Source organism: Humulus lupulus, chromosome 4 (assembly GCF_963169125.1).
Source record: "Humulus lupulus chromosome 4, drHumLupu1.1, whole genome shotgun sequence".
NCBI lineage: Eukaryota > Viridiplantae > Streptophyta > Magnoliopsida > Rosales > Cannabaceae > Humulus > Humulus lupulus.
The window spans coordinates 185,656,799-185,728,887 of record NC_084796.1 but is presented as its reverse complement, the minus strand read 5'-3'; the positions used below and the strand labels follow the sequence as shown (position 1 = coordinate 185,728,887).

The 72,089-nt window shown below is 41.1% G+C and overlaps 1 protein-coding gene and 1 long non-coding RNA gene across 2 annotated transcripts; both read left to right on the top strand.

Moving 5' to 3' along the window:
• Positions 1-37,037: 37,037 nt before the first annotated feature.
• Positions 37,038-37,633, top strand: LOC133829322 (uncharacterized). The gene is made up of 3 exons (XR_009891686.1): positions 37,038-37,140; positions 37,266-37,379; positions 37,587-37,633. It is a non-coding gene; the product is annotated as an uncharacterized LOC133829322 (long non-coding RNA).
• A 447-nt stretch (positions 37,634-38,080) lies between these two features.
• Positions 38,081-38,545, top strand: LOC133832730 (uncharacterized). The gene has a single exon (XM_062263037.1). It carries the CDS (start codon positions 38,081-38,083, stop codon positions 38,543-38,545), a length of 465 nt encoding a protein of 154 aa, XP_062119021.1.
• The last annotated feature ends 33,544 nt before the right edge of the window (positions 38,546-72,089 follow it).

The following is a 72,089-nucleotide window of genomic DNA, read 5'->3' as shown; positions in this document are numbered from 1 at the left end:
AAGGTGAAAAACTCAATCAAAAGGAAATGATATATTTTATTTAATACATAAGACTGTACATGGGCCCATAAAAGTGTTTAGAAGTTATTTACAACTCAAAATGGTCATTACAGTGTAAGAATTACAACCCGCCGACCTAACCGAAAAAAATAAGGTTAACCCCCAGTTCCTTAGAGAAACACCTTGGCCATGGTGGTTAAGCGGCCGCATATATGTACACATCGCCACCTAAGTTCTCCACTCAAGGCTAGGTGAGATTTTTTTTTCCTTTACCTACACCACATTGCACCCGTGAGCCAAGGCTTAGCAAGAAAACTCATTACTACATGTATATAATATCAAATGATGATTATGATAATCATACAAAGCTTATAGCCCTAAACAAATGACTGAATATCACTTCAAGATTCTAGTAACCATGCTAGGGCTTATATCCCTAATCAAATTATATCCAGATTCTGATAATCATTCTGAGGCGTGTAGCCCTAATCAGATCAGTGACTGATGAGTAAGTCACTAATTTAAATCAGATGAGTGACTGATGAGTAAGTCACTAGTTTGAACCAAATGAGTGACTATGGAGTTACAAACTTGAATCAGATAAGTGACTGATGAGTGAGTCACTAGTTTGGGTTACGCACCCTTAGCCATGTGACGATGTTGTCACCTGGGCCTTCTGGCCCTAGCTATAAGTAACTAGCCATTAGGCTCGACAAGCATTTTTAGTTTTCATCGAACTTCAAGTCGGTCAGGCATTAATGCTCATGATGAGTCATTCAATGCTTATGTTGATTAGATCTAATCATTTCGGCTTGTGTTGAACACAACGATTCCATTCTTGACTCTTAAGCCTATACCATACAGTTCGTGCCAATTTCTGATTCATGGGTCAGGGCCATACACAAGTAAGCAATATTTGCTTAGCATTTAATATGCAATCATTGTCCACAAATGCATCACTCAACATGCCTCGTGAATAACCATGCGTGTCACATATGGGGTGCAGTTTTCTTACCTCTAGTTCGTGCGAGAAATAATAAAAGAACGACCCTTCAGAACAATCGATCCTTTGAATTCCTTAGCAGTCACCTAGTCATAACCAAATATAACTGCCATCAATGAAAATAAGCAATGAAAGGTTCTTGACCTAAACCTCACTCTCGGGACCTCAAATCGTACCGAAATGGTGAGTAGATTTGATCCCGAGCCTTAGGAATTTAAACCCCGAGCCAAAAACCCTCAAAAGTGCTCAAAATAGGAATCAAGAAAGACAGGGTAGTGCTGCCCCCCTAGCGCCAAGTGCTACAAACAGGGAAGTTTGCCCTGGCTAGCGCTGTAGTGCTAGGACCAGGCTGAACTACCCTGGTTTTTCCAACCTTAAAAACTTAAAAACTTTTAAGTTTGATCCCAAACTCCATCCAAACTCCCAAGTGAGCCCAAATATCTACTCTACATGTCGTACACATCATAACCCAATCAACCTTTGCCAAAACATGTTCACGCACAGAAACACCCTTCTTTATCTTAGTAGTCATGTAGAATCTAGTAGCCTCATGTCTACTTTGATCAGATTGCTGCCCAAACATGGCCTACAAAGATTCCATTATCTTAGAAGCAGTTTCTATGGGTTCATTCTTTGTTCTCAGAACATCATTCATGCTCACAAGCATGTAAAACTTAGCCTTATTATTGGATTGAATACATGCATCATATTTGTCTCGAATATTCTTTGGGGCATTGGCAGCGGGCTCTTCAGGACATTCCTCAATTAGGAAAAATTTGTGGTTCACATAAATCAACTTTAAATTTAGATTTGATTTCCATCTTATAAGAGTTATCACCAGTAAGTTTTTCAAGTGAAAGTAAAGCAATAATCAGATTGCCATTGTTCGACATTACTGAAAGAAAAAACATACAATAATATTACTATTTGAAAAAAATATATCAATAATTTGGAAATTAAATATGATGCATACATGCAACAATTAAAACACATAAACTTAGCATTTACTATTCCATGATAAAACCACCCAACAAATAACGTGTTGCCTTAGGGTTAGTCAAGTTAAATTCAGATATCTTATAAGACAATCTTATCTTTATGATTTAAAAATTAAAATAAATCTTTATTTTCTCTTTTAAAAATAAAGTACCGTTGGTTTGGTCAAGATACAATTATCCACCGCAAAAGCTTAATTGCATCTTTGTAAGTGTAATCCATTATTTTAGAATTCATGACTTAACTTAGAGAGTGTCGCCTTAGGGTTTGTCAAGCCTAAAATACACCATGTAACATCCCAACATTTCTAATACGGCTTAGTGTCTTGGTTAGCATGCCGAGAGGGAACGTGGAGTAATTATATGGTAATTAAGCGAACAAATTTGTGATTATCAGATTATATGAGTTATATTACAATATGATTGTTTATGTATGTTTATGTATATTAAATATGCTTAAATGCCTGCTTTTGTTAAAAGGTGGCATTTTCGTAATTTTGATCTGTTGAGCGTATATTAGTATTGTATGCGTTATATTCTTGAGACTACATGATTGTGTGAATTTTGATATTCGGCTCGAGTCGACCTTGTTGAGCAAATTAGCGGAAAAGGCACAACATAGATTAATACTAGGCTCGAGGTGAGCCTAAGGATATTTTCGTAATTTAGTGAGTTACTAGGAATTATTGGGGTGTGAGATGTATTTGGGGAAAATATTTGTATTAGGAAGATTAGTATAGTCAATTGGGAATTTTAAGTGTAATTTGAGGTTTAGCATAGAAGTGGTGTCAAATGACATTTTGCCCTTGTGGGCTTTGGTGAGAGACTTAGTAGGCAGGGGCATAATAGTCTTTTAATAGGGTATTAGCTAAGACTTAGCCAAGTTTGAAGCCAAAAAATTAGGAACAATTCTAGTGCGCAGTAGAAATTGCGGGAATGGTAGTATTGTATACAACAAAAATTTTCCTATAAACAACTTTATATGAGGTTCCTTTAATATGCAATATGTCAATCAATATATAATATGTATATGTAAAAATAATATGAAATGATTTACCTCTTGTAGCCTATCAAGAATCCTTGAGTCTTTTCGTATATATTTTGATCTTCCTACCCTCGCTAGAGTACTCACACCTAGATCTTCCAAGACGTTCTCTACACCTCAAGATGTGGGTGGGCACATAGAGAACAAGAATCAATTTTGTGAATCAAAAGTATTCTCAACACATGAGACTGTTGATTATAGGCTAGAGAGAAAAGTTTTCTTTTGTGTGAAAAAAATGATAGTTTTTCTTCTCTGTGTAAAAACTTGTTGTTTCTATTTTCTATCATATAGAATATTTATAGACATAATAATAATAATAATAATAATAATAATAATAATAATAATCATCATCATCATCTTTAATGATAATAATAATAATAATGATGAATGACAAAGTCGTACATTCCATTTTAAAACCCCTTTTGAAATATTTAATTAATTAATTAAATAAAATAAAAAACCAACAACTGATCACCATCAGTAGTTGTAATGCCCCGAATTCTCCAGTATGGTTTAATGGCGGGATTAGTAGGCCGGGGGGGCATACTTGTTTAATTAAGCCATTAAATGATATTATGCACGTGTATGTGAATTATATTATAATATGATGTTAAATGCATGCATGTGGGTCCACATTTTAATTAAAGAGGTGTGATGGTAATTTGGCCCGTTGAGGGTATAATTGTATATTTGTATGCATGTCGGTGATATATGTTGAGACCACATTATAATGTGGGTTTGTTCAAGCCATTCGGCATGAGACGACCATGGTATGTTAATTAGCGGTCTGGTCATAACAGGTTTAAGTTAGAGGCTCGGGAGGAGTCTCGGGGTGTTTTGTAATGATTAGAGCGTTACCGAGCATTAGAGGGTAACAGGATATGAATTATTGGTGTTTGAGATTACTGAGAATAGAGGGAATTGGAGAGCGTTAATTATGATTAACGAGATGGGTTGGAAATGACAGATTTTCCCTTAGGAGCCTTTGGAAACCCTTAAATGACCTAGGGGTATAATGGTCTTTTTACCCCTAGGATAGATATAAGCTGAGTTCAGCAGTAAAATTGATGAGAAAAACAGAGCAAATTTGAAGCTTACCCGTACCTTCCTTCCCCTTCATCTTCTTTGTGATTTTTGGTGATCTTGTTGAGGATTCAAGCTTGAGAAATAGACCTTGGGAGTTTGGGAGAGTGTTTCACCATTGAAGAGCATCACAACCTGAGTTTGAGGTAAGTTTCCAGCCATTAGTTTTCTGGTATACTTTGTTTTGGTGTTTAGTTTTCAGCTGGTGTTTTTGTGATGGATTGTTGGAATTTATGGTAGCTTTGGTTGGGGTTTAACTTGGGTTTTGTTAAGGGAGTGATATAGATCAAGTTTAGGGATTGTATTGGAGGTTTTAGTGATGTTTAAGCTTGGTTTGAAAGGTTGGTTCTAAGAGAAATCGCAAGGGAAGAAAAACAGGGATTTTGGATGAACTGGAGGTTGGGTCGCGGCATGGCCAAGGAGGGTCGCGGTCCTTGAGGAGTGCTAAAGTTGGCCGCCTCTATTTGAGGGGCGGGCCGCGACATGGCCAAGGAGGGCCGCGGCCCTTAGTGGCTTTTTCGCTAGAAATGGCTTTTTGGCTCGGGGATGTTAGTCTTAGGCCTCGGGGTCGATCCTACTACCCGGTTTAGTAGTTCTCGATGTCTCGGAGGCTAGGTTTGGGTTTGGGTACCCTTTATTATTCATTTTATTAATGGAATCCCATAATTGGTTATGACCAGGTAACTGCTAAAGGACAAAAAGGTTGATCGTTCTCAAGGGTCGTTCTTATTATTAATTCTCGCTCGAACAAGAGGTAAGAAAACTACACCATGTGTATATGTGACATGCGAGTTTGGTATTGAGGCATGTTGATTGATAAATGTGGACATGGATTGCATATCAAATGCTAGTGAATATTGATTATTTGTATGTGGCATTGACTTATTAGTCAAAATCGGCAACGGTGTTAGATCCATTTGTGAAGCTGTGATTTATTAGTCAAGTTCACAATGAGTTGAACAATGGTCGTGTTTTACTGACCTAAGAGTCAGAAATGGCATAGCGTCATGAACGCCGAGCCAAATGAAGATTAGATCTAATCGATATCAGTGTTGAATGACTCATATGGGGTATTAATCCTGGACCAACCAGAAGGTCGATGAAAATTATAAGCGCTTGGCTAGTCAAAGACTAGTTATTCAGAGCCAGGGCATATGGCCCCGGTGACTGTTTGTCACATGGCTAAAGGGTGCTGTCCCCACTTTTGTGACTTTTGCGACTGTCACCTATATTTTTGGACTGATGGTCCTCAATTATTATTATGATCATTGTTGATATTATATCATGTTTTATTATGCTTTTCTTGTTGGACCTTTGCTCATGGGTTCTATGTGGTGCAGGTAAAGGGAAAGAAAAGCTCACCCAGCCTTAAGTGGAGAGCTTAGGTGGTGATGTGTACATATGCGGCCGCTTAACCACCACGGCCAAGGCGTTCTCAGAGGAACTAGGGGTTTACCCTATTTTTGCCGCTTAGGTTGGCGGAATTGTAAATTTTGAACAGTAATGATCATTTTGTACTGAGAACAACTTGTAAATATTTTGATTGGCTCTGCAGAGCTGTTTGTAATGAAAAATATCCACTCCTTTTTATTAGTTTTCCACCTTAACCTGTTAATTACACTTAGAGCACTTTTTTAACCAAAGGACTCGGGTAGCGAGTCAAATTTTCGGTTCACCGTTCACCATAACTATTATGGGGTAACCAGGGCGTTACAACTTGGTATCAGAGCCATGCCAAGGTTAGGGTTCCTATAGACTGGCTGGGCATGTACACACATCACTGAAGTCAAGCTCGACTCATGGTTTGGTAACTATTTACATAGTTATATGCATGATTGCTTAAAAACAACATATATGCTTTACCTGTATGCAAGAAGCACTATGTTAAACCCATGCCCTGAAATATTTTATCCTCAGTAACTGTGTGCTTATTAGTACTGGGAATTACAAGAACATGCTTATAAGTATGATTGGCTGTGAACTATTATGTGATACATGCTGAGTGCTAAATGCTATAGACATGTATCTGTTTGTATATCTGTATGACTGTGGAATATGATAATTGTCTGATTGTTCTTGGACTGTAAGGCGGCAAGAGGTTTAGTTATTACTACCTGACTAGCCGTATTGATCATTATTTCAGCAAGGTATCAGTGACAAAATTATGAATCCAGGACAGACAGACACTTCAGCTGGCCAGAGTGATCAGGGCCAGAATAATAATAATAGCCAGGGTCAGGAAAATGATCAGTCTCAAATTCCACAGCCAGCTCCTGTAAACTGGCAGCAGATAGTCAGTGATCTGCAGGCTACAATATTAAAATAGGGAGAAGAGCTTCGTCTCTTGAAGCAACAGCAAGGGCCTGCAGTGGCCAGTGTATCAGAGGCACCTCCTGTGTCGGTGCCAGTAGCTGGGCAGCTGCCTGAGGTTGGGAATAAATGGGAGCCTTTGTATGAAAGGTTCAGGAAGCAACAACCTCCAGTATTTGAGGGCAGTGCAGATCCTGCCAAGGCTGAACAATGTATGAGTATGATTACCACTATCCTTGAATTTATGAGGGTATCTGGTAATGAGAGGGTGGCCTGTGCCACCTATATGTTTCGGGAGGATGCCCGGATTTGGTGGGAAGTGATTACCCAGACCAAGAATGTCAATGCTTTGACTTGGGAAGAGTTTCAGACTCAATTTAATGAGAAATATTATAATGATGCTATTAGGGCGACGAAGGCCGAGGAGTTTATTAGGCTACTTCATGGGAACTTATAAGTCACTGAGTACGCCTTGAAGTTCGATCGTTTGGCAAAGTTTGGCAAGGAGTTGGTGCCCACTAATGGGACCAGGAGAGAGAGATTCTTGCAGGGGCTACAGCCCAGGTTAGCCCGAGATGTACGTATCACCACTGTGGCAGGGGTTACTACTTATGCGCAGGTGGTGGAGAAGGCACTCACAGTTGAGAGTGCAGAGATCAAGATCTGGCGTGACAGTGCAGCCAGAAAGGATTTTAGGAGGCCAGGTCCTCCATTTGTGGGTTCAGGTAGGGGTGTTGGCCCCAGTGATCAGAAGAGGAAGGTTCCTAACACCTTCCTAGTTCCAGGTCCTGACAGGAGGCCTCGTGGTATTTCGATGGGTCGTCCAGGAGGCAGTGAAGACTGGAAGTCTTATCCTGAGTGCCCTAGATGCAAGAGGCATCACTTGGGAGAATGTAGGGCAAAGGCCTGCTTCTTATGTGGAGCAGTAGGTCATCTTAAAAAGGATTGCCCTAAGGCAAGAAAGGAAGAACCCAGGAGCATCACCAAACCTCAAATCCATAGATCAGAAGCATCACCAAACCTCAAATCCAAAACCTAGCCTCAGGAAGCCCTAATTCCATAAAACGGGGTGGTGGAATCAAACCCTGAATCCCCGGGCAAATCCCTTAGAAATAACCCAAAAACCTCTTTCTGGAAACAGGGTAGCGCTACAGCGCCCTAAGGAGAGCACTGTAGCGCTACAAACAGAGCCAAAGGGCCCTGGAACATTGGGATCCAGCGCTGTAGCACTAGTCACAGCATAGCCCAACACAGCTTTTTCTCCTTTGAATTTTCCCGAGCCAAACCTACTCAAAACTCAATCAAACCTCAACCAAAATTCAAAGTAAGCCTCCCAACATCCAGAACTCATCCCATAAGTCCCAACCACACAAAACTCAATCACATACACCCCAAATCACAAAATTCACCATGGTTGATCCTAGAGCTCCAAACTCAACAAAAATCAACTGAAATCACAAAACTTGAACTAGAGTTTCTTACCTTTGATGGATGAGCTTCGTCTAAACTATCTTCCACTCTTTCTTAGCCTTCGCCTCGTCAAAGCTCCAGCCTCAATTTCTCTAGAATTCCCACCAAAGCTCAGCTCAAAATCCATGTTTACATAAAATCAAAAACTGAAGAAAACAACCTTAGACCTTACCTCAAGTCGTTGGATTGCTCTTGCTAACTCCTCAAGCCAGACCAAGGACCCTAGCCTCAAGCTCCTACCTAGACTCTCCCTGAGTTTCAACTCCAAATTCCTTTAGAAATGAGGAAGAAACCTCCAACCGAGAGAGAGAGAAAGATAGACTCCTAATTCCCCTTATTTTCTTCCTTTTCTTTTCTTTCTTTCCTTCAGATTTCTAAAACCTTCTACATATTCCACTAAGGTATAAAGCCTAATAATACTTATCCCTTATAAGCCAAATGACCAATTTTCCCTCCCTTTATTCCTAAGCCTTTAATCAACCTAGGGGCATTTTGGTCATTACACCTAATTCCCGCTAATTCCTCGAGTGTCTAATATTTACTGCTTACTTCGCGACACCTAACTAATAACTAATTATATTCCTCAACATCAAAATAGACTCCAATATATTTTTTAAATTACCAGAAATACCTCCAGGCTCGCCCCGAGCCGGGAATAAATCACCGCCATGACTTTTTCGCTAAACCGCTCACTAGAATTGTCTCGAGTCACAGATTACAAATATATCCAAATAATAATGTGGTCTCGACAATTTATCACAAATATATACAATTATGCCCTCAACGGGCCAAAATTACGATTATGCCCTTCTAACCTAATCAGGGCCTACATGCATACTAATATACATAGTCATGCATCACAGATATTCAAATAATCATATAACATGCTTTTAAATCATTAAATCACATACAATCCAATTATGCCCTCTCGGTGCACTAATCAAGGCCCTTAAGCCTTATTAGCAAATTTGGGTCGTTAAAACTATCCCCTCCTAATAAGAATTTCATCCTCGAAATTTACCTGAGTAATTCGGGATACTAATCTCGCCTCGCTGTCTCATGTTCCCAGGTCGCCTCCTCGACCCTACTATTCCTCCATAACACTTTAACAAGAGGAATCGTCTTATTCCGTTGTACCTTGTCCTTCAGATCCAAGATCTGAATTGATTGCTCTTCATAGGCTAGATCTGTCTGCAACTCTAGATCTTCATACCTCAATACATGAGTCGCTTTTGAGACAGACTTCCAGAGCATAGAAACATGGAACACGTCATGAACTCCTGACAATGATGGTGGCAAGGCTAACCTGTAAGCCACCTGACCAATCCTTTCCAGGATTTCAAAAGCTCCAATGAACCTAGGTCTTAGCTTGCCCTTCTTTCCAAATCTTCTCACCCCTCGCAATGGTGAAACTCGAAGAAACACGTGGTCCCCAACCTGTTACTCCATGTCCCTGCGCTTGGGATCAACGTAGCTTTTCTGTCTGCTCTATGAGGCGAGCATCCTAGCTCAGATCTTCTCTATAGCTTCACTTGTCCTTTGAATTATATCTAGCCCCAAATGCTTTCTCTAACCCTTCTCATCCCAATGAATGGGTGATCTACACTTCCCCCTATAAAGCATCTCGTAGGGAGCTACTCCAATCGTTGATTGGTAACAATTGTTATATGAAAATTCAATCAACGGGAGATACTTACTCTATGATCCTTCAAAGTGGATCACACACACTCTGAGCATATCCTCCAACACCTGAATCGTCCTGTCAGACTGTCCATCAGTCTGAGGATGAAAGGATGTGCTGAACTTCAGTTGAGTTCCCATAGCCTTTTGCAAACCACCCGAAAACTTGGAGGTAAAGATAGGATCTCGGTCTGACACTATAGACTTAGGAATCCCATGGAGACGTACGATCTCCCTCATGTACAACTCAGCATACTAATCCACAGTATATGTCGACCTTACTGGAAGAAAATGGGCTGACTTGGTGTATCTGTCCACTATCACCCACACCGAGTCATGAAGCCCTACTGTTCTGGGTAAACCTCCCACAAAATCCATCGTAATATCCTCCCATTTCCACTCAGGAATACCGAAAGGCTGAAGTAACCCTGCTGGTCGCTGATGCTCCGCTTTCACCTGCTTACAGGTTAAACATCTGGCTACGTACTTTACCACATCCTTCTTCATTCTGGGCCACCAATATAACGTCCGCAGACCTTGGTACATCTTCGTGGTACCCAGATGAAGTGAGTATGGCGTCGTATGAGACTCATCCAATATCTCTCATCCGATCTTCTCATCATTCGGAACACAAATCCGCCCTTGATACCAAAGCAAACCACCCTCAGAAATAGAATAGTCCTTAGCTACTCCTGCTAAGACATTCTCACTAACCTCCTATAACTGAGCATCTACCAATTTTCCCTCTTTAATCTGCTCTAGCATGGTCGACTGCAGAGTAATATTGGCCAACCGTCCTACCACCAATTCTATCCCCGCTCTGACCATCTCATCATCTAACTCTCTCGAGATCTGGGTGGAACTATATAACTGACCTGGGCCTCTCCGGCTCAATGCATCCGCCACTACGTTGGCTTTCCCCGGATGGTAAAGAATATCACAATCATAATCTTTCACCAACTAAAGCCAACACCTCTGTCTCATGTTCAGGTATTTTTGTGTAAAGAAATACTTCAGACTCTTATGGTCAGTGTATACCTCGCACTTTTCCCCATATAAATAATGTCGCCAAATCTTCAGTGCGAATACCACCGCTGCTAGCTCCAAATCATGGGTAGGATACCGTTGCTCATACTCCTTCAGTTGTCGTGATGGATAAGCTATGACCTTCTCATTCTACATCAACACACAACCGAAACCCAACCTCGATGCATCGCAATAGACAACAAACTTCTGTTCCCCCGAAGGAAGACTCAACACGGGTGCAGTAATAAGTCGTCGTTTCAGCTCTTGGAAACTGTCCTCACACTTGTCTGACCAGATAAACTTCAAATTCTTCGGTGTCAATTCTGTCATCGGTGCCGCTATCTTCGAGAAGCCTTCCACAAACCGTCACCAAGAAAACTCCGCACCTCTGAGGCGTTCCTTGGCCTCGGCAAATCCCTAACTGCCTCTACCTTAGATGGCTCCACCTTAATCCCATCTGCACCCACACTATGTCCAAGGAATGTCACTTCTGGTAACCAAAATTCACATTTCTTAAACTTGGCGTACAACTGATACTCCCTCAACCTCTGTAGAACCTGTTGAAGATGAATATCGTGCTCTGTCTCTGAACTGGAGTACACTAAGATGTCGTCGATGAAGATAATAATGAACTAATCCAGAAAGTCCTTGAACACTCTATTCATTAGGTCCATAAAGGCTGCTGGGGCATTGGTCAAACCAAACGACATGACCAGAAACTCATAGTGCCCGTACCTCGTTCGAAAGCTCGTCTTCGGTATGTCCTCGTCCTTGATCCTCAGCTAGTGATAACTAAATCGAAGATCAATTTTTGAGAACACCGTCTTACCCTGCAGCTGATCAAACAAGTCGTCAATCCTTGGTAGGGGGTGCTTATTCTTGATAGTCAACTTGTTCAATTCCCTGTAGTCTATACACATTCTCATAGTCCCGTCCTTCTTCTTCACAAACAAAACTGGAGCTCCCCATGGCGAGTTACTAGGCCTGACAAACCCCAAATCCAGAAGCTCTTGCAACTGTATCTTTAGTTCTTTCAGTTCAACCGATGCCATCATATATGGTGCCCTCGACATTGGCTCTGTCCTTGGCGCCAACTCAATGACAAACTAAATCTCTCTACGCGGCAGCAACCCCGGCAAGTCCTCAGGAAACACATCCAAGAACTCGCAAACCAATCTGGTCTCTTCCGGTCCTGCTGGCGAAACCCTGGTGGTATCCACCACACTAGCCAGAAAACCTATACACCCTCCTTGTAACAGATCTCTGGCTCTCAGTACCGATATCCTGGGTATGCGGGGTCCACGCACCGCTCCCACAAAGACAAAGGGATCCTTGCCCTCTGGCTCAAAGGTCACCATCTTCTTCCTGCAGTCAATAGTAGCTCCATATCTAGCCAACCAATCCATACCTAAAATCATACCAAAGTCTTCCATGCTCAACTCAATCAAGTCTACTGACAATTCTCTACCATCATCTATCACTGGCAGTGCTCTAATCTACCTCCTAGAAACTACTAGTTCCCCTGTAGGAAAAATAGTCCCAAACCCTGAAGTACGATACTCACTAGGTCTACACAGTCTATCAATCATCTTACCAGAAACAAACGAATGTGTAGCACCAGAGTCAATCAATACAGTAAAAGGAGAGCCAGTGCTAGAAAGCTGACCTGTCACTATCGAGGGGCTAACCTCGGCCTCTGCCTGCGTCAAGGTGAACACTCGAGCTGGAGTCAAGCTGTCCACCTTCCCCGCATCACCCTTCTTCAGTGTCGGGCAATATTTCTTGAGGTGTCCCACTACCCCACATACATAACAGGCCTTAGCCCGACACTCGTGCGGAAGGCGTCTTCTGCACCTCGTGCGCTCAAGATAAGTCCTCCATGTATCACCGCCTCCCTGACGGCCACCATGAGTACCCCGACCTCTCTTATCAGGACAGGAAGCGGTCGAAGCATCATGGGTCTTCCTCTTTAAATCACTGGGGCCTCCGCCCCTACCAAAACCAGAATATGGAGGCACTGCCCTGCAGCTCTCTCGTCTTGCTACACTCTCCCTCCATATCTTATTTTCTGCTTCCTTAGCGGTAAGAGCCTTCTCTAAAACCTGGGCATAAGTTGTCCCTCCAGGAAATGTTGTAATCCTCACATCTCGGGCTATCATAGCATTAAACCCTCTAATAAATCTATCCTGCCTAGCGGCATCAGTAGGCACAAGGTAGGGTGCGAACTTCGCAAGCCTGTCAAACTTTAGGGCATATTATATAACTGTCATGCTGCCCTGAACCAACCCCACGAACTCATTCACCTTCGCTGCCCTGATGGAATCATTATAGTACTTCTGACTAAATAGGTCCTTGAATCCTTCCCAAGTTAAAGAAGTAACATCTCTGGTCTGTGATGCCACCTCCCACCAGATTTGGGCATCCTCTCTCAGCATATATGTGGCACAGACCACTCTGTCATGTCCCTCTACTCTCATAAAGTCCAGAATGGTAGTAATCATGGTCATCCACTGTTCAGCTTTCAGTGGATCAGATCCTCCCTCAAAGATCGGGAGCTGCTGTTTCCTGAACCTCTCATATAATGGCTCCCATCTGTTCCCAACCTCTACTGGCTGTACAATTGGTACCATTGTAGGTGGTACAATAGGGGCAGCACTCCCTGATGGAGCCTACTATCGCAAAATTCGGATATGTTCATCCTGGCTCTGTAGCCGAGCTTGCATGTCTGCCATGAGCTGCTGCCAGTTCTCAGGGACTGGCGGAGGGGTCTGGCCTTGGTCATCATCTCTAGTCTCAGACCTAATGCCGGCTAGTCGCGTAGATTTTCTTGAACGCATAATTATCCAAGTCAATCTGCAATCCATGGCTCAGTAGTCAGACTATGATGACAGGGTGATAATCCATCCATGATCCACCATTAGAACTCCAAACATTCACAAGCAATCAAAATATAACAGTTCATCCAAATATTCATCCATATATTAATTCACATGCATAGCAGTGCTGATAAGCACGCCTCAATATCATCATGCAATACTCAAGGGCCAGGCTCTATCAGTATCTCATGCTCCCTATTAACCAAGCAGTTATCAATAGTCATATTTCATTCAGATCATTTAAGCATATAGTCATGTATACACAATTTACCAAACCCTGAGTCTAGCTTGTCATTCGCGGTGAATGTACATGTCCAGCCAGTCTTCAGGAACCCTTAAACCTAGGACGCTCTGATACCAAGTTGTAATGCCTTGGATAGCCAAGACCGTTACACTGTATGTTTATAAAGGTGCAAGACTTGCTAATCAAGTCATTCAATTAAAAAAAAAATGTGTTACTGAAACTATAGTTAAACTAGGGTTAAAAGATTTTGGTCTCAAAAGCTTCATTTCTAATAAACAAACATTCTTTTTACATGGGATTGCAAAAGTAGTAAAGTTAAAGACCGTTTACAAAAGATTCAGGATTTAAATAAAGTTGCTAGACCCTCTAAGGAAAAACAGACAAATAGGCTTTTCTCGCCCTGTTACATTCCTCGGCCGTGGCGGAAGATCAGCTGATTATGTACATTCAGCCCCAAAGCTCTCCCTCTCAGGTCTAGTCCAACTTTCCCTTGCCTTTACCTACACTACGTAGTACCCATGAACCAAGGCCCAACAAGAAAACACAATAACAAAGCATAATCATTGAGCAGACAATCAGATAATTCATACAGTATAAACATGTACTCAACAGTGTAAGCATTCATGTTATTCAAGTATTCAGTATACCAAGTATATCATTTCATATCAATAATCAATTCACATATGATAACCAGGGTTAACTCCCTTAGGCCACACCCTCTATTTATCCCACTGACTCCGGCTCGCTTAAACTGAGCTTAGTGAATATTAAGCTGTCCTCAGCTACCAGTGGCCGAGTCGCGCCTTGTGTGCAAGTATTATTTACGAGACCCTTAGGCCGTTATCACATGTCCCATGGAATAATACCATCTATGGAATCATATAGATATAGGGAGCTCTTAGTCCTATCATAAACACATAAGTGGGTGCAGTTTTCTTACCTATAGATTCGCTAGCTTTGTTCAATTTGATCCTCTAGCACGATCCCATCTGAGCCCTAGCGTACACCTAGTCACAACCATAAATCAGAATCATCACCAAACCTCAAATCCAAAACCTAGCCTCGGGACCAATCCCGAGCCCTTGGGAAGCCCTAATTCCACAAAATGGGGTGGTGGAATCAAACCCCGAACCCCTGGGCAAAAACCCTTAGAAATAACCCAAAAACCCCTTTCTGAAAACAGGGTAGCGCTACAGCTCCCTAAGGAGAGTGCTCTAGCACTACAAAAAGAGCCAAAGGGATTTGGAACTTTGGGACCCAGCGCTATAGCGCCCAGTGACTAGCATTGTAGCGCTAGTCACAGCACAACCCAGCACAACTTTTTCTCCTTCGAATTTTCTCGAGCAAAACCTACTCAAAACTCAACCAAACCTGAACCATACTTCAAAGCAAGCCTCACAACATCCTCAAATCATCCCATAAGTCCCAACCACACAAAACTCAATCACATGCACCCCAAATCACAAAATTCACCATGGCTGATCCTAGAGCTCAAAACTCCACAGAAATCAACTGAAACACAGAACTTGAACTAGAGTTTCTTACCTTTGATGGATGAGCTCAACCTAAGCTATCTTCCACACTTGCTTAGCCTTCACCTCCTCAAAGCTTCAGCCTCAATTTCCCTAGAATTCCCACCAAAATCTCAGCTCTTACCTCAAGTGGATGGATTACTCTTGCTAACTCCTTGCTAAATCCTCAAACCAGACCAAGGACCCTAGCCTCTAGCTCCTACCTAGACTCTCCTTGAGTTTCATCTCCAAATTCCTTCAGAAATGAGGAAGAAACCTCCAACCGAGAGAGAGAAAGATAGACCCCTAATTCCCCTTCTTTTCTTCCTTTTCTTTTCTTTCTTTCCTTGAGACTTCTAAAACTTTCTACATATTCCACTAAGGTATAAAGCCTAATAATACTTACCCCTTATAATCCAAATGACCAATTTTCGCTCCCTTTATTCCTAAGCCTTTAATCAACCTAGGGATATTTTGGTCATTACACCCAATTCCCGCTAATTCCTCAAGTGTCTCTAATATTTATCGCTTACTTCCCGACACCTAACTAATCGCCAATTATATTCCTCAACATCAAAATAGACTCCAATATATTCTCTAAATTCCCAGAAATACCTTCAGGCTCGTCCCGAGCCGGGTATAAATCCCCGCCGTGACTTTTTCACTAAATCGCTCACTAGGATCGTCTCGAGTAACAGATTATAAATATATCCACATAATAATGTGGTCTCAACAATTTATCACAAATATATACATTTATGCCCTCAACGGGCCAAAATTATGATTATTCCATCCTAACCTAATCAAGGCCTACATGCATACTAATGCATATAGTCATGCATCACATATATTCAAATAATCATATAACATGCTTTTACATCATTAAATCATATACAATCCAATTATGCCCTCCCGGCGCACTAATCAAGACCCTTACGCCTTATTAGAAAATTTGGGTCGTTACACCCTATGCGTGTGGCACTATCCCTGATTAATAAAATTTGATTTTTCATGTGTTTTTATTTTAATCAATTAATAATAAGGGATTCAAATAAGGTATCATATTTTTAAGGAAAATATCACAACTTAAATTTCTTCCATTATCATCTTATTATTAATTATATAAATATAATAATCAAAACCAATTTTGACTATCCATATCTATCCGTTCACACTTAAACAAAATAATTGATTAAAATCAATTTCTTTTATTTTTACACAATTTCGAAAATTGCACAAATGCAATAATAAATTGTGAAATTTCAATTATCATATAATTGTACATTTATCCCGAAGAATAAATATTCTCTAAAATAGCCCATTCATAGTTTGAACCTGTATCAACTCTTACATTGATTAGTATTGATGGACCAATAATTCCAAGCTCCAATAAATAAAAGATTATTAACCAAAACTTTTTGATTCAATAATCATATTTATTAATTGTAATATCCATTTTCCCAAAAGGGTAATTTTGTAATTTTGCCACTGAGAGTATTTTGTCATTTTACATATTTATTGGTTATATATGTATTGAGAATTTAGAATGATATTTAAATCTCGACATGAGCATAATGCCTAATAAATAATTAATTACGTAGGTTAATTTAATTATTTATTTATGCTATGAATGTTATTATTATTATGAGCATAATAATATTAATAGCATGATATGAATTTATTTTATTTTATTATATGGTTTATTGCATTATTATTTAAATATATTAAATAATGGTAATTGCATTTAATTATGAAATAACCATAATGTCCCTATGTTTGAATTTAGTTAAGGGGCATTTAGATGACAATAGAATATTATTTAAAATGTAATTAACTGATTAAATTCGAATTTTAAATTAGTTATAATAAGATCACCATTTCTTTTATTTAATTTTAAAAGAAATAAAAAAAAAATTCTTAACCATAGGCTTAGAATCGGTCAACAACAACTAAGTGGTTAAGCCTTCGTTTCTTTTTGTTTAAGCACGATTTAGAGGGCATCTCAACAGTTCAAAATCGTGGGAGAGGGAGAGTCGCACTAGTGGAAGAAAATAGACGTTCTTGAATTTTATAGAGAGAGAAGGGAGATTTCGGGTTTGAGAGCTCTAAGAAATTTTTGGGTAGTTTTGAGTGTTTGAAATATCTTTCCTATGATCTAAGGAACGTTTTTAACGTGACAAAAAGGGGCTAGAAATGTCGTTTTCAAAAATCACAAATTTTCACCATTAAAGTGAGTGTTCTTGAATAATTTTTTATCTAAGGGAGCATGAGAGGTTTCGGTTTTGTTGAAGTATTTATAAAGCTTAGAGGAACCCTAAGAAGTATTTTGGACATGAAGAAACAGATCAAAAAGCTCTAAAATAAAAATTTTCATTTTGACCACCATTTTTGGCAGTACACCGGTGATGGGGAAGACAACCACGATCCGACCATCATGGGTCAATTTTCTTGAGCTTCAAGAGTTTGTTGAGGTTCTGATATCTTTGGGAACAACTTCCAACCCGTTTGGAGTGTCAAAAACAAGCGGAAAGAGGAGTTAGAATCTCGTCGGCGACGAAGAAGAAGAAGATTCTGGCAAGGCTCCAGCGAATCCGATCTGGATGTTTTTGGAGGTGTTTTTTTGGATTTTTCAATCTTAAAAATTATCAAATTAATTTTAGAGCATTTTCCAACTGGTTTGGTATTTTTCTGATTTTTCTTTGAATTACTATGGTATATTTAATTTTAAATAGAGATTAATAATGAAAAATATTTTATTGTTTAGAAAAATATGAGTTTATTTGTGAATGATCTCTATATAATTTATAATTGTTTTGTATGTTTAGATTTATGTTTTGATCATTTTTGATAATTTTCTTCAATTATTTGCTTTTACATATGTGATTTAAGGAAATAAATATGGAAAAAATATTTAAAATATTCTAAAATTCTGAAATTTTTTGTATATGTTTAAAATGAGATTATAAGGCCCTCTGTAATTTTATTTTTAATTTTTATCAATTATGTAATTTCCATGATTTATTTGGCTTATTCTATATTTTAATTATGAAAAATATTAATGTTACTGTTCTGAACAGTACAAAATTTTTGTGTGTTTTTGTAGGGTGTAGAAACCAATCTGTACAATTATATTCTATTTTTAATTTTTTTATGTATTTTTCTTGAATAAATTGGTTTTTATATTAAATTATTTAAGAAAAATAGTTATTTTGGCCAGAAAACTCTAAAATAATTTTTATATTTTATTTTGCTTTTTGAACAGTTCTGTATGATTAGTTTGAATTTTGGGCTGGTTGTATAATTATTTTGAATTATTTAAATTATTTGGAAAATTGAGGAAAAATAATTTATAGATATTAAAAATTATTTTTCTAGTCTTATATGAGCCTTTGCTGATTATTTAGGGTTTTGGAAAAGTTGTTTATTAATTTTTTTTGTTATATGATAATTTTTAGAAAATTATCGAGTCTTCTTTGTAATTATGATATTAAGGTGATTTTGGTAATTTTTCATGTAAAAAATATTTATATCAATTAATGTTTTACGTTAGAAACAACATTGTTTGTGCATTTGATATGATGGTTTGAACCTTTGTGAAAAATGATTTTAATATATGTGCCATGCATGTTAAAATTGCATAGTTATATTATTTCGATAATTAGGGTTTCGAAATAAAACCCTAACGCCTATTTTTATTTTCCTTGAATTGTCGTTGTGTAATTGGACGTCTAGGAGCTAGCGGTCGTCGAGGTGACACAACTAGTGGTTCGGGACACGTCATCGGACAATGCACTGCTTAAGGTAAGAAGAGTGGACATCTGCGCACAGGGTGTACGTTATGCATACAACCTTGTTTTCTTATTTGTTAGTTATGTAATTATATTTGTGACCTGAATTGTTGCATTAGATTGACTAGCATGAAGATAGTGCTAGCGATTTTAGTTAGTAGACATGCTTAGATGATAGAGTAGGCGTGCTACCAGATTCTAGCTGCTTGTGTGAGTATAGCACTTGCATGAGTGATCTTGGGTGTGTACAACTCAGGATAAGAGGATGCCACCACAGAACTGCCAAGTGTGAGTACAACGCAGGCAGGGCAATGGTGTCTCGAGGGAATGACCGAGTGTGAGTACAGCGCAGGCTAGACTAGGTGCCACCGTGGGAATGTCGAGTGTGAGTACAACCTAGGCAAGGCAGATTACATTTCATGTTCGATCAACATGACTTGTTAGATTTATGTGTGTGATTGTAACACACATTATGTTAGTGTGATATGGTGCTTATATCGCACGATGTTTATTATGCTTATGATGTTTATTTATGTTTAGTTAAAAGTTTATGTTTTCTGGTTTAGGGAGTTATGTCCTACATAGCTCTTCTTACTGGGTGTTAGCTCACGGGTACTCTGTGTGCAGGTAAAGGCAAAGCGAAGCAATGAGTGGAGCGGGCTCGAGGCATGGATATGACATGTTAGAGGCTGGGCTCCAGTTATTTTATGTTATTTAGAAATGAATGTCATGTTTTAAATTTTCAAACTTGAACAGTTATTTTCTTTATGTTGTTGTTATTAAACCCAGCGTCCATTTAAAAAAATAATAATGAGATCTCATTGTCTATTTAAATTTTAAATAAATATTTTCTTTTAGTGTCTTCAATTATTTATTTGATTATTATTTTAAATGGACTTCCTAAGTAATGTCTCAGAAAATTGGGTCGTTACATTAATCTCATGATTATTCCACTAGAAATATGAGACTGCACTCTTGAGAATTAAAGACATATATTCACTGAGTACTTTATTGTAACCATAAAGTGTCCATTGATATAATCATTACATACAAATTAATCCTCTATTGATGATTCATAATTAAGTGAGAATAAAATTATCGCTTTACGTTTTAATTATATCTTGATTCCTAGTGTGCCATTGACTTTACTAGTGAAGGTTAATTCAAAATCTGATTATGAATTTGATTTCAATAACCTTTTCAGTTCCAAAAGGCAACCCAATAGGGAACCATCATTCAATATATAAGAATGTATATTTTCCATATCTATTAAGCTATGTCCGCAACCATATACATCATTGAGTCCTCAAAACTATAGTTATTAGCCTAATCATTCTGACAAACCGTAACACAAGAATCAAAGGATCAAATGGAATATATAAGAGTTCATAGTAACTTCTAGATTAAGATCAGTTTGAATATGATCATCAGTTGATGTGTTTTATAATACTAGGAAACAGTATTTGAACAAGTATTATTAAATCACATCTGGTCCAGTTCTACATACTCTCAGCATGCAAAGTACCTCCACTAAAGTGTCCTACTACACTAGTAACCCGGATCTAGGTCACGTGTATTCATAATACTAGTACACTGTACCATTAGTAATTAATCTAAAGATTCTGTAACTTTATTTTGCTGCGAATTATTTAAGTTCATTATCTCAATCTCGATCCTCTCATACCAATATGAGATTGAGACCACATAGATGAACTTTGGAATTTTCTGATATTTACTTAATATTATTAACAATAATATAGTACATAAGCTACATATATACAATAATTCAATTCATTCATTTATTTCATTAAAAATATTGTAAACTATAATTGCTTTAAGGGCACAATTCCCAACAAAAACATCAATTCACGTTTCTTTTACTCTCTTACCCTTGGAAGTTCTCTCTTACGCTTTGAAGGGGAACTCTTGGACTCTTAGTCTAGAAGTTATCTTTGCTATATTTGGAGGCTTGCTGCAGAGGACTAGGAATTGCTAAGCTAGGGAAATTGAGTTGGGGAGCTCGAAATCTAAGAGGTAAATTCAACACTTTAAGCTTTTGAGTTTTTCTTTTGGTGTTTTGAGAAATCATTTGATTTTTGGTTGGGTGTATGTTGGTGGTTGTATGTTGGGTATCTGAGTTCCTAGTGTAGTTTGGTGCTCGAAAATTTATTGGAATGATGTTTTGGGTCGATTTGCAATTCTTGAAATCATAGAATTCTGGGTTTGCTGGGTCGCACCGCAGTGCTATTTTTGGAGCACCGCGGCCAGCTTGAACTCAGCGAGGCAGGAGGTGCCTTGGATCAACTTAGCATTGCGGTGCTTGGTGCGCAGTGCCACGATGCCTGTGCAGGGATTTTGGGCATAGGGCTCTCTGTCTAGTTTAGTGTCGCGGCCCATTGATGGGTGGCGCTACGACGCTAAAGCATCTTTTAGGGTATCTTGTGTTTTGGGCTTTGGGAATCCAGAGCAGAGGGCTCAAGAATAATTGCACTATCCGATTTAGTGGAATTCAAGGTTCTGAGGGCTAGGTCTTGATCTTAAAGCTCTTAATTGATTTATTTCTTGATGGATATTGCTTAATATGTTGTGATTAGGGGTACCGCAAGGCTTGGGAGAAAAAAGATCGTGCTCGATGTCGCTTTACCTTATCTCTATAATCATCCGACTATTTCTAAGATCTCGAACCATTAAAAACTACTAAACATAACCACTAATTTGAATACATACATCAAGAAATAATAGAACTTAATTCAAAACCCAAAATATTGTACAAAATACAAAATAAGGTATGAAATATAAAATATTGTATGGGATCCCATTGTTATAAAACAGAAAACATAAACTTTAAATTAATTGTTTAAATACTAAGTGCAAAAATACATAAGAACATAATTTAAAAGACTTTAAACAACATCATCCTCGATCTTCCAACAGTCCATTCGGTCCATTCATCCTCAACACACATGCCAAGCTGCCACGAATCTTTCCCACCTTCCATGTTCATTTTCCTGCATCATTCTAAAAAGAAAGGAATGAGCCTAATGCCCAGCAAGGAAAATCTAAAAACATATATGTCATAAGTCATAAAACATAAGACTATATCATAAACATATACTATAAAACATATGACTATAAAAACGTATAGCATATAGGACTACAATATTAATGGCCATTAACTCATTAACATGGTATGTGATAAAACCATCTAGGTCCTCTGTCTACTAATCGAGGTAGGTTAGATCACAACTATAGTATATGATAACCCACCTAGGTCCTTTGTCTACTAATCGAGGTAGGGTAAATTATATCTCTAAACCATGTAAACGATAAAAAATTCTTGGGGCTTGCTATCTAAGAAAGTCATATGCCCAAGCGACTAAAAAACATATATCACATATCATATCACAGCATAAACATATCATAACATAAACATATAAACACATATAATCTATCTTATTTTCCTTACCAAAAACTGGGATATGGAGACAAGAACGGGATTGGGAACACTCCTAAAACCAACAATAAGAATCGTGAGTTTCTAAAGAGAAGGACATGAAAAAGAGAACTAAACCATCCAAGTAGAAACTTACCGAAAACCTTAATGTTCAAGAAACTTAAACACCTAACCAAGAATCATAACACAAGAGTTAGTATTTGAAAGAAAATGGAAGAAATAAAACAACTATGAAGACGTGAACTTAAGGATAAAATACCTTGAATGAACTTCTGACTTTTATCTACACCTCGATACCAAAATAATACTATATCTTACTTCCCATGTTTTTAGAAAATATTAGATTGGAAAAGCTTTTATCTCAAAACCCAAGTGTTTCTCTCTATAGTAACCTTAGCTGCTTGGAGGCTCTGATCAATGCTTGAATGATGAGTGAAATGGCTGAGTGCTAAGTCCTATTTATAGAGTTCAATGAGTGAAACTAACCCCTTTTAGAATGAATAAATAAATGAATATAAAATGAAAAATATTTGAATTTTCGTTCAACAGATGCCCAGAATTCAGTTAAAATCGTTCAAGAGCAAGTCCAAGTGGTTAAGGCTGTTTTTAAATTTAAATCCTCAAGATTAAAAAATTAACTCCCAGGGGCAATATATCACCTACCTTGGGCAATATATCGCCTGGACCTATATCCCGAGCCCTTGTGCTTTCATTCGTGCGAAGTCGACGTGTTTTCCATTTCTCCCATAGGCGATATATAGGCCCCTATAGCTGCGATATATCAGCATACGTTGATATATCAAACACGTATTTTCACTTTTTCAACATATTTTGAATTGATTAAAAAAATTTGAATGAGTAAAAATGTTATCCTAACTGCTGCTGGAAGGTTCTAGAGCTTCTAGATCTTTCTTTTAATTAAACTATTCATGAAAAATACTTAATTCCTTAATAAACATGCTTCTGACAAGTGTCACGCTCTTATTAATTCTATCTAAACCTTAGGTTATAATAAAAAAAAATATCTAGGACCAACAATATTAATTAAACCTTATATTATAATTAATATTTCTAAACTATAGGTTAAACTTATAAAATCCATAACTGTTGCTATGAGTTTCCAACTAAGTCCCGGCTTGAACAAAAATCCACGGAAACTAACATACTACAAGCTACTACTAGCTACTACTGCTACTATCTAACTAAGTAAAATTCCTAGACACTATAATTCTTCCCTACTTAAAAGAATTTCGTCCCCGAAATTTACTTACCAAACAATTTTGGATACCGTGCTAACATGTCTTCTTCCAACTCCCATGTTGCCTCCCGTTCTGAACTATTACTCCATAGGACCTTGACTATCGGAATACTCTTAGACCGTAATTCCTTCATCCCTCTATCTATGATGCTAATAGGTCGTTCCTTATAACTCAAGTCTTTCTGGAGTACTATCATATCGTACTTGAGAATGTGAGATGGGTCTGACACATATCTACGCATCTTCGAGATGTGAAATACGTTGTGGCTATCTTCTAGAGCTGGCGGTAGGGCTAATCTATGTGCAACTGTTCCCACGTTGTCCAATATCTCAAAATGACCTATAAACCGGGGACTAAGTTTGCCTTTCTTCCCAAACCGCTTTACTCCTATCATAGGAGATATCTTTAAGAAGACTTGATCTCCGACTTTGAATTCCACATCTCGCCGCTTGGCATCTAGATAAATTTTATGTCAGCTTTGAGAAGTGAGCATACACCTTCTAATCAGCGACATTGCATAAAGTAACTCATACACTTAAATTCTAAGAAGTTGTCTTTCGCCTACCTCGTCCCAATGTAACGGCGATCGGCACCTCATTCCATAAAGTAACTCATAGGGTGTCATCCCGATTGTTGACTTGTAGCTATTGTTGCAGGAGAACTCTATAAGTGGCAAATACTTACTCCACGATCCTCCGAAATCTAGTACGCAAGCATGCAACATATCTTCTAAAATCTGTATGGTATGCTCAGACTGACCGTCGGTCTGAGGATGAAATGCCGTACTAAGACTTAACTTGGTACCCATGGCTTGCTGCAAGCTTCCCCAAAATCTCGATGTAAACACCGATCCCCTATCGGATACTATGGTCTTAGGGATTCCATGCAGTCGTACAATTTCTTGAACATAGATGTTTGCGTACTAGTCTGCTGTGTACGTAATCTTGACAGGCAGGAAGTGAGCTGACTTGGTTAGTCTATCTACTATTACCCAAGCTGAGTCGTGCTACTTATTTGTTTGTGGTAATCCTGCTATGAAGTCCATGGCTATGTTTTCTCACTTCCATTCTGGGATACTAAGTCGTTGCAATAAGCCTGCAGGTCGCTGATGCTCTACTTTCACTTGCTGGCATACTAAGCATTTAGACACATATTCTGCTACGTCTTTCTTCATTCCTGGCCACCAATATAAGTGCCTTAAGGTCGTGAGTCATCCTGGTCGACCCTGGGTGAACTGAGTATGGGGTATTGTGTGCTTCTTCTAAAATCTTCATCTTAATTCAATAGTCATCCGGCACGCATACCCAACCCTTATATCTCAAGAACCCCAGTCCTGATATAGAGAAATCTATGGCCTTGCCTTCTTTAACTGTAGCTATGTGAGATACTAATGTGTCATCATGCTCTTGCCCGATCCGTATATCTTCTAACAGACTTGACTGGATGGTCAAGTTAGCCAGTTGACCAAGGACTATTTCTATTTTGGCATTGATCAGTTATTGCTGAAGCGTCTTTCCTATTCCAGATAACGCTACAAGATTTCCATAACTCTTCCTGCTTAGCGCATCAGCAACTACGTTTGCTTTTCCTGGGTGGTATAGCATTTCACAGTCATAGTCCTTTACTAGTTCTAACCACCTGAACTGTCTCATGTTAAGCTCCTTTTGTGTGAATAAATACTTTATGCTCTTGTGGTCCGTATAAATCTCCATAAAGATAGTGTTGCCATATTTTCAATGCGAAGACCACCGCTGCCAACTCCATATCGATCGTTGGATAGCGTTGCTCGTATTCCTTCACCTGCCTTGATGTGTAGGCCATCACTTTGTCATTTTGCATCAGCACACAACCCAAACCTTGCTTCGACGCGTCACAGTAGACTACAAACTTGTCATTGGGTGTTGGTACACAAAGTACTAGTGCTGAGCATAACTTATCCTTGAGCAAATGGAGGCTCTCTTCATACCTATTCGTCCAGTTAAACTTTTGCTGGTTCCGGGTAAGGTTGGTAAGCGGAGTGGCTTTCTTAGAAAAGCCTTCTACAAATCTCTGATAATAGCCTGCTAGCCCGAGAAAACTTTTAACCGTTGACGCATTCTTAGGTCTTAACCAATCCATCATAGCCTCTACCTTAGCTGGGTCTATAAAAACTCCATCCTTGGATACTATGTGGTCGAGGAACGCTACTTGCGAAAGCCAAAATTCGCACTTCTTGAACTTGGCATAAAGTTAATGCTCCTAAAGTCGCAACATGGTCGCTCTTAAATGTTCCTCATGCTTGACTTCGTCCTTGGAGTACACCAAAATATCGCAATGAACACTACGACAAATTCGTCCAAATAATCCTTGAAGACTCGATTCATTAAGTCCATAAATGCGGCTGGAGCATTGGTACGACCAAATGACATAACCAAAAACTCGTAATGTCCATATCGACTTCTAAAAGATGTCTTGGGAATATCCTCTTCCCGTACCTTGAGCTGGTGATAACCGGACTGTAGATCAATCTTAGAAAATATGGTCGCTCCTCGAAGTTGATCAAACAAGTCATCAATCTGGGGTAGCAGGCACTTATTCTTAATTGTCACCTTGTTCAGCTCGCGGTAATCTATACACATCCGCATGCTTCCATCCTTCTTCTTCACAAATAAAACTGGTGCTCCCCATGGCAAAAGACTTGATCTGATGAAACCCAAGTCTAAGAGTTCCTCTAACTGCATCTTTAACTCCTTGAGTTTGGTAGGTGCCATCCGATATGGTGCCTTTGAGATAGGCTCAGTTCCCGGTGCTAATTTGATTGTGAAGTCAATTTCCCGAGTAGGCGGCAACCCTGGTAAGTCGTCAGGAAATATTTATGGGAATTCCTTTATAATATGGACGTCTCCAACCTTTAGTGGTGTTTCCTTGACCACATCTGTGACACTTGCTAAGAATGTGTGACATCCTTTCTCTATCATTCTCTGAGTTTTGAGAGATTAGACAAGTGGTGTTCATAGTTCTGAAACCTTTCCCATCAAACATAGTTTTTGACCATCAGGAGTTTCGAATGTCACTTGCTTACATCTACAATCGATGGTTGTGCCATGCCTTGCTATCCAATCCATGCCCAATATTACGTCGAAGTCTTTGATCTATAGCTCTATCGGGTCTCCTTCTAGTTCTATGTCCTTGATTTTGATCGGTACGCCTTGTACTATCCGTGATGATAGGACTACTTTGTCCGAAGGAAATTCTGTCACAAACCTAGTTCTAAATCTTTCACAAGGTTTGTCTATTTTCTCTATCATTCCTAATGAGATATTCGAGTGTGTTGCTCCTGAATCAAACAATACTGAACATATATTATCAAGGATAGGAATCTTACCTGTGACCACTTTGTTACTAGCTTCAGCTTCTCCCTGGGTCAAGGAAAAGACTCTCGCTGGAACCATCTTGTTGTCCCTTTTCTCTTCTTGTTTGAGTTGTGGACATTCCCTCTTCCGATGCCCTTCCCGGCCACAATTGTAACATCCTTTGGTGTTTGCATGGCACTTACCAGGATGTTTCTTTTGGCATTTGGAGCATTGTGGGTATTCTACATAACCCGACCTATTATTTCCATTGCTTGTTCGTGCTCTTTTGTCATTGTCGGATTGCTTATTGTCAGGATGCCTTCTCTTCTGGTCATTATTGTTGCTATGCTGATGGTTGTTGTTGTGGTTCCGATCATTCTAAGGTTGATTCTGCTATTTAGGTTCAGGCTTATTGGCCTCCTCCTTACTAACATTCGCCTGGAGCTTCTCCACGTCTATAGCCGTTTCTAGAGCATCGACATAAGAAGTGGTTACAGGATTTGCTAGCTTGACTCCTAGCTCAATTTTGGGTCTGAGTCCCCTAACAAACTTGGTAACCCTCAGGAAATCAGTTGGGACCAACTTTGGCGCGAACTTGGCTAGTTGGTCGAATTGTCGAGCATACTCTACTACCGTTAAGTTGCCCTGCTTCAGACTGGTGAACTCTTCTACCCTCGCAATGATGACTTCTGAGTTGTAGTACTTCTTGTGAAAGAGCTCCACAAATCTAGTCCATGTCATGGTGGCGACATCATTAGTTTGCTGTAATAAATCCCACCATATTCTAGCATCCTTCTTCAGAATAGAAGAAACGCAGGATATGAGATCTGCACTGCCGAGGTTCATGTGCGCTAGGATTGGCTCTACATTCCTGAGCCATTCTTCCGCCTCGAAGGGGTCGGTTGTCCCTTCAAAGTTTGGAGTTTGGTTCTTTTGAAACCGCTCATAGACTGGCTCTATGTAGTAAGCTGGGTAAGGTTCATAGTTCACCATTGGCCATCCCCCATAAGGACTTACTTATTGGGGGTTCTTGAGCAATTTGCTGAGGCTGCGGTTGCGGCTGAGGCTGGGGCTAAGTCTGAGCCTGCGACTGAGCCTATTATTGTTGTTGTTGTAGTAGTTCTTCCACTTGTAGCCGGAGCCGGAAAATTTCAGCGGTGTTGTCAACCGGAGGCGGTGCACTTCTGTTAGCAGCAACATTGGTAGCATGTGTTCCCTTCTTCATACTGGAGGGGCTTCATTAGTCTTGTTGGCGGCTCTGGAAGTATTGCCAGCTGTGCGTGCAGACCTTCTGTGTGAAATCTTCAGAAAAGTTCTAACAGGCGAGAAAAAGTGTGTTAGAACTTACCCTAATAGGTTCTAAGGCAAAACTTAGTCTAAGCAAACATAACTCAGACCTATTAGTTATGATTTCTTATGAAGAATTATGTAAGCCTTCTTTATAATTAGGGTGTGTTTCTATACTTAGAAAATTAGCCATCTTTATTATTTCTAAGTCTGTTTTCAATCATCCTATATGACTTAATTCTCAGGCTCGAAACTTGTCGCTGTTCCAAGGTTAACCATATTGAGGGAGGGCTGGGATCAGTAAAATCGTTTCCACTACTATGGCCCCCTAAACTCTCAATATAGAACCTGGTTCTTTGATTTATATCCACCCTCACTGAACATTGTCATTATTTATTAAATTTATTATGATTGTAGAAAAAAATCAAAATCATACATGTCATTCAAAAATAACAAGTTTATTGATTTGGAAAAAGGTTTTTGCTAAGTATAATCATAAATGCAAAGATAATTAAATAAATAAATAAACTAACATAACAAGGGTAAATCTAAAAATCAAGATCTTCTACATCTGACCCTTCATCTAGCATATCATCATCATCTATTTCTTTATAATCATCATTATCTTGAGCCTCAAAATTACCTCGGGGAAGATTCATAAAGATGTTATGCTTTTGTTCATTAGTGAATTGAAATTCTAACTTAGAGGTGGACCTAAGTATGAGAAAATAATTTCTCATGGCTATCGGTAAATCATCTTCATCATCTATAGTCTCTCATATTTCTTCTAATGTTGAAATTACAGAAGAAAAATCTTTAAAAAGCCTGATTACTAGGACGTATTATTCTGTAGCTCTCATCATAATTTGCTTAGTAGTCTGAAGATGGCCTATCTCCTTGTGGAATAAGATCAATCTCTGAGTGATTCTTTCTAACACTCCTACAGTATTCCTTTGCTCTCTAATCATTTTCAATGCCTTAGTGGCTTGGATATCATGATAAATCAAGGATCCATCCATTTTAACTGAAAACATAATGGCTAAAATTTTAGCTATAAACATAAACATAAACACTTACATTGGCAGTTAGATTCGGAGCTTGTATGTGTGTATCAAGGAGAACTTCATGCATATGAACTGTGGCTGTGATACCAACTGGAATGACCCGACTATTTCTAAGACCTCGAACCATTAAAAACTACTAAACATAACCACTAATTTGAATACATACTTCAAGAAATAATAGAACTTCATTCAAAACCCAAAATATTGTACGAAATACAAAATAAGGTATGAAATATAAAATATGGTATGGGATCCCATTGTTATAAAACATAAAACATAAAATTTAAATTAATTGTTTAAGTACTAAGGGCGGAAATACATAAGAACATAATTTAAAAGACTTTAAACAATGTCATCCTCGATCTTCCAGTCGTCCATTCATCCTCAACACACATGCCAAGCTACCACGAATCTTTCCCACCTTCCATGTTCATTTTCCTGCATCATTCTAAAAAGAAAGGAATGAACCTAATGCCCAGCAAGGAAAATCTACAAACATATATGTCATAAATCATAAAACATAAGACTATATCATAAACATATACTATAAAACATATGACTATAAAAACGTATATCATATAGGACTACAATATTAACAGTCATTAACTCATTAACATGGTATGTGATAAAACCATCTAGGTCCTCTATCTACTAATCGAGGTAGGTTAGATCACAACAATAGTATATGATAACCCATCTAGGTCATCTGTCTACTAATTGGGGTAGGGTAAATCATAACTCTAAACCATGTAAATGATAAAAATTCTTGGGGCTTGCTATCTAAGCAAGTCACATGCTCAAGCGACTACAAATCATATATCACATATCATATCATATCATAACACAACATAAACATATAAACACATATAATCTAACCTATTTTCCTTACCAAAAACCGGGATATGGAGACAAGAACGGGATTGGGAACACTCCTAAAACAAATAGTCAGAATCGTGAGTTTCTAAAGACAAGGAGATGAAAAAGAGAACTAAACCATCCAAGTAGAAACTTACTGAAAACCTTAATGTTCAAGGAACTTAAACACCTAACTAAGAATCATAAACAAGAGTTAGGATCTGAAAGAAAATGGAAGAAAATAAAAGAACTATGAAGAACTCAACTTAAGGATAAGAATACCTTGAATGAACTTATGACTTTGATCTACACCTTGATACTGAAATAAAACTATATCTTACTTCCCAAGTGTTTAGAAAAGCTTAGATTGGAAAAGCTTTTATCCCAAAGCCCAAGTGTTTCTCTCTATAGTAACCTTAGCAGCTTGGAGGCTCTGAACAATGCTTGAATGATGAGTGAAATGGCTGAGTACTAGGTTCTATTTATAGAGTTCAAGGAGTGAAACTAACCCCTTTTAGAATGAATAAATAAATTAATATAAAATAAAAAAGATTTCAATTTTCATTCAACAGATGCCTAGAATTTGGATCAAATCGTTCAAGAACAAGTCTTAGTGGTTAAGGCTATTTTTAAATTTAAATCCTCAAGATTCAAAAATTAACTCCCAGGGGCAATATATCGCGCCTGGACCTATATCCTGAGCCCTTGTGCTTTCGTTCGTGTGAAGTCGACGTGTTTTCCGTTTCTCCCGTAGGCGATATATTGGCCCCTATAGCTGCGATGTATCGTCATACGTTGATATATCAAACACACATTTTCACTTTTTCAGCATATTTTGAATTGATTAAACAACTTTGACTGAGTAAAAATGTTATCCTAACAGCTGCTGGAAGGTTCTAGAGCTTCTAGATCTTTCTTTTAATTAAACTATTCATCAAAAATACTTAATTCCTTAATAAGTATGCTTGTGACAAGTGTCACACTCTTATTAAGTCTATCTAAACCTTAGGCTATAATAAAAAATATTTCTAGGACCAACAACATTAATAAAACCTTATATTATAATTAATATTTCTAAACTATAGGTTAAACATATAAAATCCATAACTGTTGCTATGAATTTCCAACTAAGTCCTGGCTTTAACCAAAATCCACAGAAACTAACATACTACAAGCTACTACTAGCTACTACTACTACTATCTAACTTAGTAAAATGTCGAGACACTATAATCTCTTAGGACTTGAGGTAAGAAAATTGACACTTGCACTGAGTGTAGGGCATGCTCCCAATTACAAGGCATGGGGATGACCGTGTCTTGAATCTATTTAGAGTCAAATATATGCTTCGTATAAACCTATGTTGTTATAACTGCTTGTACTGGTTTGTTGTGATCATGATCGATCAGCCCTTGATTATCCAACATGGGTAAGACATGTTGTGAATCTGTTTAGAGTAAATGTTTGCACTATATCAGCATTTGTTTTTATAAACATTTGTAATGATTGGTTGCTGCTTTTTATTGATTGGTTGAGAGGTCGTTATCAATCTTGAGGTCGTTATCGGCACTACATGCGTAATGTAGGTCGTAGTGTCAGGGCCATTACAGTGGTGTAATATGCATCTACTCGGTATGAGTCGTTATACTGGTTGGAAAATTAATGTGAAGTTTTTTATGATTTTTATGTTTGGAATGAATACATTTATTATCTATGAAGCATGTTGTTTATTACTTATGATTATTTTGATACTCGTTATGCCATGTGGGGTTTTCTTGCTGGGCCTCGGCTCACGGGTGCTATGTAGGGTGAGTAAAGGCAAGGTGATTGATGATCAGCCATGAGTTGGAGGGCTTTGGAGTGATGCATACATGTTTGGCCTGCTCGGCTACCACAGTCGAGATTTACTGAGGATCTCAATGTAAAGGTCTAAATTTTTTCGCTTAGATCGACTGTTTATAAAACTGCAATTGTAATTATGTTTTTAATCAGCTTGTGGGTATCCCATGTAAACTCTTTTACAAACTTACGAAAAGTTAAATATTTTTATCCAAAATTTTTACTGCCCGGACCTTTATGTTACTTAAATTATACTTATGAGTCTAAACAACTCGCTTAACGAGTTAAGCACAATTTTAAGCCCACAGTGTATTAGCTCTAGAGTAGTAGGGCGTTACAACTTGGAATCAGAGCTGCCAAGGAATATGGTTCCTGAAGATTGATCGAACATGTACACTAGCTTCTAAAGACAAGCATGACTCATGGTTTGGTAATTAATGTTTGGAATATATGTTTGACTATGTAGTGGAATGAGATGCCTTAATTACATGCTAGAATAGGGAGCATAACCTATACTGATAGGGCCTAGTCCTTTATTGCTATGTGAATAAGAAAAGACATGCTGGTTAGCACTATTACTATGTGAGGAAGCTATTGAAATGCTTTTTAGCATTTTTGTTGCATGTGTATGCTTTAATTGTTCCAATTTGACCGTGGAATGGTCTAGAGGTTGGTATCATTGCCTTACAACTAGAAAGATTGGGAATAGTACCTCTGAGGCGATTAATTAGACTTTGTGTCAGGACTACGGAGGTGGAGTATGTCATAGTGGAACCTCATATTTTCCTCATGGAGTGGGAGTAAATGTTAACTGAGGTGCAAGCTAAATTACTGAGATAGGAGGAGGCACTGGGCAGTTGAGGCAATTAATTATGTTAGAAAATGTTGTCCAACGTGTGATTCCTACACCAATAGGTTTGGTGGTGCAACTTGAACTGATGGAATCAGTTGGAACCAGTGTGAGAAAGGTTCTAAAACCAACACCCTTTTGTTATGAGGGAGGCATAGATTCAGTTAGAGCGGAATTGAACAATGAATAATTAGGGATAGTTCTGTTCTAGATTTTACAAGGATGGTGGGTTATGATAGGATGGATTATACCAAGTTTATGCCACGAGATTTTCCTTTGACATGTTGGGAGGATATAACCTAGGTTAAGAATATCGCTATAATGAGTCGGGGAGGATTCTGGTAAATATTAAATGGAAGGTTTTATATTGACGCAGTCGGACTGTGAAGGTGGATAAGGTCACTAGTCGGATTAGGACATTAGTTTTGTAACTGAAAATGCCTTGAAGCTTAATAGGTTGGCATGGATTACATATGGTATAGTGTCGCAGACGTCACAAGAAATAAAAGATGTGATTGGGAGTTGAATCTTACGATAGATGGCGATGGAGGGTTGCATTTGTATTGGTAATTACAGCGCATGCTCGTGTAATGACCCAAATTTGCTATTAAGGCTTAGGGCCTAGATTAGCGTGCCTGGAGGGCAATAAGTGATTTATTGTTATAATATGTGAATTTGTGTGAATATATGATTAGAGATGCATGTTTAGTTGAATTAAATATGCATGTGGGACCCGCTTGGTTATTAGGGGCATGTTTGTAATGTTAGCCCGTTGAGGGCATAAATGTGATAATTGTAATAATTGTGATATACTTGTGATATATCTGTGTTGCACGATCCGAGACAGTCCTAGGGAGCCGTTAGCCAGAAAGTCACAATGGGGTCGAAAATCCGACTCGGGGCGAGTCAAGCGGTATTTCGGGTATTAGATGTTTTAAGGGGTTATCGGGTTATGGAAATAAATATTTGGAGATATATTTGAGGTTAGAATGTTTAGGAGGGAATATTTGGGAAATTTAACATTTTGCCCTCGGGGACGTTTTTGGTACCCCGAGCTTTGAGGTAACCTTAAAGACTAAGTTAAATAAAATAAATCATAGGAAACACTGAGAATTCTCTAAACTGACCCTTTCTCTCTCTGTCTCTCGGTTCTCTCTTTTCTCTTGGGAGTTTGGTGAATTTTGGTGGAACTAACCAAAGACTAAGGAATTGGAGTTGGGATTTTGGGAGCTAGAAGCTTGGAGCTTAGGGAAGTAATCCAAGGATTTAACTCAGCTCAAGGTAAGCTCTTTACTTGGTGAATTATGTTGGTTTTCTGCTGAAATTCTAGAGTATTGCATGTGTGTTGGGTGAAGAATCATCTTTGAGTTTGATGAGGTTTTGAGCTAGAATTCTTGTTAGGTTTTGTTGCTGAGTCCATGGTATAACTTCTGTGATGGTTAGCTTGAGTTGTTGGGTTGATTTTGGGGTTAATTGGATGGGTTTTCGTGGGAAAAATGGAGGATTTTTCTGGGTTCGAAGGGTCAGGCCACGACATTGTTCTTGTTGAGTCGCGACCCTCTGAAGCATATTGGTGGCCAGGAAGAAAGGCGGGCCGCAGCATATTGATGGATGGATATTGTTGGTGCGTTGTGACTAAGGTTTCAGCGAGGCTCGGACTAGGGGATTGTGCTTGGGACATCGGTGCTTGGAAAGCTCGGGACACAAGTAAGAAAACTGTTGTACCTGTAAAGCTTGTGTTGTAGGGCACGACCCTATATGATTGTGTTGCAGGGCATAGCCCTTTGATTGAGTTTATTTATGTTTAATTATGCTATGTGTGCATATATGTGACTAAATAGCAAGGGCTGGGAACGGCGAGGGCCGAGAACGACAAGGTCGAGAACGGCAATGGGTCGGGAGCAGCGTTTAGCACGCGGAGTGCAAGTTGCTAGGGCAAGACTCTAAAGGATACCTGGGATATCCTCATGGTGTGGACCGCAAACCCAGGGCCTGGAAAAGTGCCTGGGATGGCATAGCCGTATGTGGTTAGCCTAGTGATGGCTTATTTATATGTTAAGTGTGTAATATGCATATGTTATCTGCTTGGGAGGGTTTTCTTGCTGGGCTTCAGCTCACGGATGCTCTATGGTGTAGGTAAGGGCAAGGGGAAAGTCGACCATCCATGAGTACAGAGAGCGTGAAGCGGTGCGTACATGTTTGGCCTGCTTGGCTGCCATGACCACGGGTATTTTGAGAGATGATTGACTAAACCCAGATTTTGTCATTTAGCCGACTTTAGTTATATTTTTGAGTTGTAAATATTTCTAGACAGTATTTTGGGATCCCAAATGTTAAACGCTTGATGTTTTTCAGTAAACAGAATTATTTTCAAAGAATGTGACTCTGTTTATGGTTTAATTACACCTTTTTCTTATAACCTCGATTAGCAAGTTAAATGCACATTTTAAACTCACTTAGTAACAGCTCTAAGGAAGTAGGGTGCTACAACTTGGTGTCAGAGCGAGCCATGGTTTATGGTTTCTGGAGAACGATCGAACATGTACGCTCGCTGTCAGTGACAAGCTCGACTCAGGGTTTGTTGGTAATGATTGACTTATATGCTTGACACTACACCAAATACCCCATTCCATAACACATAAATATAACTTTATTAAAAAAGCGTTATACTATCTAATGCAAAAATAAAAGCGGTAAATGATGAATAGTAAAAAAAAAAGGCGGGTTATCCTTTTCCCTCTCTTCCCGTTCTATTCTCTAGACCTAAACCCAAACTCTCATTTTTTTTCCTCTAATTTAAAAACCCTATCTCTAAGATGGTCTCCTCACTCACTCTTCCCCGATCCCTCTCCTTCTCTCTCTCTCTCCTGCTCCCTCAACTACGACGGCGAGGGGATAGACGAGGCTTCAACCACGGTGGATGTCGACGGGGCTGACAGAGGCTCAGCGGGACTGCCGGAGGCTCGACAACGTGGACTCGGAGACTCGTTGGTGCAGGTAAAGATCTCTCTCTCTCTCTCGTTCTGTTGGTGGGTGATTTTTTTGGGTTATATACTTCGTGGGTTTATTAATTTTCTGTTCTTCATTGTTTTATTTCAATTATTGTACTTTGTTTGTTTGATGTTCTTCTTCTTCTTTTTTTTTTCACTGTTGAGGTAACGAAGTATATATATCATGGGGCTTAATTTTCTTCCTTAATCTTGCTTCATTACCATGATTTGTTTTATGTTGTGTTTGCTTAATTTTTTTTGGTGCTACAACATTGCTATTATCAGTATCCCCTTTAAAATTTCAGCCAACCGAACTGAACAATTATTGTGGTTAGAAAGCATCAAGATATTGATTTTAAATCTTATATCTACAGATATGTATTGTGTTTGTTTCTTTTTGGACAGAAAAGTGAATTATTGGATTTTTTTTTATTTGCTTTGATCTCTTATTGTTCTTGATATTATAATATTCCTTTTCTTGCTCTCTTTGGCTGTTCAAAGTATGAGAAAATGAAAACTTGGGTTTCATTTCTTTGTTGTTTGTTTTTGGTAAGAAATGAAAATTCAGTGACTGAGGTGATACTTTAATTGCTCCCTGATCCTTTGAAGTAATGACTTATTTATTATTTTTTATTTTTTGAAGAAAAAAGAATTGGAAGCCGAGCTGGTGAATGTAACAGGGGTAGCTAGGCCATGTCTCAAAATAAGGTGAAAATTCATTTTTTTCATTAGCTGTTTGATCTGCTTGCTGTTTTTATTTTTCTTAACCTAGTTGGTATTGATGTCTTCAGGTCTGAGCAAGACAAGGAGCCAGAAAAGAAGGTTGTATCTGAAGTTGTGGGTGCTGGCCCATCTGAGGAATCTACATCTGATGGTGTGTAATACACATAGTCCATTAGATTATTCTTTTTCTTGGTTGATATTAAATGACGACAAGTAGGTGTTCTATCAGCGAGTAACAAGTGATTACCATTGTAGGAGTTTGACACTTTAGTGTTATATTTTATTAGTTTTTTTACTGCAGAGATGTTGGTTATTTAGCTCTCCTGTTAATGCATAGTTTAACATATTTTAATTATATATTTTAATTGTCAGCTCCTCAGGAAATAGATGAGTATGAGCTCGTTGATCCTGTTCATATATTGGCTCCTTTGGAGAAGTCTGGATTTTGGGATGGAGTGGTCAGTCTTCTTTCTTCTCTCCGTCAAACTAGTTTAGTTTTTTTTTGGTTGTAGTGATTTAATTTAGGAATATTTGGTTTTGATGTTCCAGTACTTCTATTAACATCTTGTGCCTTATGTCACAGAAAGCAACCAAGTGGTCAGAACGGAAAGAGGCTGTTGCAGAGCTAACCAAGCTTGCTTCAACAAAAAGAATAGCACCCGGTGATTTCTCAGAAATCTGTCGGACACTAAAAAAGGTACATTGTCTTTTTATGTTTGGGTATTTCGTTTGCATCGTTTATACCTCTATCTATTGCCAAGGATCTTTTTAATATTGCATAGTTAAGTGTTCAATCTGCTCCATTAAGTTTTAACTTCATGCTTTATATTCTTACTTCTGTTATAAGTTTATACTTGCTTTTTGAGTTGATGAATAAAAATCATTTAATTCTTTTTCTGTACAGCTCATAACAGATGTTAATATCGCTGTAGCAGTCGAGGCAATTCAAGCTATTGGCAAGTTGAGTTATTTGACGTATGGGGGATAGACTTTATGGGACCTTTCCCATCATCGTATAATAATAAATATATTTTTCTTGCGGTAGATTATGTTTCTAAAAGGGTAGAAGCCGCAGCAACTCCTACTTGTGATGGGAAGGAAGTACTTAAATTCCTTCATAAAAATATCTTTACTCGATTCGGCACTCCCAGAGCAATTATTAGTGATCGGGGAAGTCATTTTTGCAATAAGTGGTTCACTACTCTGTGTGCTCGCTATGGTGTTTATCATTGAAAGGCGTTATTCTATCATCCAATTGCAAACGGCCAAGCTGAAGTGTCGAATAGGGAAATAAAAGGTATTTTAGAAAATACAGTAAATACTTTGAGGAAGGATTGGTCAAAGAAGCTCGATGATTCACTGTGGGCGTATCGCACTGCATTCAAAACTCTGATTGGTATGTCACCTTATCGATTGGTGTTTGGTAAGGCTTGTCATTTACCGGTGGAATTGGAGCATAGAGCTTATTGGGCTGTGAAAAAGTTAAATATTGATCTCTTTATGGCGGGACAGAATAGGCTTATGGTGTTGAATGAGTTTGAAGAATTCCAAAATGAAGCTTATGAGAATGCGAGAATCTATAAGGAGAAGTCGAAGGCCTTTCATGATAAGCGAATATCGAGGAAGGATTTTCAAGAAAGAGATAAAGTCCTGCTATTTAATTCCAGACTTAAACTTTTTCCTGGTAAATTGAATTCACGATGGTCAGGACCGTACATGGTAGTTGTGTCACTTCCTTATGGAGCAGTGCAAGTTCATAGTGAAAAGACGGGACATTTTAAGGTGAATGGTCAGAGATTGAAGCATTACTTGGAGGGTCTGGTGGAAAAATGCAAGTCCGTGGTCGGGTTGGAACCAATTTGATCTGAAGATAAAGCAGTGTCCGACTAAATGACGTTAACAACAGCGCAGTTGAGAGGCATCTCATTATTTCTAATTTTCATTTGATTTAAGTTTTAAAGTTTATGAACAATTTTAGTTTTTGATTTTTTAGTTTTGGTTGGACATATTATTTTCTTTTAGTTTTTATTTTTAAGTATTTTTTAATGTAATAGAACCGTGGAAATTGTGAAAACTTTTGAAAAAATAAATAAAACTAATGAAAATGTTGAATCCTGAAGAGAGGGCTGTGGCGGATGGAGCAAGGGTCGCGGCCCTTGACAAAACCAAAGAGGGTGGCTCGGCATGTAGCATGCACCGCGGTGCATGGGAGAAGGGCCGTGACACTTCATTGGGTTCTCAGTAAAAAAAATATATATATATTTTATAAAAAAAAAAATTGATACGGGTCATGGCGCTTGTGGAATCCGAGACCTTAAGAGGGTTTCCCCTCTTCCATTTTTGTCACTTCTCTCCATTTTGAAAAAATTCCCAGATTTTTCTCACTTTTCTCTCTAGCTTTTCTCTTTTAACCCAGAAATTTTCTCACCAATTCCCTATTACACCTTGAATCCATATATATATATATTATCCTCCAAACATTATTTTTTTCCTTCCCATTCCCTATTTTGTTATAGAAATCCCTAATTCCCAAAATCTTCAAACCCTTATTTTTCAAATTCTATCCATTGGAGTTCAAATGGTGATTTAATGGTTACTTGGTGCAATTGAAGGGTTCAAGAGGAGTATATCACAGTCAAGTAAGTGTTTCTCCAAATATTTGAATTTTTTTTGGGTGATTTCATTATATTGAAGACATTGTGAAGGGATTATTGTTTTGAGATTATTGTGGGGATTGTGAAGCATTGTAGTGAGTTTTTTTTTAATTGTTTGAAAAGCCATTGGGAAGTTTGGGGAATATTGAAAATACAGGGGAGGTGCTGTCAAATGTTTAGTGGAATATTATGGGGCCTAAAAAAAATCCTTCTAGGGCATCATCTCTAGGAACACAAATAGGCCATCTTCTTCTAAGGAACTTGAACAACCACCAGAATATGATGCTACGAAATTTGTAAGTAAGGCAGCTTTTGATCGGTACAAAAGGATACGTAAGAGGAAGGTGATAAGTGAGAGAGGTTTTGAGTATACTGAAACACCCTGTGAAATTTCTACTTATGAAGATATTCATGGAGAAATTCAACGAAGGGGTTGGGATATGTTTGCTGCGGAGGATGTAAGTCCTGCAAATTTTTCGATGGTTTTAGAATTTTATGCCAATTATGTTGAGATGAGAAATACAGAAGTATTTGTGAGATACTATTGCTGTGTTGTACAACATGCCAACGTATGAACAAGAGGATGATGAGTATCATCAATGGGCTCATGGGGATGATATTAATTGGATAGAGGTGGCTGAAACTTTTAGTATACTAGGAGCTCGTTTTACTGTTGTTGGTGGTGTTCCAAAATATCTTTGGCGTTATCAATTGAATCATGTGGCTCGGGCTTTGGTGCATTTTGTGAGTGCAAGGCTAATGCCGACTACTCACATGTCGGATATCAATAAGGAGAGGTTGTTATTGGTGTATGCCATTATGACTGGGATGACTATTGATGCAGGCCGCATTATTAGGAAAAGTATGAAAGATATTAGCATGTTGACTACTATGGTAGGTTAGGACATGGCTCGTTAATTATGATTTATGTCGTACTTATGGAGTTGTTATGTTTGGAAGTGACGTAGTTCGGAAGCCTATGTCGGCAATTTCTAAAATTAGGGTGCTTAATTATGAACCACCTTCCTTAGAAGCACCACCACCTTGTCTGTGTGCCACTGATAAAAGACAACAAATAAATGATGTAGAAGATGAGGATAATGAAGCAGATTTAGAGGGTACTCTTCCTGAGGTGCCTACGCATGAGGTACCAGTTGTACAGCCGCCTGTTCAGCCTGAAGCTAGTACTTTTGATCCATATATGCAGAAGATGCAGAATCAATTCTACTATTTAGTTCAATAGAACAATTATCAGATTGCTCAAAATCAGCATATGCAGCAGTATTTAGCGCAGCAAAGTGAGTATCAAATCGCTCACGTGGACCAGCTCAATGCATTGGTAAATAGGTGGTCTCTCAAACAATGAAGACGTAGCTCCATTCCCACTACCATCTCAATTTTTTCCTTATCAGCCGCTGCTGCCTCCACCATTTTGAATGTTTATGGAATTAGAATAAGGAAACTTGGAGTTAGGGAAACGAATGAAAAAATCATAACAATTTGTGAAATTTATGCTGAAAGTTGATAAGAAGACAGTTGAGGATTTATTTGCAAAGAGACTTGTTCATTTTGGAGCTTTGGAATAAGTTTTTGGGTCAATATGAAGGGTTGCGGCGCTTACATTAACAGCTGTAGTGCAAGGGAAAAACAGAGAGAGCCATTTTCTGGAATTTTCAAGGGCTGCGGTGCTCGCTGAAGTCAGAGAGTGTGTTTTCGCAAATTCAGAGAGGCGCGCCACGACGCTTAAATGCTAGGGCCGCGGCGCGTGTATTTTTTTCGTGGCTATCAGAAGGACGAAATCGTCATTTTCTTGGAAAAAACATTTTAGGGTTTCTATTTAAATACGTTTTTAAGAGTTAATTAGGGAGATTCATTAATTTTTGATGTGGAGAAATTACTAGAGACTTGGGAGAACATTGAAGATCTGAGAGTTTGATTTCTTGATCTCCTCTTTATTTCTCTATTCTTGAGTTTATGTTTATATTTAATTTGATTGATTCCATTATGTTTGTTTTGAACTAATCTTGTTATTAGGGTGTTAGTGGACTCTTCTTGAAGCTTTTGATTTCTTAATGCAATTTTCTGAATTTCTTTCTCCTACTGTGAATTATTTATCTTATGCTTAATGCTTGTGAATGATTGATCACCATTTACATGTTTATATGATTTTAACCTATGCTCTGAATAGATAAGGCTAATTATGCTATAGGTAGATAATCACAATTTTATATTAGACGAAAGTAATTTTATGAATTGTGTAGTTTAGGGATTACGTGTTTATATTAGACGAAAGTACTTCTATGAATTGTTGATTTACCACAGAGATGTAGGAAATAATATGTTGTAGAGAATTATAGATCCTAGCAAGACTATAATATATAGTTATAATCTGCTATCACAATAGAATTGAGAAATATTGAGAATTGGTTAGAAATCATAAGTGGGTGGTTGATGAAACTAAAGCCCTAACTTTTACATCCATTGATTTAATCATATTTTTATCTCTGAATTTCTCTAGTGCTTAATAGTTTCCTTAATTTTAGTAATAAATATTTTACTCATAATTCTGAAATTATTATTTAAATCAATTAGAATTAGAAGTTAATTATTGGTAATTAATATCAGTCTTCGTGGGATCGACACTTTACTTATCGTATATTACTTTATTTGACCACGTATACTTGCGTGTTAATTTTAAAGAGATCAAGTTTTTGGCGCTTATCTCAAAACCAAAAAAGGGTATTTTGAACAGTCATTAGCTCTATAGCGCTATATTCGTAGCACTACAGCACAAGTACCAGAGAAGAAAAAAAAGGTATTTTGAAGTTACCAGCGCTACAGCGCTGCTCTTGTAGCGATATAGCGCTCTGTCCAGTTTTTTAAAAAAAAAAAAAAACCAGGGGGGTTTGGGATTTCATCTCATTCAGCCTCATTTTTCTTGTTCTTCCCGTGTTCTCTCTCCCAAGGCCTCCCTAGATCTTCCATTGTAGTTATTACCCAGAAAATTTCACCATACATTCTCCCTTTTTCTTTCATTTTTTCTTCTATCTTAGCCCTTTTATCCTGTACTTAATTTCTTTCTTCTCAAACCCATTTCAATTTCCCAATTCAATTTTGAAAACCCTAGAAATTCAGAGTTTTAATTTCTTGTTGAAGATCGAAATTTTCAAGGGGCTATACTCATTCAAGCATAAGGGAGTCCATTTCAAGGGTTAGTAAGTGTTTCTATTCCCTCTTATTCTCAGATTTTTGATGCATTTGGGATTTGATTGCATTGTTGATTGTTGTTGGTGGATTGATTTTTAGGCTGTGATTTGGGGTATTTGGTTATTGTGTTTGTGAGATTGAATATCTTGAGTGGTTGTGAAGAGGAAAAGTGTTTAATTTAAGGGGAGGTGCTGTCAAATTTTTTATTTTGGGTTGGTGAGAGTATGGATAGTGGCTCCCAAGAGTAGAGCGAGTAGGAATAAGGATAAAGGGAAAGGACAAGCGTCTGTTTCTCAAACAAAAGATGATAATGCGGAGCTAGAATATGATGAAACTAGATTTATTAATTTTCAGGCTCAAGAGCGTTATGAGAAATTTGTTAGAAAGCCCTTGATTCCTGAGCGGGAGGTGGATTATGAGTCTGACCATTTTCATCATCAGATTTTTGAGTTAGTTAGAGCAAATCTTGTGGCTAGGAAGTGGGAAGATTTTGTGAAAAAATTGGCACAGGCAAATGTATCGTTGGTGTATGAGTTTTATGCCAAATTAAGAAATAAACATAATGATACAGTTTTTGTTCGAGGTAAGCACATGCCTTTTACTGTAGAGGCCATTAATAAGGTGTTTAAGGTCCCACACATAAAACAGGAGGAGGAGGAATACACTCAATTTTTGAAGGGATATATAGATTATACTGTTGTGGCTGACAAATTATGTTTTCAAGGTGCTCCTTGGACCTTATCTAGCTCTTTACCAAAAATTATAGTGTCTTGTCAGCTGAATGTTGAAGCCAGATTTTGGGCTTTCTTTATTTGTGGTCGATTCATGCCAGTAATTCATGTGTTTGACATGACTGGGGATTGAGTGCTTCTCATGTATGCTTTGATGATAGGGGTGACTATTAATTTGGGTTCATGGATTAAGGATAATATTGAGTTCATGGAAAAGGGTCATACTACTGAAGGTTTGGGCCATGGATCTGTCATCACCATGTTATGTATTAAGGATAGAGTTCCGGAGTTTGTGACTGATATTTATCAGTCGTTGCAGCAGCCTTTATCGATTACTCTGATGAAGGATTATCCCGAGCATGTTTTATATGTGCCACAAGCTAGGATGATCCAGTGCTGTAGGGCAGTAGTAGTGATCAATGCATGTAGCAGGTTAGTGATAAGTAGGATTATCTTATCCAACAAAATCAATATATGGTTCAACAATAGCACATGATGAATCAGTATATGGGTCAAAGGTACGATTATGAGGTGAATCATATAGCTCGTTTAAACAATCTGGTGAGTCGGTGATCCTTAAATGAATCGGATCAAAGTTATTTTGCGCCACCACCACCATATCCGTTGTATTCTCCATTCTACTCTCTGCCTCTGCATCCGTCATTTGCTGGTTTTCCAGGGCCTCAGCCTCCGCAGTCTCAACCTTTCCAGGGACCTTCATCTCAACTGCCACCACCGCCATATTGACGTGGCTGGTCAGGTAAGTCTCTGTTCTCCTTCTTTATGTACTTAACATTGGGGACAATGTTTGATTTTAAGTTTGGGGGAGAAATTTATTTCTGGTGTTCTTTGATGCTTTTTTTTTTTTGGTTTGTTTGTTTGTTTTTATTTTATTTTAATTAGTTGTTCGTTTGGAGTCATGTTTTAGAGTATAAATTAAGTTGATAATAATTGCCATTTAAATATGATTGACTGTTTTGTAGTATAATCCAAAGGAAAAATTGATGTGTTTCTAAAAATAATTTGTGTGCTTGGTTAGATTACTTTTTTTTTTCACTGTGATTTGTTGACATTAGAGATCTATTGCTCATACATTGCAAATGTTATACTTGAGTTATTTTATGCATGGAAAATTCGGATTGTGGATTGAAAAGTTTGAAAAAATTCTAAAACTTGCTTGCTTACTATTTGAGATGAAATTTGAAACAGTGCACATTTAGGAAAATGATATCGGAAATTTTAGGATTGGTTGTGCCTTTCAAGCGAACCCTATTAAATTTTATCCTTAGTCAACCCTTTTGAGCCTTATAACCATTTTCTTGATTAACACATTCTTTTGAGCTTAACTGTAAAATGAAAAAAAAAATTTACTCTTTTTGACCCATACCATGAGCATGAAAATTACTATATGAGGGGAGTGAATGTGTAATGGGATGTTTGTATAATGCATTATTCAGAAAATTACTTTTGATTGAGAGTGAAAATTACTTTTAAAAAGAAAAGAAAAAGAAAGTGAAAAATGATTATTCTCCCAAACAATTATTTATTGAAAAATCAAAGTTTGGGGGAGTTTAATCTAATATATATATATATATATTCTCAATCATTGCACATAAAAAGGGATAACAAGGGATGAGTGGTGTGAAATTGTTGGGAAAGATTGTTTAGTGGAATGCTTGTGGTATGATTAAGCCTAAAATTATCTCTTCATCTACCTATACCTAAGCCTTTTATTACAACCCTTATAAAGTCCTATTGATTCTTATTTGTGCATTTGTTTATATTAATGGAGAATAGTAAATAATGCAGGCATATGGACTATTTGAGTTTGTGGTTAGTTGGTGAGAATTTGATGTGCATAAAGTGGTTCAATTATTTTATTTGCGAGTTATGAGTAAATGAGCTTTGGTGTTGATAGATTGCAGTGAAATGGTGAAGTGATTGAGACTGAAAATCTAGATTAATGTTTAAATAATATGATTGTTTTCATGCAAATTATATATGCATAACAGTCTTGAGTGTTTGAATTGGTTAGTTATGTCAATTTGTTTTGTTAGGTTTTAGTCTAGTTAGATTATTTACTCGAGGGCGAGTAAAGGTTTAGTTTGGGGGAATTTGATAAACGAGTTTTAGGCTCATTTATGTTCTAGTTTTTAGGGTGTTTTTCGTTAGTTTAGGATTATTTTATTTCAAAATTATGTTCGTTTGTTCATGTTTCAGGTTTGCCATGCTAAATTGGTAAAAAGAGTGAAAAAGAGGGAAAGTGGAACAAAATTGGGTTTTTAGGGATTGATATGTGCAATTTTGGGTGCTGTTAATAGCGCTATCAAGGGAGCGCCGTAGCGCTACAAAGGACTTCGATGCACGATGGATTCTGACTTTAGCGCCACAGCGCTATAAATGCAGCGCCACAGCGCTATCATGAACAATCAAGCAGCGCTACATCGCTAGTAAGCAAATTTTCCAGGTGTTTTGGCTCTAACTTTAGTGCTACAGTGCTACAATAAGAGCGCTACAGCGCTAGTGCACCAGATTTTGAGGCATTTTGCCACTGACAATAGCGTTACAGCGCTACGAATATAGCTATAGCGCTGGTGATGCGTTTTTCAAATTTTTGACAACTTTTTGAAGGGTAATTTGTTCTTTTCACTTGGGAACTTTGGAGGGCTATTTAAGGAACATAATGCAGCAATTATAGGAGGACGGGAAGTTTTATAAACCCTAGATAAAAAGAGGCTGTTGTAATTATTTTTTCTGTTTTGTTTTCATCTGAATTCTGAGGTTAATCTTATGAACAATTATTTGAAGTTTATTTTCATCATGGCATTTATGAACTAATGTCTTTTATCTAGGAATTAATGTAGTCACTCAGATTTCTATTTAATTTTATTATGAGTTTCTATTGATACTTCTTTTCTATTCTAATCCATATGATGTGTGTTTAATGCTAGTAAATACTTAATCACTATTGCTTGATTTAATGGTTTTGATTCAAAATTCGAAAGATGAGAATTGAATATGCTATCATTGTATAGACATAGGGTGCATATTGGACGAAAGTACCTATATGACTTGTGTAGTAATTAGGTTTCCATGTTTAATGCCTTTTATATGTTCAAGTTTATCACAGAAATGTAGAAAACCTGCATATAGATTGAGATCTTATATCTTGAAAAAAAATAGGAATCGACTATATTAACCTGCTATTAGAATAGAAAGAAGAGATTTAGAATTGATTATTAAAATTAATAGACTGAACAGTTGTTGAAATTAATTCCTAGGTGGTTTTTATTATTGATTCTTAAGTAGTGATTCATTGTTTTGTTTCCAGTCCTTTAATTTTGGTTCATAGTATATAGGATTTCTTCTATTTTTAATTGTTCACTTAAATTTTAATTAACCAAATAGAATTCGAAAATCAATTAGTGGTACTTGGGAGATAGTCTCTGTGGGATGATATCCGTTCTTACGGAATTTACTACTTGACGCGACTACGTATACTTGCGTACAGAAAATTCTAGATCAGTGATCTCATTTTCTCACTGATGAAGACATCAAATCGCCCATCCACCTCGCAGCCAGTTGTCATTCCTACCTCGAGGGAGGAATTTTTCAAGGCCGAACATTATTGGAGCTCGGTTTCTTCATTAGGAAAAATCATCGACATCTTGTCTCGTCACGGCCTAGGATTGTCAGGCTCGCTGAGGTGTAGAGCTCCTACCTCCAATGAACGAAGCTGCTACACCCTGGGAGATGGCCGCCCCGACAATAAACTGAAGCTCGCGGCCTGGAGTCGCGAGCATATGAAGGCAGGGGCCCTACTACCCTTGAAGTCCTTTTTTAAGGACTTTTTTTATTTTGTTGGGCTTGTGCCCTTCCAACTCCAGACCAATTCATACAGGGTCTTGTCAGCTCTAAGGTCGCTGTACCACGTATTGAAGTGGGAAGGACCTTCACCAAAGGAGATCATGTATCTCTTCTGCCTAAAAAGCAACCTCTCCCGAGCTCGGGGAGGAGATGGCTTCTATTACCTGTCGAGCTATCCCAAGGAGAAGAAGATCTTTGAGGACATACCCAACCATCCTCCCAACTTCAAGCTGACCTTCTTTTGGATAGACGGCCTGGTTCCCTCAAAGTTTTATTCATTCAGATGAATTTGTAATTATATGAACCCCTTTCCTTTCATGCTCGTCTAACGTTTAGGCACGAACTAATTATAGTGTATTTGACTCTTCAGCCAATTATCATCATCCTACCCCAACGGACGCAATGAAGGAGCACAAGGAAGTTCTGCTCCAGCTGCCAAGCACTCTCTGTCTTATCTTCTTCATGAAGATAAGTGTAATGACCCAAAATCGCTAATAAGGCTTAAGGGCCTTGATTAGTTTGCTAGGAGGGCATAATTGGTTTATGTGTGAATTTATTAGTATAATGCATGGTTCTGTGATAAGCATGCTTGTATGGTAATATTATATGCTATAATTGTGATGACCACATTGTTAAGTGGTTAATTCTGCAGCATGTGACTTGAGGCGATCTTAGGGAGCTAGTTAGTGAGAAAGTCACAACGGGGCTTAATACTTGACTTGGGGTAAGTCAAGGGGTGTTTCAGGTATTGAATGGTTATTTAGGTTATCGAGTTATGGAAATAAATAATTGGAGATATATTTTAGGTTAGGAAGCTTAGGTGGAAATACTGGGGAATTTTACCATTTTACCCTAGGGGACGTTTCCGCCACCTCGAGCCTCGGGATTAACTTAATTGATTAAGGATAGACTAAGGAAACTTTAGAAAACGGCAGAACAAAAAGGCTAAACTGACCCTTCTCTCTCTCTCCCTTTCTCTCTCAAGGAAACTAGAGGAAACCAAGGGAACAATTCAGAGAATTAGAGCTATAATCTAGGAGATTAGCTCAAGAATTAGCTGAGGATTCTATCAAGAATTAAGGTAAGTCACAAGCTTTATGCATGGTGGTTAAGTTCTATGTTTAAGGCGGAGTTTTGAGTTGTTTATGGGTTTTGATATTGAAGGATTGAAGTGAAGCTTGGAACATGGGAGTCAGCTCCAATTCATGATTTAGACTTTGAATTCTGAATTTTTATGACTGGTTTTAGTGTTCTTCAGTGTGTGAGTTTCAGAAATTGAAAAGGTGTTCTGATGAGTTGTTAGCTTAGGTTTTTGCTGGCTTGTGCTTCTGAAATCATGCAGGAATGTTTGTGATAATTGTGGTATATTTGTGGATGCTCAATATTCCATGCCCATAAAAGATCCAAGACGCGTGCTAAGGTCCCATAAAGACCTAAATACATGTTTGAGCCGCGAGACGCTTGGGCCACCACCCTCTCGCAACGGCCTCGCATGCACCCCACGTCTAGCCTCGCCGTGGCTGCGCCTCGAGGGCCTCGCAAGAGAAGGCCTCCCCTAGCCTCGCCTAAATCCTTGCCTCGCCGGAAGGCTCGTGGAAGGGCCTTGCATGCCCAGGACCGTGCCCCGCGAGATGGCCTCGCTGCCCGGACTCATGTCTCGTTGGAGGGCCTTGCGTGCTGAGGACCGTGCCCCGCGAGATGGCCTCGCGTGCCCAGGTCCGTGACGCATAGGAGGGCCTCGCGTGCCCAGGTGCGTGACGCGTGGGAGGGCCTCGCGTGCCCAGGTGCGTGACGCGTTGAAGGGCCTCGCGTGCCCAGGTGCATGGCTCGTAGGAGGGCCTCACATACGCACGCCCCTGCGCCCACAGCCTCGCGCCCCTGAAACCACGGCCTCGCGTCCCTGCGCCCATGGCCTCGCGCCCGAGCGTCCTCGGTCTCGCGCCCCTGCGCGCCAATGTCCCGCGCCCCACGCGCGTTGAATTCCGCGCCCCAAGTGTTCCATGCCTTATGAGGCGCGTGCCCTTGGCAGCCTCGCAGAGGACACCCTCGCCACAGCCATATTCTAAAGGGGGGCCTTACAAGAGATGCAGCTCACCTCGAACACCCAGGCCTTTAGCGAGGACACGTCATCTCAAGCCCCCGTGACCGTCTCGCGCTAAGGATCCAAGAGCCTTACCTCGCACAGCGACCCTTCAATACATGAAGTGTCTCACTCCCTGTGCCTCGATGTAGTCTCAAGTACGAGGGCCTATCGAGGCCCCAGCAGTTGGAGGTAAAAGCCCAAGAATGATTCAAATGGAACATACTTGTACAATCTAGTACTGGGTACGGCCTTTAAGATCCTGTATGTCAAGTACGGGCACCCGTACCAGTAGGGTAGTGGAAGTGCTGGGATAAGGGTTATGGCCTGTATGTCTATGGACAGGTGTCAGAGTCGACACCACCACCACCTGCGCCACTATGTCTGCCTCCACTCCTCTGACATAGGTACGGACAAGTAGTGGAGACATCCTCCTGGCACCTGCCCCTGTACTAGTTGTAAGACCACAACCTCTGAAACCACTCTCTTGACAGTGTACTGGCGTACTACATGGTCCCCTGGACCACATTGTATCAGGGGCCATTAGGGCCTACTATATAATAAACCCCAATTCCACATGGAAGGGGGTTGGAAAATTCACTGTAGCAAGTGGACCATATTGAATACACACTGATTTCACCATTGTTCTTCTACAATTGTTCTTGAAGTTTACACTAAAATTTCTAAGGCTTTACAATTGATAATCTTTGTCCTGCAATTCTTTCCAACCTAACTTAGTTGACGAGTTCTCACCGTCAACAGTTTGGCGCCATCTGTGGGAACTTAAGTTCCAAGCTACTGTTCTAATATTACTTCCAGCAAGGAGAAATGCCAAGACGTTCAAAGCGACTCAGGGAGCCACGAGAGGTGGAGGATCACCTTAACGGAGTCCAGCTGAAGGCCTCCATGAAGGATCCCCCTCCACCCAGAGAGGTGGATCCCCCAAGGGACCCTGAGGTTCAAAAGGGTGATAGAGAGGCCTCGTCACCGGCCGCCCCGCCCGGAGGGAGTCCTACAAGGGCACCACCGGGGAATGCCAACTAATTCCCGCTCCCTAAACCGGCACAAGTACCGAACTCCGGCCGGCAAGACCCGGGCCCCTCGACGCGTAGACATGATAAGCATCCCCGGGTCCATTCTGTGAGCTCGAGTTCGAAATGTCGGTTCTATGAAGAAGAAATACGTGAGCTCCACCATAAGAACCAACGGTTGGAGACCACCCTGGAGAACATGCAAGAGGTGCTGAATAGCCTCTTGTAGGGTAAGTCGAGCGTGACTCTGCCCAAGAGAAAAGAGAAAGGTCAGGAGGGGGTGGAGACCACTGTACCAGTAGATGATGGGAGGACCCAACACTCCACCAGTAACACCCCCCGAGCAAAGCAACCCGAACATCCTAAACCACCGAAGCAGGCCCAGAAACCAGAGCCAAGGACCAACGCTGCCCGTCGCAACGAGGACGAAGTCACCTCTAAAAGAGCACCCTCAGATTTACGAGAGGAGCTCAATAAAAAGAGGGCGGGTAAAGGGACCACGCCCCCTGTGGCCCCTCGAGAGGGCAAGGGAAAGGCAGATCTTAACCCGTCCGCTTTAAGGGACTCTCTAAGCAAAAGGAGGGAGGACCTGGACACAGAAATGAGGAGCCTGCGAAGCAAAATCGTCACTGCCTCTGGCGGTCAGGATTTTGAGGAAGAGTTCGACCATGAGTCGACCTTTGTGAAGGAGATTCAGGCCATCCGGCTCTCTGCCAACTTTAAGGAACCCAATATGACCCCCTACGAAGGAAGCACAGATCCGAAGTACCACCTGGACACATTTAATGACCTGATGAAACTGAGAGGAATTAGTAGTGGAGCCAGATGCCACTCCTTCGCCGTCACATTGAAAGGACCCGCCTACAAATGGTTCAAAAGATTAAGGCCGGGGTCCATCAAGTCTTGGCAACAGTTTTCTGATGAATTCCTCCAGCAGAACCACGCCGTGCGGGACTACACGATGGCAGGCACCAGCCTGGCCAACGTGAAGCAAGGGGAAAATGAGAGCCTGAAGAGCTACATTCACAGGTTCAATATGGAGGCCGCGAAAGTGGGGAGCCTAACCCGCCGATAGTTAAAAATGGCCGTTATAGCCGGGGTGCGCCCAGGAAGCAAGTTGTGGGACAACATGCTGAAGAGGGAAGTCACCGACTTAGATGACTTCTACGAGAGGGCGCAGAAATAAATTTGTGTGGAGGATGGCCACGCAAACCTAAAGGGAGGAAAGGAGGGGTCCAGCGCGAAGCCCCCAACTAACGACGGGTCGAATGTAGCAAAGAAGAAAAGGGCGTATGATGGGTCGAGAGATGATCAGCAGAGAAAGACCAAACGGGGGAGTGATAATAGGCAAGCGGCTTACACTTACTATACGAACCTTACAGACACCAGGGAGCATATTTACCTCACCAATGAAGACCGAGTTCCCTTCAAGAAGCCCTCACCAATGAGAAAGGACCGGTCCAAAAAGGGACCCTAGTAGATACTGCTAGTACCACAAGGATATTGGGCACACCACAACGGAGTGTATCCACTTGAAGGAGGAAATTGAGGAGCTCATCCGCAGGGGGCATCTAGGCCGTTATGTCAGGAGAGAAAGGCCAAAGCCAGAGGACGAGCCTGCGATACCCTAGGCGCAAGGGCGAGCCCCAAAAATACAGGGAGAGGTCCGAACCATTTTTGGAGTTCCAAGATTTGGGGGAGACTCTCGGAAGGGGCGAGATAGATACGCAAGAGAGGCCCGGCGAAGTCCACCACCCTGCGTCATGAGTTTGGAACAACGACCCCCAAAAGGCTTCAAGGGGGAAAATGACTCGATCACATTCACTGAGGAGGGTACATTTTCCCCACAACGACTCGCTGGTGTTGACAGTTCAGTTGGAAAATATGTGCGTGCATCGGGTCCTGGTGGACAATGGGAGCTCGGTGGACATCCTGTATCGCCCTGCCTTGGAAAAGATGGGACTGGGCATTCGTCATCTAAATCCTTGCCAATCTTCCCTATACGGATTCACGGGGGACTCAGTGCAACCCCTAGGGATGATCGACTTGGCACTCACCATGGGGGAGCAACCCCGGCAGACTACAGTCATGGCTAACTTTGTCGTAGTAGATTGTACGTCAGCTTTTAATGCAGTATTGGGGAGACCATCCCTAAGAGAATTGAAAGCCATAACTTCTATATATCACCTGGTTGTCAAGTTCCCAACTCCAGGAGGGGTCGCTAGTATGAAGGGAGAACAGAAAGAAGCAAGGGAGTGCTACAACACCTCACTCCATGCGCCTGTGAAACTGCGGGAACCAATGGCCATGGTGATACATGAGGTGCTACGTGTACCTGCGGGGAGTCCTCAGGAGCTAGACCCTTGAGTCGTGGAGGAGTCAAGAGCAGAACCAGTGGAGGAAGTACAAGAGGTTATAGTAGTGGAAGAACCGTTGAGAAAACTGAAGGTAGGAAGAAGCCTGCAGAGTGATGTGAAGAAGGAGTTGATAAGGTTTTTGAGGGATAATCTGGATGTATTCGCATGGAGTCACAAATATATGGTGGGTATAGACTCCAGTGTTATGTGCAACCATTTGAATATCTCCCCTGAAGTGAGGCCCGTTAGGCAGAAGAGGCGGGCGCTGGACCCAGAAAGGTACGCGGCCCTAAAGGAAGAGGTCGACAAGCTGAAGGCCAATGGGTTTATCCGTGAGTCATTTTACCCTGTGTGGGTGTCGAATCCAGAGCTAGTCCCAAAACCAAATGGGAAATGGAGGACCTACGCCGATTTCTCAAACCTGAATAAAGCTTGTCCTAAGGAGAGCTTCCCGCTCCCAAGGATAGATCAATTAGTATATGCGACGGCAGGACATGAATTACTGAGCTTCATGGACGCCTACTCGGGGTACAACCAGATTCCAATGAACCCAACAGATGAAGAGCATACGTCATTCATTACGGATAAAGGGCTCTACTGTTACAAGGTGATGCCCTTCGGGCTGAAGAACGCAGGTGCCACCTATCAAAGGTTGGTCAATAAGATGTTCGCTAACCAGATCGGAAGGAACATGGAGGTGTATGTTGATGATATGTTGGTAAAGACCAAGAATGCAACAGAGCTCAACAAGGACCTCGGTGAGATGTTTAACACACTTAGGAAGTACCGAATGAAGTTGAATCCCGTCAAGTGCACCTTCGGTGTATCCTCAGGTAAATTCTTGGGCTTCATGGTCAACTCCAGAGGCATCGAGGCTAATCCTAATAAGATAAAAGCCCTGATAGAGATGAGCCCGCCTAAGAATCAGAAGGAAGTGCAATGCTTAACGGGAAGGGTGGCGGCCCTTAATAGATTTATTTCAAGGTCAACCGATAAGTGCCCCCCCTTCTTTAACATCCTCAAAGGGAGCAAAAAGTTTGCTTGGGATGAGGAATGTGAAGAGGCATTTATCAAGCTGAAGGAGCACTTGGGGAAGCCACCCCTATTGGCGAAACCTGAGAAAGGCGAGAAGCTATACCTATACTTGGCAGTGTCTGAACATGCCATAAGCGCAGCCTTGGTTAAAGGGGAGAAGAAGCAGCAATAACCCGTGTACTATATCAGCAAGCGTTTGGTGGATGTGGAGAACCGGTACCCAGAGATTTAAAAGTTGGCCTATGCATTAGTTGTGGCCTCGAGGAAGTTGAGGCCCTACTTCCATGCGCACGCAATTGAAGTTCTCAAGGATAGTCCTTTAATGCAGGTCTTGCATAAACCTGAGACCTTAGGGAGGCTGATGAAATGTTCAATCAAGTTGAGTCAATTCGATATCATGTATACCCCAAGAGCTTCCATCAATGGACAGGTGCTGGCAGACTTTATAGTGGAGTTCACCCGTCAGCCGAATGGAGGAAGAAGTTAAGAAGGGGAGCAGCCTGTCATAGAGGAAGAACGAGGGAATCTTGAGGAATGGAGTCTGCATGTGGACGAGGTGTCCAATGAACGAGGATCTGGAGCAGGTATCATGATGACAGGACCCGAGGGACACAAGATGTATTGTGCGATCCGGTTCAGGTTTGAGGCCTCCAATAACGAGGCGGAGTACGAGGCGCTCTTGGCTGGCTTGCGTTTAGCCTAGGAGCTAAAAGTGACGCGCCTTCGTATTTTTAGCGACTCTCAGTTGGTGGTATACCAGGTAAAGGGGGAATATCAGGCGAGGGGACCCAAGACGGCAGCCTACTTGGAAAGGGTTAAAGGCTATTTGGGACGATTAGTAGCATATAGCATAGAGCAGATCTCCAGAGAAAGGAATTCCCATGCCGATGCACTCGCGAAGCTGGCTTCCACCAAGGATGGGGATATCTTGGAGTCGATACCCGTGGAGTATTTTCCCAAACCCAGCATTGTAAGCGCGGACGTACATATGATTAGTGTCCAAAAGGAGTCGTGGGCGGAGCCGATTAAAAGATACTTGGAGGAAGGAACCTTGCCTGTGGACAAGAAAGAGGCCCGAAGGTTGGTGTATAAGGTAGCTAGATACACCTTGATAGATGGGGTTCTATACAAGAGAGGGTTCTCAATGCCACTTATGCGATGTGTAGAGAAGGAGGAGGCGTTAAAAGTACTGCATGAGATACATGAAGGAGAGTGTGGTAATCAAGAGAGCGGATCCTCAATGGCTAGGAAGGCCATAAGACAAGGGTACTACTGGCCCTCAATGGAGAAAGATGCAAATGACTTTGCCAAGAAATGCGACAAATGCCATAAACACGCTAACTACACTCGGAGGCCCCCAAATGAGTTAACTAGCCTGATCAGCCCCTGGCCCTTCGATGTCTGGGGGATAGACTTGATCGGCGCCCTTCCTGCGGGTAGGGGAGGGGCGAAGTACGCAGTGGTAGCTGTGGACTATTTCACCAAGTGGGTCGAAGCGGAGCCACTCGTGAAGATAACCGCCAAGCACATCACCTCTTTCATCAACAAATTCATGTCTGCAGATACGGAGTGTCCTACAAAATTATTTCTGACAACGACACCCAGTTTGATGGGGGGGCCTTTAAGGAATATTATAGGGGAAGGGGGATAAAGAGGAGTTTTTCAGCAGTAGTACACCCACAGGCCAATGGGCAAGTGGAGGCCATTAACAGGGTTCTTAAAAAGAACCTGAAAACCAAGTTAGAAAAGATGAAAGGAGCCTGGGTGGAAGAGTTGCCGAATGTGATATGGGCCTACAGAACCACCCCTCGCACGACCACTGGAGAGTACCCATTCTCCTTAGCATATGGGTGCGAGGCTGTCCTCCCAGTGGAGATGCAGGTGAGTTCCTTCAGGGTACAGGCGTATGGAGACGAGGCCAACTGCGTAGCTCTGGCTGAGAGCCTGGACATGCTAGAAGAGAGAAGGGAAAAAGCACAAATGAGGGTGGCGGTATACCAGCAGCGCGCAGCAAGGTACTACAACTCGAGGGTGCACGAGAGAACTTTCAGAGTTGGCGACCTGGTGCTAAGGAAGGTACTCCCCAACACGTGAGACCCAGGGGCAGGAGTGCTTGGGGCGAACTGGGAGGGGCCATACCAGGTTGCTTAGTGCATACCCGCAAACACTTATAAGCTGGTGCGCATGGACGACACCATCATACCTCGAGCATGGAACGCGGAGCATCTTAGGAAGTACTACCAGTAAGGCGCCCACGCCCAGTGCTAGAAGGATAGGTTCTCAAAAATGTTGCATGTAATCTTAGTATGGTAGAGAAGAATCAAAGAGGTTACTTGGATAACCTCCTGAGTAGGTGTAAGTTTTTTTTTTATTTTCTATGAGAATCTTATATGTATCGATGTAGCCAGAACTCTATGAATGAAACTGTTTGCAACTTCATGTGTTACTTTTCTTCGCTATGCGGGTGTCGGCCTAAGTGCCTGCCGAAATAAATTTCACCAAACACTTGGGGGCAAGACAGGAGGCAAAAACATGCAGCTAGCAGGGGGAACCTAAAAAGGGCTCCTAAAAAGGACCCCCTAGCGGAGGATCCTAGAAAGGACCCCTTGCCCTCCTAAAACGGAGGATCCTAAAAAGGACCCCTTGCCCTCCTAAAATGGAGGATCCTAAAAAGGACCCCTTGCCCTCCTAAAAAGGAGGCTCCTAAAAGGGACCCTCTACAAAGAGGATCCTAAAAATGACCCCCTATCAAGAAGACCCTAAAAAGGACCCTATGCACCAGGAGGATCCTAAAAAGGGCCCTCCATCAGGAGGAAGTGGCCCGTGAAGATAAAGCCCGAGCAGGAGGACCCAAAAGGGACCATGACCCTAAAAAGGACCCTTTAACGGGGGATCCCAAAGGGAACCCCTATACCAGGGCCTTAAGCGAAGTCCTTAGAAGGCATCCCTTGGGATCACAAGGATTAGCTACCCTTGTGAACACCAAAGAGGCCATAGGGACTTACAAAAAAAAAAGATGGTAACGACAATAATAAGTCTAGAGCGGCCACCAACCCGTCTAGTCAAAAAGGGTCCTAAAAGAGACCCTTGCAAAAATAGTACTATGAATAACGACGAGAAGGACGCATCTCGCAAAAAAATAATAAGCGCGCGCAAGAATATATAAAAGGATAGCTAGGACCCAAGGGGTCAAAATATCCTTATATGAGTAATCAAGAGGCACCAAAAGAGGTCCCAGTGACCCCTTTCACATGGGCTCCAAAGGACCTCTAGCCTGGTAAATAAAAGAGGGGAACCAACCAAACCTCACCATGCATGCTCAAAAGGACCTCAAATGCAGTAGAATAAGAGATAAATAGCAACACATATATATATATACATTGAAAAAGAAATTTTTGAAGACAGTACAAGAGTTACAAAAGAAAAGTAGTAATGACAATCATATTACAAAGGCTCAAAATACAAAAAAAAAAAAAGAGAGCGTACACCCATGGTGGGCTAGCTGACAAAAGTTATGAAATAACTACTTCAAGGCCTCCTACCGCGGGCGCTCCACATGGCCGCTCGAGCGACGGAGTGCTCACCAAAAGAAGAGAAATTGAAATGGGGATCCTGCCTCCACACGCTGTAAAGGGCACAGTCTATGGACCTGTGCTCAATGGCAGTCTTCTCCGCCTCCAAGGAAGCATTTCTCTCCTGCAACGTGGAAACATTGGCCCTAGCAGTCTGGAGTTCGGCCCCAATAGCCTCGACTTCGGCCTCCAACTGAGTAACTCTCTGCTGCGACGCGGCCGCGATGGCCTTGGCCCCCTGGAGTTCGCTCTCCAAGCTGGTAACTTGGCCCTGTAGCTCCCCTGCCTTGGCAACCACTTTCTTCCTCTTTAGTAACGAGTTGGCAAGTTTGGTTCGAACCCTTGACAACTTAGCCTTGGTTTCATTAAGCTCTCTCTCAAGCTCCTGAGCCCGTGCTACACAACGGTCCCTCTCGGTGCACGACGCGGAAAGATTGCCAGCCGAGTCGGCAAACCGCAGAGCCACAGTATAGGCCTGCACAAGAAAGTTAACAACAACAACAATAAGTGACAAAAACAAAAAATATATGCATAAACACCTATACATAATAGGGCCGATGCGAGGTGCGGGAAATCACCCAAGTCATGGTGCGCCTTAGGTTTTCCCCAAGGTCCGACTGAGTCAAATTCCCAAGGCCATTCCAGTCAGATACGGGGAGGTTCGAGGCAAGTTGGGTGTATCGCTGCCTGTAAGACGTTGCCATCCGAGTCACCCAGGGCTCCCCATCCACACCAGGGGCGCCTGGCTGGTTGAGGACAGACGACCCGCTCGCCGAAGTGGGAGGGGGCGCAGTGAAAGTGGAAAACTGAGGCTCTGGTAGATCAGAGGGAGGCTCCGGAAGGTCGGCGTAGTAAGTCCCCGATGGTCCAGGGTCGAGAGGAGCCTGAGGGAAGGCGTCGTAGCTCTCAGGGTCAGGGCAAACATAACACCCCGGTGCGACATGCTGGTCTCGAGATTGGAAGGCCATGTCCTGGTCATAGGAGTCATAAGGGGGGCATCCCCCGGGGGACAAGGATCGCTGGTGGGGTCCCCCGCATTCAAGGGGGGCTTCCCCTGGCTCCTCCTCAGCCTCACCTTCGTCTGGGAAAGGCTCAGCCAGCGCAGCCATAGTCTTCTTTGACCCAGAAATCGACCACAGGAACTTGGGGTCCGAAACTGGGGACAACTGGTGGAGGTTGAGATTTTCCATGTTGAATAAGAATGCTGCCTTCTTCATGGTGGGGTCAGCATTAATGAGGTCCTTCACGGCGTCCGCCTCTGACCCAACGACCGTGGGAACAACAAATTTCTCTGCATGATCCACGCCATTGTCAATGCAAACATAAGTACAAAACAGTAAGTTCTAGCAAAAAGAAAAGGAGGACCAGGGTACTTACTGGGGGTGGCGCGGAAGTGTTCACGGACAGAGAGAGGGCCCTCTACGAAGAAAAATTCTTGTTTCCAAGACCCCGTATTGGACACTGAGCTATCTATCAAGGGGAGCTCGTTATTGGCCTTTTGCAAATAGTAGAAGCCCTTGGACTTGGGAGAGGCCATGAGGTTGTACAGGAAGTGCACCTCTTGCGCGGTAGGAGCCCGTTTAGCTAGTTCCTTGAACACCACAAAAAGGCAGCTCAAGGTCAACCAACTATTTGGTGACAGCTGAAGGGGGGCCAGGTCAAAATAGTTAAGGACCGCTACAAAAAACGGGTGCAAGGGGATGGTGCCACCTGCCTTCAAAATGTGCTCGCTCAAAGTCACAAGGCCAGCCCGAGGGTGGTCAACCCGTCATGTCTCCAGAGGAGCGTATAAGGCGTATTCTGGGGGAACACGATAGTGCTTCACAATTTCTTTCAATTTATTCTCGGACACATGTGACACCAGCTCAGACGCCAGTAAAGGAGCGTCGTCCTGTTCCTGGATAGATACCTGTCGTCGTGCCCTCGGCATATCTGCAAAATCAAAAGAAAAATGTGAGGAAGAGACAGAACACTTGACCCTCCATTTTTTCTTCCTAGCAAGAGTCTTCCATCGAGGGAGCGACTGCGGAAGCGCTGAGCTAGGAAAAACCGAGACTAGGGGCGAGGATGGGCTGGAAGGCTCGGGCGGAAGGTGTCCCTCCATAAACTCCAACTCCCTCTGCAATTCTAAAAGGGTCACCCTAAGGCTCACTACATGGTCACTAAGGTCTGGGGGGAAAGGTGCTCCGTCTCCTCCCGAAACCGAGTCAATTTCGCTCTCCACCACCCAAATTTTACGCCTAAGTTCAGCCATGTACTCAAGATGGCGGATACGGGCCTTCCTGAAGGAGTCATAGTCCTGGTGGGGGTTTTCCTCAGGGGACTCTGAATCTGAGGACAGGTCAATAAATTCAACCCCCGGAGGTATGTCGGACGGGCCGTCACTGGCCATGAGACCTCGTCCCAAAAGCAAAAAGGGGTTCACGTATAAACAAGGGGATGGCTACAAAACACAAAGGAATAGGCTTAATACCTCTAGATGCAAACGCCCTAAATGACCCACTACAGAGTATAAAAAAGAGGGGTGTGCAACTGGGCAAACTCACTGCGAGCTCAGGCCATGGTACCCCATCCCGAGTAACGCTAATTTGGACCCAATGAAAACCAGGGAAACAGAGAATATACCTCAAGATGTAGAAATTAGAGGCTGTCGAGGCCAAAAAAGGAGGTCGAGGGCCAAAAGCACCAAATGGTCGAAAATACACATCTGCAAAAATAGACAAAAATGATGTGTTAGCCTCCAAAAAGACATACCAGGAAATTGGCTCATAAAAAAAATGAGATGAAAAAATAAAATGAGGGAAACTATGGCAAAAGTGAGGTGGTGGGGGATTGAACCCCTTACCTCTTGAAAGGAGTATGGGTCTAGATACCACTAAGCTAAGGAAGTAAGGTGTAAATAATGAGCCTTGCATGAGGGCCTATTTATAAGAATCAAGAAGAATAGTCTACAAGAGCACCTAAAGGTCCTCTCCTAGATTGGGGGCAAGTGTGGATGCTCAATATTCCATGCCCATAAAAGATCCAAGACTTGTTCTAAGGTCCCATAAAGGCCTAAATACATGTTTGAGCCGCGAGACGCTCGGACCACCACCATCTCGCAACGGCCTCGCATGCACCCCTCGCCTAGCCTTGCTGTTGTTGTGCCTCAAGGGCCTCGCGAGAGAAGGCCTCCCCTAGCCTCGCCTAAATCCTTGCCTCACCGGAAGGCTCGTGGAAGGGCCTCGCATGCCTAGGACCGTGCCCTGCGAGATGGCCTCGCGTGCTGAGGATCGTGCCCCGCGAGATGGCCTCGCGTGCCCAAGTCCGTGACGCATAGGAGGGCCTCGTGTACCCAGGTGCATGACGCATAGGAGGGCCTCGCGTGCCCAGGTGCATGGCTCGTAGGAGGGCCTCGCATGCGCACGCCCCACGGCCTCATGCCCCTACGCCCATGGCCTCGCGCCCGAGCGTCCTCGGTCTCACACCCCTGGGCGCCAATGTCCCGCGCCCATGGTCTCGTGCCCCGCACGCGTTCGGTTCCGCGCCTCAAGTGTTCCATGCCTTATGAGGTGCGTGCCCTTGGGAGCCTCGCGGAGGACACCCTCGCCACAGCCATATTCTGAAGGGGGGCCTTACAAGAGATGCAGCTCGCCTCGCACACCCAGGCCTTTAGCGAGACCACGTCATCTCAAACCCTCGTGACCGTCTCGCGCTAAGGATCCAAGAGCCTTACCTCGCACCGTGACCCTTCAATAATGAAGTGTCTCACTCCATGTGCCTAGATGTAGTCTCAAGTACAAGGGCCTATCGAGGCCCCAACAGTTGAAGGTAAAAGCCCAAGTATGATTCAAATGGAACATACTTGTACAATCTAGTACTGGGTACGACCTTTAAGAGCCTGTATGTCGAATACGAGCACCCGTACCAGTAGGGTAGTGGAAGTGCTGGGATAAGGGTTATGGCCTGTATGTCTATGGCCAGGTGTCAGAGTCGACACCACCACCACCTGCGCCACTATGTCTACCTCCACTCCTCTGACATAGGTACGGACAAGTAGTGGAGACATCCTCCTGGCACCTGCCCCTATACTAGATGCAAGATCACAACCTCTGAAACCACTCTCTTGACAGTGTACTAGCGTACTACCTGGTCCCCTGGACCACATTGTATCAGGGGCCATTAGAGCCTACTATATAATAAACCCCAATTCCACATGGAAGGGGGTTGGAAAAATCACTGTAGCAAGTGCACCATATTGAATACACACTGATTTCACCATTGTTCTTCTGCAATTGTTCTTGAAGTTTACACTAAAATTTATAAGGCTTTACTATTGATAATCTTTGTCTTGCAATTCTTTCCAACCTAACTTAGTTGACGAGTTCTCACCGTCAACAATATTATTGGAATTGTTTTGGATAGTTATGAGTGAGGTTTAAGAGTTAAAAATGGAGGTTTTTCTGGTTTCGAAGGGGTCGGGCCGTGGCATAGTTCTTGGTGAGTCGCGGCCCTCTGAGGCTGATGAATGCTGAGGAAGGAGGGCGGGCCACGGCATAGCACTTGTAGAGCTGCGACCCGTGTCTGGTTCTGGGTGAGGATGAGCCTCTGTTTGGGGCCATGTCGCGGCATGGGAAGCTTGAACCGCGACCCTTAAGGAAATTTGGGATTTTGTGATTTTAATCATGGGAATTTAACCTAGGGTACTCGAGATCGATTCTACTACCGTGTTCGGTGGAATTCGATGTTCCGGAGAATAGAACCTAATCTAGAAGCAGTTTTACAATTATTAATTGTATCCCTTACCTTGGTCGTGACTAGGTATAAGCTAGGGGCTTAGGAAACAGATCGTGCTCAAGAGGTATCTCGCATAACCAGTACACTTGGAAACTAAAGGTAAGAAAACTGCACCCAGTTGTGGAATTATAATGGCACTAATGGTTCCCTGTTTTGTATGCTTCATAGAGGATGATATTCTGCCATGCAAATAATGAACAAACGACCTAAGAGCGTTGGAGTTTACATTAGCGCACAGGGCGCGGCTCGACCACTGGTAGCTGAGGGCAGCTTATTATGCATTGAGCTCGGTTTAAGCGGGCCCGAGTTAGTGGGGTAAACAGAGGGTGCGACCTAAGGTGTCGACCCTGATTATCATGTGATTTGATTGCTATTATTGATTGGTAGATTGGTCATGCTGAATATCTGAGTGTTGATTGGTTGAATCTTTGGTTGTATCTACGTGTTATGTGATTAAAGTGGTATGTTAAGTGTATGATCATGCTTAAAGGGTTATTCAATTGTTATCATTGTTTGTTATATAATGTTATGTTTTCTTACTGGGCCTTGGCTCACGGGTGCTTTGTGGTGCAGGTAAAGGCAAGGGCAAGCTTGATCATCCCTGATTCGGAGAGCTCTGAGAGCAGAATGTACATGGTCAGCTGCTTAGCCACCACAGTTGAGGGGGAGACAGGAACAGGAGAGCCATAAATGTCTGTTTTGCCCTTAGAGTGGCTAGTGGTTGTTTGTACTATGGAAATTTTGTAAACTGAATTTTAAACGTTGTTCCTTTTGGGATCCCATGTGTAAAAATGTTTGGTTATATGAAATGTATCTTTTGAGACAAAAATCTTTTAACCCTAGCACATTAATGGTTTCACTGACACGTTTTTAACTAAATGACTTGGTTAGCAAGTCCTACACCTTTATAAGTACACAGTGTAGCGGTCTTGGCTATCCAGGGCATTACAACTTTGTATCAGAGCATCCTAGGTTTAAGGGTTCTTGAAGATCGGCTGGACATGTACATTCGCTGCTAGGGACAAGCTTGATTCAAGGTTTGGTAATGTGTTTATGTGATTATATATTGTATGCTTGGAAAGAATTATGATTGTTGTTATTTGTTGGATTTATAAGAAGCATGAGATACTGATAGGGCCTGGCCCTTGACTGCTATGTGATAATATTGAGGCCTGCTTATTAGCATTGTTGTGCATATGAATGAATATCTGAGTGATTAGCTGCATATTGTGTATGGATAAATGGATGTATCTTAATTGTTGTGTGGTGATGTTGGGGCATGCTTATTAGCAATTCTGGTGCATGTGGATAAATGCCTATATCTTGATTGTTTGTGATTGGTTATGTTCCTTTGGTGGATTTTGGAGAAGCTTTTACCTGTCATCATGGTCTGATTTCCGAGTCGTTGATTGCAGATTGACTTGGATAGCTATGCACCCAAGAAAATATACACGACTAGCCGGCACTAGGTCTGGGACTGGGGATGATGACCAGAGCCAGATTCCTCCGCCAGTCCCTGAGAACTGGCAGCAACTTATGGCAGATATTGCAAGCACGGCTACAGAGCCAGGATGAGCAGATCTGTATTCTGCGACAGCAGACTCCATCAGGGAGTGCTGCCCCTATTGTGCCACCTGCAGTGGTACTAGTTGTATAGCCAGGAGAGCTGGGAACAGATGGGAGCCACTGTATGAGCAGTTCAAAAAGCAGCATCCACCAACTTTTGAGGGAGGACCTGACCCACTGAAGGTCGAGCAGTGGCTGACTATGATTACTACTATTCTGGAATTTATGAGGATAGAGGGATATGATAGAGTGTCTTGTGCCACATATATGTTGAGAGAGGATGCCTGCATCTGGTGGGAAGTGGCATCACAGACCAGGGATGTCACTGCTTTGAATTGGGAAGGATTTAAAGATTTGTTGAGCCAGAAATACTACAATGTTTCCATCAGGGCAGCAAAAGTTAATGAGTTTCTGGGTTTGGTGCAGGGCAACATGACAGTTACTGAGTATGCCCTAAAATTTGATAGACTTGTGAAATTTGCACTAGACCTTGTTCCTACAGATGCAGCCAGGCGAGACAGGTTTATTCGAGGGCTTAATGCTATGATAGCCCGGGATGTTAGGATCACAACGGTACCTGGGGGAACAACTTATGCCCAGGCCGTTGAGAAGGCTCTTACCGCAGAGGAAGCGGAGAATAAGATTTGGAAGGAAAGTCCAGCGAGGCACGAGGGTCGCAGAGTGGTGCCTCCTTATTCTGGGTCAAGTAGGGGAGGAGGCCCCAGTGATGTGAAGAGGAAGACTCTTGACACTTCGATCGCTGCTGGTCCTGACAGGAGGGGTCAGGGTAGTCAGGGTGGCTGTCAGGGTGGCGGCGAGGCATGGCGGACCTATCCAAAATGCCCGAGGTGTAGAAGATACCATCAGGGCAAATGTCGGGCCAAGGCTTGCTATGTGTGTGGAGCGGTGGGGCACCTCAAGAAGGATTGCCCAACAGTGAAGAAAGGGAAGCAGGAAAGGTGGATAGCATGACTCCAGCTCGAGTATTCACTTTGACACAGGCAAAGGCTGAGGCTAGTCCCTCGGTGGTGACAGGTCAGCTTTCTAGTGTTGGCTCTCCTTTTACTGTATTGATTGACCCTGGTGCTACTCATTCCTTTGTTTCTAATAAAGTGATCGATAGATTGTGTAGACCTAGTGAGTATCGGACTGCGGGGTTTGGGACTTTATTGCCTACTGGGGATTTTGGTAGTTTCTAGGAGGTGGATCAGGGCACTGCCAGTGATGGTTGATAGTAGGGAGCTTTCAGTTGACTTGATTGAGCTAGATATGGAGGATTTTGACATGATCTTAGGGATGGATTGGTTGGTCAGGTATGGGGCTACTATTGACTGCAGGAAGAAGATGGTAACTTTTGAGCCTGAGGGCGAGGATCCTTTTGTCTTCGTGGGTGCGGTATGTGGACCCCGCATACCCATGATATCAGTGTTGAGAGTCAGAGATTTGTTAAAAGGTGGATGTATAGGTTTTCTGGCTAGTGTGGTGGACACTACTAGGGTGTTGCCAACGGGGCCGGGAGAGATCAAGGTGGTTTGTGAGATTTTAGATGTATTTCCTTAGGAGTTACCAGGATTTCCGCTGCTCAGAGAGATTCAGTTTGTTATTGAGTTAGCACCGGGGATAGAACTAGTATCAAGAGCGCCATATACGATGGCACCAGCAGAGTTAAAAGAGTTGAAGATACGGCTACAAGAACTTCTGGATTTAGGATTCATCAGGCCCAGCTACACTCCATGGGGCGCTCCAGTTTTTTTTGTTAAGAAGAAGGATGGGACTCTGAGAATGTGCATAGACTACAGGGAATTGAATAAGTTAACCATCAAGAATAGGTACCCTCTACCAAGGATCGATGACTTGTTCGATCAGCTACAGGGAAAGATGGTGTTCTCAAAGATTGATCTTCGATCTGGTTATCACCAGCTGAGGATCAAGGACAAGGACATATCGAAGACGTCCTTTCGAACGTGGTACGGGCACTATGAGTTCTTGGTCATGTCTTTTGGTTTGACCAATGCCCCGGCAGCTTTCATGGATCTAATGAACAGGGTGTTCAAGGACTTCTTGGATCAGTTCGTCATTGTCTTCATTGATGACATCTTAGTATACTCCAGTTCAAAGGCAGAGCATGAGCGACATCTTCGACAGGTCTTATAGAGGTTAAGGAAGCATTGGTTATATGCCAAGTTTAAGAAGTGTGAGTTTTAGTTGCCTGAGGTGACTTTTCTTGGGCATATAGTTGGTGTAGAGGGGATTACGGTGGATCCGTCCAAGGTGGAGGCGGTGAGAAATTGGCCGAGGCCAAGGAACGCCTCAGAGGTGTGGAGTTTCCTCGAGTTGGCAAGCTATTACAGGCAGTTTGTAGAAGGATTCTTGAAGATTGCTTCACTGATGACAGAGTTGACATGGAAGAATCAGAAGTTCGTTTGGTTAGAAAAGTGTGAGGACAGTTTCCAAGAATTAAAGCGATGACTAATTACTGCACCTGTGTTGAGTCTCAAGGGCAACCATGGCATCCCTCTGCCAATGATCCATTTTTGCCTGCCGTTCACTCAGCTCCTGGTGCTGGCATTCTATTTCTCTTTGCTATAGCGCCATTGTCTCAGCAGCATTCTCCTAATTGGCCCTCAGATTAGCCAACTCATCCTGCAACACTCCTACCGTTGCCCTCAGTGTTTCAGAATCTAACTCCTCCTCATCAAACTCCAAATGTGGTTCATTCTCGGCCACATTTGGGGGAGGGGGTTGGGATGGTGCACCGCCAGCAGCCTGTCCAGTCTTCTTGGATGTTTTCGCCATTAGATTTTCTAACAATTTTTTGTCAAACTCTCAATGAAAGCACCAGAATGTTGACCCTTGATTTGGCCAACGACACAGAGTCAAATGTATGACAAAAGATAAAACGACAATTAAGAAAGATAATCCAATGGAAAGGAATAAAACACCAAGGATTAATAGTGGTTCGGCCCCAAGGAATGGTAATGACCTACGTCCACTTAGTGCTATTATTGATATTGAATCTCAAAGCTGTGATCAAAGAACTAGGGTTCTTGAGTTTCACAAACCTTGGAAGAAATACAATGAAACGATGGATAATTGCACTATAGCTCTCCTTCTCTCTCTATCTTCGCAAAGAAATTCAGGGAGAAAAAGTCCCTTGCTTGAGCTATTTCATGCATATATATAGGCTCAAGGAGGGTTACACGGGCCATATCTTTCCTTAATAAACGCGTATCAAGGTAATAATAAGGAAATCTTCAATGCAATTATTATAAGATTACAACTTTAGAAGTAAATAAAACAAACTATACGACCAGACTGGTCGTATCTAATAATTAAACCTAACGAAGTGATGTGCTTCTGGTCGATAGTCGAACATCACTTCTGCCATGTGTCAACCACGTGGGAGAAATCCCTGCCACGTCATCAGCAGCCGTTTTTTGGGTAAACAACATGTTTCTCGTGCATCACATGCATCACATACTGGGTGCAGTTTTCTCACCCCTGGTTTAAGCAAGAAATAACAATTGAACGACCCTTGAGAATGATCGATCATTTGATCCCTTAGCGGTCACCTAGTCATAACCATTTATAACTTCCATTAATGAAAATGAACAATGAGAGGGTCTTGACCTAAACCTTACTCCCGGGACCCCAAATTGTACCCAAACGATGAGTAGATTTGATCCCGAGCCTTAGGAATTGAAACCCCGAGCCAAAAACCCTCAAAAATGCCCAAAATATGCATAAGCGAAAACAGGGTAGCACTACAGCATTGCCCCCCTAGCGCCTCAGCGCTACAACCAGAATGAAAATCCCTTGGCTAGCGTTGTTGTAACGACCCAAATTCGATAATAAGGCTTACGGGCCTTGATTAGTGTGCCTGGAGGGCATAATGGGAATTAAGTGTGATTTTAATGAGTAAAATGCATGATTATGATTTAAAGCATGTTATATGACTATTTGAATATTTAAGATGAATGACTATGTGTATTAGTATGCATGTAGGCCCTGATTAGGTTAGAAGGGCATAATCGTAATTTTGGCCATTATGGGCATAACTGCATTGATATATGAGATAATTGTTGAGACCACATTATTATGTGGATATATCTGTGATCTGTGGCTCGAGACGATCCTAGTGAGCAGATTAGCGAAAAAGTCATGGCGGGGATTTTTACCCGGCTCAGGGTGAGCCTAGGGGTATAAATGTGAATTTAGTGAGTATATTGGAGTCTATTTTGACATCAAGGAATATAATTGGAGATTAATTAGGTATTGGGAATTAAGCGGTAAATATTAGAGACACTTGAGGAGTTAGCGGGAATTGGGGTGAAATGACTAGAATGCCCTTAAGTGGACTAAAGAACTTGGGATTAAAAGGGAGAGCATTAAGGTTATTTAGTTTTTTAAAGATGGGTATTACTAAGGCTTTATGTTAGTGGAAGTTGTAGAAAAGTATAGAAGTCTGAAAGAGAGAAAAGAAGGAAAAGAAAGAAAAGAGAAAAGGAAGGGAAAACAGAGTTGTATTCTCTAGGGTCGGTTTGTGGTTATCTCATCACTTTTCCTGGGATTTCTTGGAGCAAAGCTCAGGGAGGAGCTAAGTTAGGCTGAGCATCAAGAATTCTAAGCTAGGCTTGGAGAATTGGCAGAGGTTTAGCAAGAACAGCCTAACACTTGAGGTAAGGTTTTGTAGTTTCTTCAGTTTCTAGTTTTGGTTTTTGAACTGTGGTGAGTAAGCTGAGTTTTATGGGAACTTTAGGGAATTCAGGGCAAAGGTTGAGGAAGAGAAAGCTAAGGAGGTGTCGAGGTTGTATTGAAGTCTAAATCCCATTAAAGGTATGAATTCTAAGCTTGTAACTCTGATGTTTTGACTGGTTTCAGCTGAGTTTCTGAACTTAGGGTCAGCTATGGTGAATTTTGAGATTAGGGATGCATGTGTTTCGATTTTGGGTATTTGGGGTGCTTGGGATGAGTGGATTATGTTCATAAGGTTGTTTTTGAGTTTGGTGAAGGTTTGGAGAAGTTTTGGTTGAGTTTGGTTCGAGGAAATCGCAGGAAGGAAAACTGAGGTGGTGTCTGTCTGTGACTAGCGCTAAAACACTAGCCTTTGGGCGCTGTAGCGCTAGGCCATGGATGCTGAAGGGATTTAGCTTCTGTTTGTAGCGCTATAGTGCCCTCCAATGAGCTCTGTAGCACTACCCTGTTTCCAGAAAGGGATTTTAGGGCTATTTGCAAGGGTTTTTGACCAAGGGTTTGGGGTTTGATTCCACCACCTTGTTTGGTGGAACTAGGACTTCCCGGGGGCTCGGGATTGGCCCTGAGGCTAGGTTTTGTACTTGAGGATTGATGATGACTTTTGCCTATGGTTGTGTTTAGGTGAGCGCTAGGGCTCGTGGGGGATCGTGCTCAAGGAGTCGAGTGATCAAAACTAGCAAATCGAAAGGTAAGAAAACTGCACCGGTTATATGTTTGTGATGGGACTAAGTGCTCCCAATATTTGTATTGTGTCAATGATGGTATTATGCCATGGGACATGTGATAGCGGCCTAAGAGTGTCGTACACAATATTTGCGCACAGGGCGCGGCTTGGCCACTGGTAGCCAAGGACAGCTTAATATTCACTAAGCTCGGTTTAAGCGAGCTGGAGTCAGTGGGATAACGGAGGGAGCGGCCTGAGGACGCTAGCCCTAGTTATCATTTGTGAACTATCATATGATATGAGTTAATATGTTAGTATGTTGAACACTTGATCATACTGTATGATTATATGGTTGAAAATATGTGATGCGATATGAGATATTGATTTGTCTGTTGTTTGCTTATGCTCTGTTGTTGTGTTTTCTTGCTGGGCCTTGGCTCACGGGTGCTACGTGGTGCAGGTAAAGGCAAGGGAAAGTTTGACCAATCCTGAGATGGAGAGCTGCGGGGTTGAATGTACATAGCCAGCTGTTCGATCACCATGGTCGAGGAGTGGATTAGGACAGGGATTGCCTAACTGTTTGTTTTGCCTTAATATGGCTTGTTATTGTGTCTAAACCTAATGACTTTTGTAAACGGTCTTTAAACTTATTATTTTTGAGATCCCGTGTAAACAGATAATGTTTCTTAATGAAAAATGTGACTTTTGAGACCAAAACATTTTAACCCTAGTTCCTTTATAGTTTCAATAGCACGTTTTCAATTAAGCGACTTGATTAGCAAATCTAGCACTTTATAAACACACAGTGTAACGGTCTGGGCTATCCAGGGTGCTACAGTTGTAGCGCTCCCTTTGGGCGCTGTAGCGCTAGGACCAAGCAGATCACCCTGGTTTTTCACCTCCTTCGAATCCTCCATTTCCATCCTGAAACTCAAGCTCCCATACACCATTTTAAGTCCCAAATGAACCCAAATACCATCTAACATGACTTAGGCATCATAACCTAAGCAACCTTAGCCAAAAACTCCCATTGAAACTCAACTTTCAAACCAAAACCCAACTGAAACTCAAATAGAAAAACAGAGCAAGAACTAAGGTTTTAATGGCCAGAAACTCACCTCAATCTCAGCTTTGGACCGTCTTCAATGGTGGAACACTACCCTAGATTGGCAAAGCTTGGTTCCCTCGCTTGGTTCCTCAAAAGAAGCTTCAAAATCCAAAGAGAAATGGAGAGGAAATGATGATCGTTTGAAGGAGGAGGTGCTCTGTTTTGGTTAACTTCCACAGCCATCTAATGACTAATATATATCCTTTAGGGTGAAAAGATTAAAATACCCTTAGGTCATTTCAAATCCCCTTAAGGCCACCAAGGGCAAAATCGTCCTTTTCCGCCTATCTCGTTAATCATAATTAACACCCTCAAATTTCCATTTTTCTCAATGTTCTCAAATACTAATAAATCATATCCCATTACCCTTTAATTCACGGCAATGTTTAATCACCAAATCACCCCGAGACTCACCCTGAGCCCCGAAACTAACCCCGATATGACCAAACCAATAACTTGCATTCAAAGATCATCTCATGTCGAATGGCTCAAACAAATCCACATGTAATGTGGTATTATTCATAATTCTCCAACATGCATGAAAATACTGAATTATGCCCTCAACGGGCCAAATTACCAAAATACCCTTATAATTAAAAATTGACCCATATGCATGCATTTATCATCATATTATAATATAATTCACATAAACATGCATATAATCATTTAATGGCATAATAAATCAATTATGGCCCTCCTGGCCTCCTAATCAAGGTCCTAAACCTTATTAGGGATTTTGGGGCATTACAACTATCCCCTCCTTACAGAAATTTCATCCTCGAAATTTATCTAAACTGCCCAAAATAAGAATTCTACACATCTGATTCATGTTTCCCAGGTCGCTCCCTCGACCTTAACATTTCTGCAACATACCTTAATCCAAGGTATAATTTTGTTCCTTAGAACCTTATTCTTTCTGTCTCACATCTGGGCTGGCTACTGCTCAAAGGATAACTTAGCCTCAATCTCCAAATTCTCATAACTCAACTCATGAGTTTCGTTCCAACCCATGTCTTCAACATGGAAATATAAAATACACCGTATACTGCTGATAGTGACAAAGATAAGGCCAATCCAAAGGCAACCTGACCGATCCTATCCAGGATTCATATGGTCATATTAATCTAGGGCTCAACTTGCCCTTATCTCCTCACCCCTTTCCATGGTGATACTTGAAAGAAGATATAATCTTCTACTTGGAACTCCATGTTCCTACTTTTCAAATCAATAAAAATTTTCCATTTACTCTGAGAAGTGAGCATCCAATCTCTAACCTTTAATAATCTCAATGGTCCCCTAAACTATCTCAGGATCCAAAATCAACACCTCACCCATCTCATTCCAATGAACGAGTGATAAACATCCTCTATCATACCTGTAACGACCCAGATTTTCAAGACTCGATAATGCGTAAATATAAATGTTTTCATTTAACAAAATGTCTCAAAAACCCATAGAAAAAAAAACTTTTTTAAAAAGTCGTATGGCCATACTTAACATTTAGTTACAAACATGTTTTATAAAAAGTTGAGTGAGCCTAGTTTAGGAAAAGTACACAACATTTCCAAAAATAAAACGGCTTCCCAAAAGGTCGGTCCACATGTACATTTGCAAGGAAGACTCCAGCGCTCACTGCTCTGCCTTGCCCTTGCTCTTTCCTACAACATGAAACAACTAGGTAAGTGAAAACGCTTAGTAAGATCAACTTTCAAACAAAGCATGTAGAGAATTAGGGTTCCGGACCCTACACAATCAATTTCAAGAACGTTAAAGCGTCCTGGCAAACTTATGGTCATGCCTGATAACCAAGGATAAATTAATTCATAACTAGATAAAAATCCTACACTCAGAAAAATCCCAGAACAAGCAGATATATTATATCACAACTATATCTTATCAACAATTATATCCCTGCACTCAGAAAATCCCAGAGCAAGTAGATATATTATATCACCACATAATTCTAGACCAACGCTTGAAAATTTCCAACAATTCAGGCGTAAC

Coding starts and splice junctions, on each gene's coding strand:
- LOC133832730 (XM_062263037.1), top strand. CDS start 38,081: ATGTCACCTTATCGATTGGTGTTTGGTAAGGCTTGTCATTTACCGGTG.